Source organism: Anser cygnoides, chromosome 1, assembly GCF_040182565.1.
Source record: "Anser cygnoides isolate HZ-2024a breed goose chromosome 1, Taihu_goose_T2T_genome, whole genome shotgun sequence".
NCBI classification, from domain to species: Eukaryota; Metazoa; Chordata; class Aves; order Anseriformes; family Anatidae; genus Anser; species Anser cygnoides.
The window spans coordinates 206,267,948-206,340,036 of record NC_089873.1 but is presented as its reverse complement, the minus strand read 5'-3'; the positions used below and the strand labels follow the sequence as shown (position 1 = coordinate 206,340,036).

The following is a 72,089-nucleotide window of genomic DNA, read 5'->3' as shown; positions in this document are numbered from 1 at the left end:
TGTATGCGCTTCACTTGATATTTTTCTTCTCAGGGTCTCAACAACAGGAGCAATGTGGACCAGTTTCCTCCCCACCCCCAGCAACTGAACCATAAACTGGCAAGCTAGCCAAATGAGGGAACATAAGTGTAATTGCACTTAATTGACAGGGCATCACACCCTGCAAACTACAAGTTCAACAGCGGAAACATCAACGACAGCAGCGTGTATATATAGTGACAGTCATTTTTGATCAGGAATAGGATGTGGAGAGGTTTTAATTGCCATACTTAATGTTATACATGCCGTGCTACATTTAACCTATTTGAAAACTAGTGTGCAGGTTGCACAGCATTAGAACATTAATAACTTGCTGCTGCTGCATGTGGTTCCAATTGAAGAAAAAATATGACGCTCAGCTCAGGCTGCTCTTTACAAATACTTATTGTTTAGTTAGGCAGGGAAACAATGGTTCCCTTATTAACTTTTCTAACGCTTCAGCAAAGGTTATACTATGTTTTTTTTTCAAGGTGAGTCACCTCAAACGCCAGTAATGTTTTCACGTTTTCTGTTAATTGCAGAGAAACCAAAGTAAGTAGCAGTTTGCATAACCTTCAGGACACAGTAAGGTCTATCTGGACCATGCCTTCCTCACAGCTTAGAGATCACACGTCCTGTTGGCTCATCTCTAATGGACGGCTGTCACTGACTGCACCTTTAATGTTCCTATTCAATAGAAAGCAATTAGGAGCAATATTTTTAAGAGGATCAGCCAAAGTGCTGGATTATAACTTAAAAGAGGACTGATTTTCAGTCAGTGCTTGCCCAGTGTTTAAAATTGGCAGGAAAAATAAATTAAAAAACAGAAGAGTCCAATGTGATTTAAGAAATCCTGTCCGTGAAAAATAACTGCAGAATTCACTTGCATTTTCATGGGCTTTGGCATAGCAAAAATCTGTGTAACTGCTGTTCAGTATAGGTACATTTCAAACATACAGGTAAGCTTTACATTCACGTTCTGATCCTAAATCCCCTATTGCCGTGACAAAAAATGCTCAGTCTGTGCTTATAGGAGGACTCTGCCCAACATAAGACTACAACATTTTTAATATTCAGAGGCAGAAGAATGCAATAGGTGTTTATTCACTCTAACATTTTCCAAAGGGATAAAATCTTTAGTCCCACTCCTTATATAGCTCGTTCTGCTTCCATGCACACACCACCTAATCTGAGGACTCAGCTAGTACAGGAGTGTTCAAGTCACAGCTTCAAATTATACTCTCTTGCTTTTGTACTAGCTGTTATCAAACGTGCCTTTATACAAATTAACAGGGACCAATTAGCAGGGGCTCCAGATAAGCCTGTATAAGTTTGATTGCATAGCAAAGACATTAAATGACCGATGTTTTATCTTCAAGTTACAAAACCAAAATAGCTAACTAGTATAACGCAGGCACAGATCTATCCTCACAGGACTGACACATTCAGAATATGATTGTAATTAATGTTTTAAAGGCTGGAAGTTAAGGCAAAGAATGTACATAGCAGAGGGCTTGTACTGCAGCAACAGTCCTTTCAATACATCTGTCTGATAGATACATTATAAATACCAAACAGTAGGTGTATACAATTGAAGAAATAATACTATACAAACTGCCACAAGATATTCCCTTGTTTCTTTGTTTTTTTTTGTTGTTGTTTTTTTTTTTTGCTTTTTCGGTTTTTTGATTTTTGTTTTTGTTTTTTTTTTTGTTTTCCATGCACTAGCTTGGAAATGCTATATTATTTAAGACCTTAACTACTTCAGCAGTGGTGACTACAAGGAGACCCACTGAAGCAGACTAAAATCAGATGGCTGCACAGAAACATCTTCACCTTGTAGGAATTCACTGTTACAGTTATACTTGGAGCTTGTTTTCTTCTATGCTTGGCTGTGCTGATTTGTCTTGTTACTTTCTAGTCACAATTTGTAGACCAATACATGTAATGGAATATGCATTGTCTTGCCAGTGGCAACACTTGAGGCTGGTTTCAAGACTGGTGCAAGAGAACAATTCAAACCACTTGATGTTTTATCCACCCACTGTTACACATCCCCATGTTTTCAAAAGGACTTTGGCTGGTCCTCTTGAAACACACTAGTTTTGACATTAATTTCCTGATCAGTTATCCGGAAAGGGAAAAAATAACAGTGTTATAGAGACATCCATCTCCATAAGGCATCTTACGGAGACCTTTCTTTGGGAACAGTTTCATGAAGGTGGTTGACAATGGTTCAGCACATTTTTAAGCATATATGACACTACACTGGGCAACACAAAACAACAAAAGTCAGTCAATCAAAAGAAAAACAAACAAACAAAAAACAGTATATATATATCAAATTAATAAAGATCAAGAAAAGAAATGGGAACAACCAGAGGACTTGGAACAGCCTGTGAGGAAAGACAGTAATTATTAAGGCTGTGGTGAGAAACCAGTAAACAACAGCCCTAAACTACCAGAGAGATCCAGGCCATATCTGGGGGGAAAAAAAAAAAAAAAAAAAAAAGAAAAGAGAGAGAGAGAGAGAGAGACAGAGAGAGAGAGAGAGAGAGAGAACTGCATGAATTATGTCACTTGAACTACAAAAGGAAGGAAATAGGGTGTATGTGGTTTCTGATTGAATCTAAGGCTCCAAGTCTTAAGAATAAAAGAAATAGGAGAATAAAAACAGCACATAGACTCATGTCATCAATATTCCCAGGCTGTTCCCAGTGTTTCCTGCTGACTAGCTCTAGCTCATCAGAGAAGATTAGACTATGGAAGTTATTAAATATACGAACTTGATTGAACTTTAGTTTGCATGGATTTGGGTTAGTATGTTTTGGGTCTAGACTAGTACAATATGGCCAATATTACCAAGCACCAGCTAACTGTTTAGAAACCAGAAGCACTGTGCAGTCACTATTTCCACATCCTGGGGTTTGTCCTTCAAAGCAATAGCCTTTAATTTTACTGATATGTAAGTGAATGGGATTGAAACCTGAGGTTTTGGTTTCCTCTCCTGATAGACAGGCACCTGCAGCGCATAGCATCCATAATAAGAGTTACCTTTATTCAAAATCACAGTAGAGAAACCAGTGAACACAACGGCAAAGGAACAAACCCTCTTAGCCTCCTTAGTTCTGCCTTTCAGGATTGAAGGAAGCTCTTGGGCTTCCCTCTTCAGCAGCATTAGTTTCACTGCATTTCTGAAGCAGTGGAAAGTAGCCTGCTTGACATTCAAGCAGTCAGAAGTTCAAATCCTGCTAAAACTGTCACGAAGTTCATGAATATTTTCTTCCTATACCTTGCAGGAGCACTAAACTCAGAAGGAAAATTACAAGGGAAAAAAATCATAGTAAGTGAAAGCATGCTGCAATATCTAATGAGAACACAGCCTTTATTCTGATAAAAGTTCTTTGTGTTACTCTTTTATTAAGAGGGACCATGCCAATTTCTCTGTACACATGGCAGATCAGAAAGGGCTTTTATAATGCAAAGCCTTAGAGTATCTTCTGAATGTACCTGGCATGGCTCTGAATTTCCACTACCTACTGTTCCTCTTCATCTCAATCAAAGAGAATAGCTCTGAACAAAGATTAATGAAAATCATTATTAAGGTGATTATTCGCAGAGATTATTTTCACTGTTAGTGTCTGAGGCATTCATAATGCTGTGTTTATGGGTGAGTGCCATTTTCATTAAAGCTCCCAGATACACACCCTTTTTCTTTTTTAAGATTAGGAACCAGCCTTAAATTAAAGGGACAAATGCTGGCATCCTGGGTATAATTATTGTTCTATTCCTTCTGCTCAAAGGAAAAAGATAAAATCAGCTAAAATTATTTCTTAATTTCAGGCAGAAACGAGTCACAAGAACTCTCTATAGTTTTTATTTAATCATATTTATTGAAATCAGTAATGTTCAAAGACATTTGACTGAAATATTTACAAGGATCGATAGATATTACCTGTTTAAATCTCACTTTATGGTGAAGTGCCTGGGAGGTACTTAAACCAAATTTTCCTTCGGTCTCAATATTGAGAGTGTTACCAGAGATGCAGTATATTACACCCAGAGAAAACTTTGTCATTTATTGCCCATTTAATTGCATTCTTCCAAGCCATTTGGTTCCAAAAAGAATTGAAAGTCTTTTATTTCTGCTGTGAAAAATAATTTTCAATCCCAAATAACACAACAAGCACATTACGGCCACTCATCTCTAATTTAATGTCCTTAACTCTGTTGATGTAATTATGGATGAGACACATCTTGCTTGATTTTAGGTATTATCCTCTACCTCTGTGCTAGTCAACCTAGTTTCTATTTCACAGAGATCAAGGGAGCATGAATCATCTAATGAACTTCAGATATATATTTTAGGATGAATCATGAACAGAATTTCCTCCTGCATTTCTCCGAGCCACTGCAAACGTCAAAAATTTGGAAGGATGAATTGTGCCCTGTGTCTGCTAATCTTCCCAGTAAGACACATGGCCAGAGCCTTTTTGTCTCTCCAAATGACCACTACACCAGAGGTCTGGTGTGAGGCTGGAAGACTTTGGTGCAGAAGGTGCATGACAAAGCATCCCAAGACATAATATAGACAACTGAATTTAAATATTCTTGCTACTTCTTCTTAATCCCTCATTCCTTTCTCTGCTGGAATTTGGACAACTAAATTGTCCAAATATTTCTTTAAAAAAAAAAAAATGACCTCTAGCAAAAAAACACTTCAAGTACTGGAAAGTAGGTGACGTCTCCTAACAGGTATATTATTAACCTTTCATAAAACCCAACTAACCTCATTTGAATGTAGCCAGAAAATAAAGATGAAGATTCTAATAGCCTTCAGGATATCATAATAATAGAATGTGGCTGAAACAAAACTACAGTCCTAATCCTGTTCCAGGAGAAAATATGAGTGTAGTGCAAGAAAATGCTATAGACACGAGGCCACATCCTCAGATGTTACTACTACTGGTCTTCTAAGCATACATTGACATAGAGCCATTGCAAGGAATCTCAGCAGCTTATTTCCTCATCAAGAATGAGGGGTTTGTAGTCTCCTTTCAGGTATATATGTGGATGAGGTGCCCCGGAGTATTCTCTTCTGCTGGCAGAACAGTCCCAGCTCTCTCAGCCTCTCCTCATAGGAGAGGTGCTCCAGCCCCTTCACCATGTTGGTGACCTGCTGTTGGACTGTCTCCAGTATGCCCAAGTCTCTCTTGTACTGAGAGTCCAGAAGTGGACACAGCACTACAGATGCAGCATCACCAATGCTGAGCAGAGGGATCTAGTAGATCGTGTCCCTTGACCTGGTGGCAATACTTTGCCTCATGCAGCCAAGAAAAGACTGTTAACCTTCTGAACAACAAGGGCACGTTGCTGGTTCATGTTCACCTCAGTGTTCACCCAGACCCTCAGGTCCTTTTTCTGCAACATATAACAGTCTTTACATGTACTAGTCCCAGAGAGCATGCAGAGTATTGACCTCTGAGGTACTCATTACGTAAATGCTAATGGAAAGTCTGTTATGGGATGTAAATAGTGAAAGACCAAACAACAATGACTGGAAGGCAACTGATTTTTGCAACCATAATATACTTTGAATTTAACTGAAACAATGGTCTTCAATTTAGTTTGAGAGCAAAGTTTCCATGGAAAAGTTTCCATGTACAGGCTAGTATCAGTTCATGCAGCTAATCTAGATCATGCAGGCCCCTCTGCAGTGCCTGGGGTTGAGAATATGGCTCCATTATCTGCTTACTTCTTGTCCATCATGCTGTAATGGATCAATTGTAATAATTAATAGGAGCTTTTGGGGAATCACAAGAATTCAATGGAATCAACTGCAAATTAAATGTCATTGGTCATAGGTAGGGCACTGTAAGTGCTAACAAAATCTCTCCAGTTTTGATCTCTGAAATGTTAGTCTTACATAATTTTACAGAATTACCATAGATGTCTTAAAGACAGCTAGATGACTGATATATTGTAAATTGTAATACCTATAAAAGATTGGGCAACTGAACAAGATTTGGGTTTATCTCTCCAGTGGAGCCATGAATTATCTGAAGAAATATGACAAGTAATTCATCAAAATATAAATCACACAGTCAAACAAGAGTATATGTTCCATTAAAGCTTAAACCAAATCCCATCAGAATTCAACAGCAGGTCTTCTATTGACTTCAGGAAGCTCTGGATGCAGACCTAAAGGGAAATTCATGGCCAAATTGGAAGGCTGGGTATAAAGTGATATAAAGTTTTACATTGGAAAAATACACATCTTCATCCATTATCAATAAAGTACTTGCCTCTGTGTAACATATGTGTTACATATCTGTAACTTATGTTTTTTCAGATCAGTATCTTAATTTTTCTAGCTTGAACTGGAAAAGAACTTTCTTTTTTTTTTTTTTTTCTTTTAAAATAGTGAAATATTGGCCACTGTAAATACTGGCCACATAAATTTTGGAGTAGGAGATCCCTAGCTACTTATCACGGCAGCCTTGCCTCATCATCCATGGATTTCTTTGCGGCAGTACTGTGTCATTCTCATGGCATGTATCATTCTCTCTCCAAAGTGAACATACAAAGATTTATTGTGGAAGAAGGACCTAAGAATTCAAGAACCATGACTTTTCCCTCATAACATGAGCTAGCAATGTGTGCTTGCAGCCCAGAAAGCCAACCATGTTCTGGGATGTACCAAAAGCAGCGTGTCCAGCAGGGCGAGGGAGGCGATTGTTCCCCTCTGCTCTGCTCTTGTGAGGCCCCACCTTGAGCCCTGCATTCAGCTCTGGGGCCCCCAGCACAAAAAGGGCAAGAAAGTATTAGAGCAGATCCAGAGGAGGGCCATGAGGATGATGAGAGGGCTGGAGCACCTCTCCTGTGAAGACAGGCTGAGGGAGTTGGGGTTTTTCAGCCCAGAGAAGAGAAGGCTCCAGCCATACCTTATAGTGGCCTCCCAGTACCTAAAGGGGGCCTAGGGGAGAGCTGGAGAGGGACTCTTTGTCAGGGAGTGTAGTGATAGGACAAGGGGTAACGGTTTTAAACTAAAAGTGTGTAGATTTAAATTAGATATTAGGAGGAAATTCATTACTACAGAGGTGGTGAGGCACTGGCACAGGTTGCCCAGAGAAACTGTGGATGCCCCATCCCTGGAAGTGTTCACGGCCAGGGTGGATGGGGCTTTGAGCAACATGATGTAGTGAAAGGTGTCCCTGCCCATGGCAGGGGGTTTTGAACTAGATGATCTTTAAGCTCCCTCCCAACCCCAAAAAGTCATTCTATGATTCCCATCGGGAGAGGTTACAAAAAAAAAAAAAAAAAAAAAAAGCACTTATGTTTCTCTACGATCTCTGTCATCTGCACCATTCCTTGCATTCCTTTCATTTTCTTATACGTCACTCTAACATGCCTCCACACACATTTGAGAAAATTTTGACAACCTCCCTTGGTTCCTCAGCAAGGATTGATCATCTGGAGGTGCAGAAGTGGCCAAGAATTTTTTTCCTACATCAGTAGCCAAGGTGGGGAGGAGGGAAATCTCCCTCTTGTCCCAGAGAAGAAAAGCAGAAGTGCCATCTGGCTGCCAGCCATGTAAGTCAAGAAAACGACTGCTGCATTTTTTATTAGTAAAACCAGAGTCCTGCACTCCAGCACTTACACTTGACTTTAAATCCTGACTGATGTGTCGAGCTCTGCACTGCCTATTTATTTGGAACTTGCACAGTTTCCAATCACATCTGCTGGTAAAAACAAAGGATAATAATTCTTGCTGCAGTCTGCGGTGCAGAGCTTTGTGAAGTGCTTTTTACTGAAAGCCTGGGGAACTGAAATCCTTCTGTCATGCACAGAACAAACACAGCAGAGACAGCTGTAGTATCAGTTTGCCGGCCCTGCCTTAGCCCAAGAGATTGCAGTGCTGTTTGCTTGGTCACTCTTCCGTCCCTCTGCTGGTTCCACCTCCCACAATTAATGGCTGTCAGTAGTAGCATGTTCTCATATGGGGTCACTTGTCCAGCACAGACGATATCACTTGAATCATTTCATATGCCCCACTAAAAACGGTCCATAAGAGCAGAGAAGAAAAATAATGATGTTTTCAAATTAACATCCTCTAGGCCTTTTCCTAGGGTCCAGAGCCACCAGACTTCAAAGCTGTTCAGCATTTTTTATTCAAGTTCTGCTAGACTGCATAAACAAAGACAATCTCAGACAAAGAATAGCAAACATCAGAAGAGAATTGTTCTGAGATGCACCAGAAATCCAGCTGAAAGCACTGCAAATGTGTATGCACACATTTAAAGAAACTGTCTGAGGACTTGAAGGAAGAGTTTGCTGTACAAACATTTCTCTTGTTTTCAGTCTAAAGTAACGAGAAAACATATTCAGAAAGAGGCTTTGTCTAGTGAGAGTCACAAGGAGGATGACATATAATAAGACAACATGAATTTGCTCATCAAGATGAAAGTACCTAAGTGCAGAGCCCTGCAGAGGTAGCAACATGGAACACAAAGCCCCATATGCAGTACATTGACATGCTACTGTAGCCAAGTTTAGCTGACCCAAAAAATTAAACAAGCTAATTATATCATCACAGTTTTAGGGCAGATTCAATTCAGCACCAGCAGAACAACCTACAGTTCACTGTGGTCCTAAATACTCAGGCCATTAAATCTACTTTTTAAGTGATTCAGATTTAAGTGATACAAGTTCACAGAAACTATTTAAACTTCAGTACTAGAGATTTCCTTCACAGGGACATTTTCTTAAAGCATAAAATAAATACTGAAGTATTAAAAAAATAAATAAATAAATTCTAAATTCTTAATTTTTAAATAAATGTCACGTGTGGTGAAGGAGATGCAATCAACCCTATAGGGTTATACAGAGCATGTTTCATTGGCTTCTTCATGCACCCATGGGGACAAAATTCCCACCTTCTGAACGCTACTAAGATGTTAGCCTGGAAGGCCTGATGAGGGGTCTTTTCACATGGTTCTAGATGGCAAGAGGGTACTTCATTTTGGCTAACACATCTAGTGCACCTGAAGCCAACTCCTCCTAAATGCATCTCCCTGACTTCAAAGGAGAATCCAGGCTTGCCCTTGGCAGCAGCAGCAGTAAGACTTCCAGGTCAGAAAGCCAATGTGTTGCACTTGAGGCAGGCAAACAGCACTCTGCCTCTCCCACCCTCGATCCCTGCAAAGGCAGACTTGACAGATTTGACCTGCTGTTGGATTCTCTCCAATATGCCCAGGTCTCTCGTGTACTGGGGAGCCCAGAAAGGGACCCAGCTCTACAGATGAGACCTCACCAGTGCTGAGTGGAGGGAAAGTATCAGCTCCATTGACCTGCTGGCGATACTTTGCCTCATGCAGCCGAGAAAATACTGTTATTCTTTTCAGTTCTGCCCATGTTCTTCTCAAGCTCTGTCTGGGAGACTGTTGCAGCTCACATCAGAGCATAATTTATTTACCTATGACCCGGACAGGAGAGGTGAAATCTCAACCCATTTCTCATGCTGTCCCTTCAAAGATCCTTAAACGCTACAAAGACTGTTTGCAAATGCTGACTTGTCTCAGAGGTTTAAGAAATTATCCTTCCTTCTCTGCTGAATGTCAACAATAATCTGGTTAAGACTTGCCACCGGAAGACACTTTTCCTAAGTAGACAGCTACAACATCAATTGTCAGATGAACTTGTGCAGCTTACTGGAGGAGCATCCACAACTTGATGTGAAACCACTGACATTGAATTGGGACTGTAGGCACTGCAAGGATGGACCAGTCTGTTCCCTTTGATGTAAATCTATTCCCAGAAGAATGAGACACCTGCAATTTATTTCAGTTCTCAAAAAAGCTCTGAGAAGCATAGCACCCATTACAGGGAAAGCAATATTTATTTTATTAAGTTGAAAAAAACTGAAGAAATCAATAACTGTATTTGAAGACAGATACATAGATATAAGTGAAATCCTGATGTCTAGCCTCCTACTCCTTGCTACGCTCCATAGGGTTTTCATTCAGCTAGAAAACCCTCCAAGTATTTCACAGGTCTGCAAGCTAGGTTGTTATCTGTACTGAAGATGCTGACTGCTGCTTCCTCAAAATGTATTCATCTGGAAACTAGACTGCTGGAGATTCATTTGGAACTCATGCCTCAGCTCTTCAGTGTCTCCTGTAACACATAAATGTGGTACTTACCAGAGATACACATCTTTAACACTTCGCCCAGAAAACTGTTGACTTTTTTTTTTCTTAGCATGTGAAGGTGTTTAAGGACTGATGATGTCTCCTGGGGATCCTGATGCGCTTGAGCCAAAGGGCGTCCGTTGAAACTGGTAGGAGGTGATTTCAAAATACATAAAAGTTGATTCTTCTTTACATACTTCTGGAAGATGTTATTGCAGGAGGTGAGTGAGGCAAGTAGTATCAGCAAGTTTAAAAGGTTTTAGACAAATGTATGCTCAGCGAGTCCATAAACAGATATTTCAGAAAGTAGCAAGAGATTTACTTGGAGCCCTATGCAACAGTTATAGATGTTGAAGGGAACATGAGGGAAATGTTACAGAATGTGGCCAGGCTCACATACTCTCCGCTCAAAGGCATCTCCCATTTTGATTGCTGGATACAGACTACCAGACTAGAGAGACTGATTGGGCATTTCCCCATCATTATGAGCAGCTGGACATTTTCTGATGATGAAAGCAAGGTCTGTGGATATACTCGATGTTTAACCTGACTGTAAAGAGTTCATTCAGTCACTGATGAAGAAGTCATCCCTGCAAACCAGGAAGGATGGGTTTAAACTTTACTGTATAGTGTACATATTGGGGACCATATTTTATACAACCATAGGAAGAGCAATAACGAAAGCATCTCCTTACTACTGTTTAAAAGAGAATGCTCTGAGTTCTAGGTGAACTTACCAAGTAAGTGCAAAGACATTTTATTAATTCTTACTGGACTACTAGACTGAATAAAACAACACAAAGTTTAGCCTTCAGTCAGTCATTTTCAAGAAAGCAAGTAAATTCAGCTGAAAGAGGAGAACTTCAGATGGTAAACAGAAAGAAACTTTCATATAAAAAGAGAGAAACTTTCAGACAGCATGCTTCAGGAGAAATAGAAATTTAAACTCAATGCAAAACTCTGCTGCTGGAAGTTTCATTTTAATCATTCATTTTCTTGTTGTTTTTATTTGCACAGCAGTTCTGAACAAATTGAAAAGAGTTTTTTTCTCCTTTGGTGCAGGCTGGGTTCCTACCACTTCCATTGTAAAAGAGAATTCAATTTCGCGGTGATAAGTTCAAGAATACACAGATAAGGTACTTGTAGGAAGCAGGAGGGGGGAAAAAGACTACCAGGTATGAATGGAAAGTACTGAGAAAATACAGAAAAAGGAGCAATTATCAGTTGCATTTTATATACCACAACCAGACAGTCTCCTTCAATCTATAATATTCAGCAAGAGAGAAAGTAGTGAGCTTTGGTGATGCTAATTTCATCTCTTTATTGTTTTGGAAAGATGCATTTACATTTTATGTGTGGATAAGCAGGACTAGACAGCTTATGGAGAGAGATAACGTAAGCACTGAGCTCTTTTGAACCTTGGCAGCTTTCCATTTTTAATCTCAATTTATTGTCCAAACTCTATCTCTCTAATGGCTAGTCTAAATCCAGATTTAGATAAAAAAAAAATATATGGGCTCAGTTCAAACTCAATTTGGGGCCGGATGCTGTGTTCTGAGGTGGAAACAGCACCAGCCTTAGGAGGGAAATGGGGAAGTTTTAAGCTTTGCAGCCATCACTGTCACAGGCGTGCGATATGAGATAGCAGTAACTGAGTAGGGATGGCTTATGACACAGAATGAGCACAGACAAAAGGACAGCCATGCTAGGTCAGCTAGCTCAGTGTCCTGTCATCAGTGGTGGCCAGCAGAAGATGTCTGGGGATGAGGATATGGACACAGTAAGCATACAGCAATACTGTGCCAGATAATCCTCTGGTATTTAAAAAATTGCTGCTTATGGACACCTTGAACCAGACCCATTACCTGAGTTCACTAGTGCTCAATGTATTGTTACTCCAGGAATTCATCAGGTCACCTTCTCTACATACAGTTTCAACACCCCCAGCCTCTTTTGGCAAGGAATTTCAGCGTTCTAATTCTCTATTGTGTGATGAAATATTTGCTTTTTCATTTGTTTGTTTCCTGTGAACCTTCTACCAGCTACCGTGTCTTGAAGACCCTGGTTTCTATACAGGTAGAGAGAGTGGAAAAGAATTTTCTATGTGCATCCCACATAACTTTACAGGCTTTTGTTATATCCCTCTTTCAGTTGCCACTCATTTTGCCTGAAAAGCTGCACCCTATTTAGTCTTTCCTCACCTGAAATCTGTGTCCTACCATCGACTACCTTTGTTACTGTTCACTAGGCTTTTCTAGTATCATTATGCCTTAGAAACAGGGACTAGAACTGTAAACATAATTTAAGATGCAGACACACCAGACACACCATAATAATACAATGATACTTTCTATTTTATTCTGTTTTTTTTTCCTAAAAATTCTTAATATTCAGTTTGCATTTTCTATCTCAGCTGAGCACTGCGATCAATAAAACTATGCATTATAACCCCAAGATCTCATTTCTGAGTAATAACAGTTAGCTCAGAGTCCATCATTTTCTTTGTGAAGTTTGGATTGTTTTTCCCCCATGTAAGTCACTTTATATTTATCTGCCCTGAAATTTATCTGCCTCTTAATCATCCATTCTTTTAGTCTCTTACAGTCCTTCTGTAGCTCTCCACAGCTGCTTCTCACTTTTAACCCAGTAACTTAACTTAGACTTTCCACTCCCATGGCACTCCCATGCTTTTCCTTGCACCCTTGGAATAAAACTCCCACAAACTTTGATCAAGTTGAGATTAATAATGGAGCTTTTTGTTACATGCTTCCCTCTAGATTCTAAGTATTTGCATGCTTGCCCATACCTGCAATCCAGCCTTTGAACCACTGGAAAGTTACACATACAATTTTGCCACATGGAAAAGGAGAAAGAAAGAAGGAGTAAGGGAGACAGAGAATTTGAGTACTAGGAATATAAAGACTATTCTGTATAGAGCTGTAGACAATAACCTAGACAGTGGATTCCATAGTAGCCTCCCAGATTAACTAAATTCATGACATCAAACTTGATGTCATTGTGCAGGCTTTCCATATTAATTGCCCAAACTAATTCATTGTTACTGTTTCTGTTCTGGCAGAACTAAAGACTTGCTAAGACCCAAGCTCCATCCCAGAAGGATACAGCCCAACACGCTCATTTAAAAAAGCAGTTAAGGACATGTGTATTTCTAATCACCTGATTAACTTCTTTAAAAATGTCCATTTTCCAGAGTAATGGCTGAGGCTGGAGGGTCCAGACTGGGAACTAAATCACAGCCCTTGGTTAGTGTTCCTCAGCTATGTTCTCCCAGTTCGTAAAATTCTACCTAGAAGCAAAATAAATAAATATGACTGCTTTAAGGTGAGATCTTAAACCCATAAGTTGTTATTTAATCAGATGAGAGCAAGAAAATGTTATAATGACCCCTTGCCATTACAGTCTCCAGGACTGCCACACTTGCTGAGGACTTAATGACATTAGAGTAACTCCAAACTGTACCTTAAGATGCTTCTTAATTAAACCACATGAAAGCAAACAAACAAGCAAACAAAAAGAGGCTTGACAAAATGCCATTCATGGTTTGAGAAATACAGTCAAACTGTATGTAATGCTTTACCACTTTAAATGCACACATTTGGCTTCAAAAGTTGGAAATGTGTTATTCTGTAAATCTTATTAATTATATTTCTTTTTTATTTCAAAGCCCAGCCAGCATCAATTTATTTCACTCAACTGCATCAGCCCAGTAATGTTATTCTTCAGTTTTACTTTCAATCTGGCTCTGACTGATAACATTTTCTGATCGATGAAAAGGCAGAGGTTGTTACCAAAAGTAATGGTATGTTATAAAGCTGTTCTAGTCCAACAATTAAAGGCATTTTATTATGTAATAAAAACAGTGCTATTTTTTTCACTGCAGCCGCACAACATTAATTCAGACACTAATTTGCACATGATATATTATTGATGGGACAAAAATGCATTTGTTTCTAACAAGCTCAAAAATCATATAACTTTTAATATATTAATAACCAGAGTCCTCAGGAGGTCGTAACGTGGTATTTCTTAATTGAGACAAAATGTATGCATAGCTATTGATTAGGTCCAACTGTCAGAGTGGTCCTTCCTGAGCTGTGTAATATGAAAAGGCATTAGCTTGAACAGAAGGTAGAAACAACCTTTTGCTCTGTACATTTTTAGAATAGCTGAGTACGTACCAGCACTGCATTAAACAGCACGACTAGGAAGAGTTTATTCTCACTGCTACTATCTAGTCAGAGAAATGTATGCAGAGGAGAGGTTATCACTGGCAGGAGTTTGTTACTGTTTTCAGGTGTGCATTTCTCTTGGTTCACATTAAAGATTGATGAGTGAACAAATGCACCTGGCACTGGGAGCAGAAAAAAATCTTTGTGTCCTATAACAGCTCCCTGCACAGTTTTAGCCTTGCCCTAAGAAAAATGCTTCTTGCACAGGGGAGCTTTTTCTGGAAAATAAAATGTTGCACTGTGCCTGAGAAATTGAGCTTTTCCGGAACCTCCAGTGACATTTTAGTTAAACTGTAGACAGACCATAGCTGTGCAGATTTCCTTTGAATTTGATTCAACTTCCAATGGGAAGCCTGGAAGAGTACAGAGAATTTGAGTTAGTAGTATGTCCTCACCTGAGCCTTCTGAGAGGGAAAAGCTATAAATTAGTGGATCCTATGAAGAATTGTTTGTAAAACTTAGGAATTCCAATCCATTGTTAGATCTTTAAGACATCTGTTCACCTGTTCATAGTTCCCACTAATGGTAGTTGCAGGAATGTTTTGGTTCAATATGACCTGTTAGCAGGAAAAAACAGTTCTGTAGCACTGTCTTAAAAGCCAACAAGAATTCTGGAAACAAATGTTCATGCTTCAGATCTTTATTGATCACAAAACTTTAGAGAATTAAGGAGCTTTTTGGTTTGGTTTGGTTTGTTTTTTTTTTTTGTTTTGTTTGTTTGTTTGTTTGTTTTGGGAGGGGATAAGGAAAAGTCCTACTGCAGATTGTCTGCTTCTGAATTAGCTCTTCAAATACAATATTTTTTTAGAAACAGGCTGCTGAATGAGATGGAGGACTAGCCTGATTTGCCAGGACACTTTCTCTGTTTCAAAAGCTAGAATGATCCTCAGCTCGTTAGGGAGTTATTTGCATCTGTCAAAGATCCATCTATGCGGTAAAGATAAAGAACTTATAGCCTGTAAGACTTTTTTTTTTTATTATAAATTATTCTGTGGACCTCCACTGTGATATTTGTCAGGTCACAGATTAGGCCTCATTTTCTCATCCCTTTTCAAAGGGGGATAATAATACTTACCTACCTCACAGGACTGCATTAGGCCTTCATAACCCAGAATCTGCAAAGCACATTCATTCCATAAGTGAAAATCCCTAGAGAAATACAGACTGTCATTGAGCTCCACTGAAATTAAACCAGATGGGACAAGAGAAAAGACTAATGATCAAAACAGCATTGTATTGGCTCACAAGGATATGGTCAAAGTGATTAATAAGGAACATCTTTTCCATTTCCAGTAGATTGGACAAGGTGTGAGTGTATAGGAGAAGACACATTTATGAAATCACCCTAAAAGATGAGTCCCATCTAAATCTCAGGTTGAGAATGCAGGAAAATCTACACTGTCTATACAATTAACAAAGCATTCCAAAACATCTTTAAATTATTTTTTTAAAATCAGAACATACATATATATATATATTGTTTTTATCTCTGAAAACAATTAGCTCATGGTGGTATGCAATATATATATATATTGTTTTTATCACTGAAAACAATTAGCTCATGGTGGTATGCAATGACAATGGTTCTGAGTTTTGCATCATTTATGCCACCGGATGGCAAGCTATTTGTTAATAATTGCCTGCTGTTGTGGAATCCCCTGACAGAGGGACATATGTGCTGCAAAATCTCAGGCACTCTGGAGTGAATGATTGGAGATGCTGCTGTTCAAAATTCTTTATCAGTCATGCATTTGAGCATGGGTTGTTATTTTTCTTTTCTCTATTCCCCTGTTTCACCTAAGACTGCTTTGAAACCAGTTAAGTTCTTAAATTGTCCTGAGGTAATAAGGGAGAGATTATGCTATCATAAGCAAGGTACCGAGTTTGTCATCTCTGTTAAGTGGAAAACAGCAATAATAAAGTAATAATAAAGCAACCATCAAAAGTATTGGAAGGACAGGAGTAAAATCAGGTTGTTTGGAATTGGAAGTTAATCCAAGAATAGCTGAATGACTTCTCCAACGAGGGTTTGAAATTGTAGCCCTTAATCCTGCACAGAGGATGCATATAGTAAAAAGACAAAACTTGAAAAACTAGTGCAAAGAAGCCACCCACACAGACAGGGAGAACTGGGAGGTGCTGAATAAAGTTGCTTCTACAGCCCATGTTTGGAAAGGAGACCTACAGCACCAGCAGGAAGGAGGTGTGTGTGGTCACTTAGCTTCTGGGTGCACAGGGCACAGACAGAGATAAAAAAGGATCATATATTGAAGGATCATATATTGAAAACAAATTTCCATCTTGTATCTTAGAAGCACTGACTTTTCAAAGAGCCCCAGCTCTCGGCTATCTACAACTAAAAAGATGCATTGAGAGCAGCTGGTCCCTGTGCAACTATGACAACCGTGACACAGTATGGAGAAGGTTGTGCTGTAGTCTCTGTTGGCAAGACTGGTCTTCCTTCTTCCACAAATCAAGGTTAAATCCAGGTCTGGGCATCTCAAAGGTTCACAATCCCATGCAATGAGACATTTGCCTTGCAGAAGAGGAATGGCAGAGGACACTAATCAGGGAGGGGGAATAGCAGAGTACATCCAGAGCTGTACGTGAGTAATGGGGGAAATGCACAACGAGCAGGTAATGCACTCTGTTGATTTTATTTTTTTTTCCACATTCTGCTGTCACTATAGAGTTCCAGCATATCACGTTGCAGGCTACCCTTACAGCACTGTGGCAAACAGCATGTCCTGTCGGTCTCATGACTTATGGTTATTAGATGTGAAACTGTCACAGGGAGGGCCTGACTACTGCTGTGATTTTTTTGATTTTTTTTATTCATGGCTATGTTCTTCATGATCCCCAAGATTTTTTTTTTAACCTTTAATTCCTATCTTATCCTTATTCCTGTTTTCACATTAACATTACCATTTCTCCTAAAAATGACTTTTTTTTTTTCTTTACAAGCCTTATTTAGTATGTGATTACTTTTCTTTCCTAGTTTTAGATAAAGGGGAATATTAATTTATCCAGTTGAATATTAGGTAGCTCTAGTCCACACAGGCTCCACATTGACTCAACTGCCAGCAAACTAAAGGTTGGAACCCTCACCTGCATTAGGCACCACCCAGGAATGACTAATTCTACAGTGGGCCCCTTGCATATGGGGTTGAACAGCACCACCTCTTTTGAGGTAAGCTTGCTCTTGGATGATCATGGCTCCTTTGTTCACCTCTGTAATCATTCTCTGAACTTGTTCATGTGGATTGTATCACACCATAAGAAACACGGTGGCCCCAGCAATGAAAACGGCACAAACACATTCAAAATAAGTCACATTCAGGAGAAAGTATACTACTACTTCCTACTTCCCCTGCCATAGTTGGCAGCTGGTAGAAAGCTGATTTTCAAAATAATTATTACTTCACTCATGCAGGGCTTTTTAGACAACATCTGAAATTCAGTACTATGGCTAATAAGGAGCTAAAGGGGATCTATAGTACTCTGATGCCTTATCTGAGGAAATATAGAAAGGATTTTAGACAATAAATCCATCTGAGAGTTCACAGTCATTTGGAGACCTTTTATAAATAGCAAAATTTGATAAATGATTCCATTACCTGCTTAACTGAAGCACTTATGGTGAAAATACGGTTTGACATGGTGTCCTACTTGACTACAATGTGAGAATAGAACTTGATAAAACAGGAGAAGAAAATTAAAAAAATATATGTCGAGGAAATGGAGGGGAACTTTTTCTGATTATAAGGCTTTAACCTCTAAATTTCTCACTGACTCTTTGTCAATAACTCTACTTTTCAAAATGCCAGTGTTCAGCTATTGCTTGATGCCAACAACCTAATAGGACACATCAACGAGAATTATATTACACAAAATATAGCAAAGAACAGCAATTTCAGATAGAGACATAATGTTTTCCTGCCCTAGTCACACATTTTCTTATTATACCAGCACATAATACAGGGCAATTTTGATTTTAGTAGCAAACTTTTACAGCTATATGCTCATTTGGGGTAAATTTGAGTAGCATTCATGGAAGCATACAAATGACATAAATTTGTGCAGATCACAATGAGGTTGTCATATTTATGCTTTATTCATAGATATTGAAAATTGCTGCTTGAAGATTAATTCAATGATACAAACAGATCACTCAGGGTAGCTTAATGGTTGCAGGAGCAATAGATCTCATATGCCAAGTGCAATGTCATTAACAGATAATCTTAAATTTGAATGCAGATCATATTAACCAACTATTAACAGTTTCACTTAGGACTACTATGTCTTTAAAATGCAACAAAGGCTCATGCTAAATATTTAACATAGCTGTAATAAAGACAACATCATAATTGTGAATCATGGTGATCCAGAAATTAGAAAATAATATGCTATGTTATAAAATAAGAAATCTTATAGAAATCTTATATTCCTTCTACAAACACTTTGAAATCTGGAAGAAACTATGTTTTCCTCCCTCTTTTTCATTTGCGATATGCTTATGAACACTTTTTTTTTTTTTTTTTTACTACTTGTCTGTTTGAAAGCAGGATGACCCACAGCAAATACTTTTTGCCAAAACCCATGAAGTTATTCATTGACTAGGTGCCTAGTAGCATGGTAAAGACAAAAGTTAAAACCGATGCTGAATAAGGGTATTTAAAGCTCTGTTCCACACAGTCCATCTTGAAAATTCACTGCTGAAGAATCCCAGAGTGCTAGTATCCAATCTATATTGCAGAATTAGTCAGCAATTCAGAAGAATTCATTCTGCATTTGATTCAATCAGAAATGCTACCAGGGAATAAGAAAGCTGAAGGAAATTGCATCTACCTTCACTAAGTAATTGACTGAACAACAAACATTTCTGCATAATCCACTTAAATCACAATTAAATTTCCCAGACTCCCACCCTTCTATTTTCTGTGCTGTTTTTTTATGGGCAACAAAATGATTCACTCTTCTTTAATAAACCGCCTACTTAAAAATGTGTTCGTTTGTAACATACCCAGGAGCAGCATCAACTTATTATGTGCATCTTCTTGAACTGAGGGGTATCCTTGAACGCCTTCATCACCTCTGTTTTGATCTGTAAATGTGCATTAAAATCTTGCCTTCACGGGCATATTAGCTCCTTTTAGCTGAGGGTTTGCAGATACTAGGAAATTCAGTTGTACATTAAGAGACAAGCATTAGCTCTGTGTAGGTATCTACCAGTAATCTGAGTTTCTCATCTCTTCTTACATTCTAGTTTATCCTTTAGTCAAAGTAATGAGTAATATCTCAAAAGAAATTTAGCTCACTACAGTATACATGGATTGGCTGGTCAGTTGAATTACTTTCCAGACTTCACTGACAGCAATGCCAGCTTTGTCACCTAAGACACATGAAGATACCCAGAGGTAAATGCAAATGTAGATGTTTTTATCTAGAGTTGAATCTTTCCTTGCAATTTAATGTGAATTCAAGTAGATTATGAATTAAAAATGGAATGATACTTCCTGATTAACTCGTTGTTAGAATACTCTCATTTTGTAACTAGAGTTTTAGTTTAGAATTAGTTTTATTCCTGTACAAAGGGGCAAACCCTTCACAAAGTTCATCAGCTGTTCTAGACCTCTAGAACAGCTGATGTTCTAGAGCTGTCTAGCCAGTCATGAACATTTATCCTAGTTCTTTTATCTGGATGTTGGAGACAAAAGAGAAAGAATAAAGTGTTACAAAGAGAATGGAGAGTGTAGATAGCTTCAAATTTTTTTTAGAGTGGGATTTAGCCACTGAGGACTCCATAGTACACTGACACACAGCTTGGATCTAACTTCACCTAATTCCAAACAGTGTAAATATTCACACCAGTGGTACTCATGCCAGGTTGCTTTTATTACAACCGGAAGAGACAGAGATATTTTTGGGTTGCAATTCAACTGAACCATATTAGGTTATTAGGTATCTGTGTTAGGAAAAACATAATTGCTGCTTAAAATAGTTTATTTCTCTCCACTGAATACAGTGGAGATTTGGTCCAGGTGACTAGTTCATATGCAGATAATCACCTGTGGTCAGAGGTTTCCCTGCCTCAGTACTAATGGCCAAAGAAACATGGTGAGTCTCTGCTAAAGCAAGGAAAAGACCTACAAGAATGCCTGATTCATTTACTTTCAGTTGAATTAATAACCAGGAACACACATTTCAGCCTTTAAAAATAAATAAAAAATAATAATAAAAAATCTCTTCCAGGATGTTTTCCATATAAGCACAACCTGAATCAGATTTTATCCTATTAAAGACAAGGTACTAAACTCCTGATCCTGGACAGGTGCTCCTCACAGATTTTCAAAAGCAGAGAAGCTTCACACTGATCCTATTACAGGATAAATTCTAGTACTGCTACTACAAGTATTTTTCTTCCAATTCTTCTTAGCCTTTTATCTAGCCTAGTACATGTATAGTAACAGGGTCCCTACAATCAATGAATACCACACTCACAAATCAATGCATTCACAATAAGTAACAAATGATACAGCACCTATAAACCATTAAGAATCCGTTTGAAGATGAAAATATGACAGACATGACACTATCTTAGAAGGACTATCACAGGAGACACTAAGTTGAGCTATGAAGGCTGATGGCATCCCATATACTGTTTATAACCAGGGTATTCAAAGGATGCAGTTCATAACTCTCTTAAGACTGAAAGTACATGTTCTGTTTGCTAACATCTGATGGAAGTACTCACACATGAACACATGTACCAGGATGGTTCTGTGGGACTCTCAGGCATCAGGGTGAAGAGTTTGATGCTACACCAATTCCTATGGCTTATGGTCAGCAAGGGTTGTAGGAAACAAGTTCGTTTGCAGGTTGGACTAATCAGCTGGGTGTCTGTGTTCAAGCCCAGCTCCAGAAGCTGCATGATTTCACAGAGTATGTTCATATCTGTATTTAGAGAGAAGTGGAGTGATTTACAGAAATGCATAAACAAGCTTGGTCAACAGAAACAAGATAATCACATCAGTAATGTGCTCTGCGAGTGCTAATCTGTTTTCCTTCTCCTACCAGGGTAGTCATAGCAGGATGCATGTTACTTACATCCTCTCAGTCTTTGGGTTGCTTGATCTAAGGCATTATCCAGCACATTGTTGATCCTTTAGATAGCTTTTCAACCAATTAAAAGTAAGGGAGTCTAATACACTCAGCAAATCCTCCCAAACCACTTTGTACATTGAAAATCACAAGGATAACAAGACCTTCAACTTTGTTTTGCTTGTTCTGTTTCCTACTTTTAGATTCCCTTGGGGTTTCCTCTGCTTTCTTTCTATTATGCTTGTTTTGCCATAAACCAAGTACTGTACTCAAATGTTAGAAGAGGCTATTTAATGACCTATTGAGAATGAAATGAATAATTTAAGATTTACAATAGCTTTAAATTGGTTTTGCTTGTCATAGGGTGTAAACTACATGACAGAGGAGGGATTTGTTCTCTTTCTGTTTGCTTGCAATGAAATGATACAAAATCCTGTCTCATATTTTCTTTGTGTTAATTGGGGATTTAACTGTTGCTTCCTTCGCTTACAGTGATGTACATCAAAGCCCTTAAAATCCATTTTAATTGTTCAGAGTGGATTTGGTCAATTATACTAGCACTCTTTCTATTAATAAACATGTGAAAGGAAGAGTATTCTGTATGTAAATTAATAGAGCTAATCAGTTGCCCTCCCATTGTAATACATATGATACAATTTGGCAGTACTTCAATAGGAAGTAAAAGTTTCATGGCTTATGTCCAGGATCACATTTTTGCAGCCTACGCACAGAGGAAATTGAGGTTATCTCCACATCCTGCTAAAATGTCCAGAATGTATCTGGTCACCTGAATACCAGCTCATTAGGGCTTTTGTTTGGAAAAAAATCTCAAAGTGGGGATTATAACGACTATACAGTTCTGAAATTGATCGAGAAAGAGACTTTTTCTAATTTCTGGAGACTAGCACTAAACTGCACAACCTAGACAATAAAAAGTAGGAGCACTTTAGTATTCCTGAGGATAGGATTTATACGAAGGAGTCACTGGCAGAGGGAAAGAGGAAAACCAATAAAAATTGTTAACTGTAGGCAAGAAAATAAGTCTAGCTAATTTCAGTGGACTAGCTTGTAGTAGACCTGCAAAAAGGTTGAGCTTTGTTTAGGTCACAGTGACTGTTGGGACCTAGGAATCTAATGAGAAAGCTAGAGGAAAAGGGAAGAAAATGTATATCAGAGGAAGACAGAAATCGAGGACTTAAGGCTCCCATATTTCTTTTAAGCATTTCCTAGACAGACCTATGGAATAGTGCCTGTGCTGTAAATATGACACTCTTTTGAACAACTAATTTTTACTGTTAATGTGCCAGATGAGCACAGTAGGCCTGAAACTTCTGGAAAGACTCAATTTGTCACAAATGATGAAACTTCTCTTCTGCTCATAAGCATCAATTCCATCATATATCAAACATGAGATACTGGTTGACTTCCATAGCTCACAGTTCTCAGAAATGTTAAACTTCTAAAATTCTAAACTGCGTAGAAACACAAGAAATTGCTGAAGGTAGACAACTACATTTAACTAGTCATTTACGTCTAAGAAACATCTTTATTCTTCTGCCTACACAGTGACACCTAATGCCTTTTGAAATGACCTGTGATATCCAAGATGACTCCATAGGGCTAGCAGATAATTCTTCCTTACTCTTCTCTTGGATGAAATTAGATGATCATTAAGGTCCCTTCCAACCCAAACCATTCCATGGTTCTATGGATAGAAAAGTAGAACATAGCTGTGAAAAGTTGGTTGTGTGACAACTTAGGGCTTGATATTTGTGGTTTGCAGTATTATGACCTGAACAGGTGTTTAAGTCTAAATTTCTGACACAGTGAAAGATCAGGACTCACATGACTTTGAGAACTAAAATGAGGGAGATCAGGTACAGGAGCAACGTTATAGTTCAATTTATGAGTTAAATGCCAGGTTGAATTTTCAGTCATCCCCAAGTACTGACCCTGCTTCCTTCTAAGGTTAATCATTTCTGGAAGAAAGAAAAGGAGCATATTGTAAAAGCTGTGTCTGGCAGTTTCAGGGTAACTCAGAGCTTTAGCATACTGTAGAGAATCTGTACCTTATCTCCCATTGACATGCAAGTAACGTGAAGGATTGTTATTTGCATTCAGGCAGCAAACACTAAGCAAACAGTGAATTGGGGACGATAGGTTGTGCTCTTTTTATAAGCTCACAGAGTGCCTTCTCCTATACAAATACACACAGAAGATCTTCAGTGACTCATAATTCCTCCATTTCAATTCTAAGCAGAGCTGATTGTAGTCAGATTCACTGAGGGGCTGAGCATGCACAACTTATGTCAGAGTCCACTGAGACACGTGTGGTCAACCAGTCTAACACAGCTGTTGGTTTTGTTGGCTTAATGAAATATTTTTTTATTTTGTAACTTCTGTTTCAGAGGCAGCTAAACTTCAATGAAGTTAACCAAATTAGCAATTTTCACAAAGATATGCAAAACCTATTAGGTACGGTTAATTGTTTTCTTACCCAATAAAAATTGCTTCCCACCCTGTTCTTCATTTTCTTTAGTTTCAAAATAGTTTTTTTAAAAGATTTTATGCTCATGACCAGTGCTTGATAGACAGCTCTCTACTTTTCTTTCATGTCTCCAGAAATGCATAACAACATTACACAGAAACTTATGCTACGATACTGAAAGAAATTCCTCTGTGCAGTTGAAAGTACTGGAATAGGTTTTCTGTAGAAAGCCTAATTCTAAATAGAATTTTATCATAAGATAAAGCTTAAATAATAATAATAATAACATTACTCTTGAAAAAGAAGTAGATTCCTGAAGCAGAGAAAAAAAATATATATATATATATAAATATATATATATATATATTTGCAGAGCACAACACCCCAGCACCTTAATTTATTTGTTGATATCTGGGAGAAGCAACAGACCCCAGGAAAAAGAAAAAAAAAATAAACAGTCAGTAATGTGTACAGAGATTCTGATCACTGACAGCAGCAACTGAGTTAACACATAATTACAAAGATAATATTATTGAACCCAGTCAAGCCTGATAAGCAGTTGGGATTCCATTCAGGTCATCAAGATAGATTTTAGGATCCTCTTCACTCAATTTCCCTTTCCTGTTACTGTGGTTGATTTTATTGAAGTTAAACTACTGTAAAACTAGGCTCATGCAGAGCAACTCAGGCCTCAGTATCACTGTTCCTCCCTGTGATAATTGTTTCCATAATTGTTCTTGTCATTGTAGTAGATGATCTGCAAAGAAGGGAAGAAAAGAAAAAAAAAAAAAAAAGGTTGTGTCCTTTCCTGCTACTTTATAAGGCATGATGATAGCTTCATAAAATTTTATTGTATTACTATACCAAGACTATACAACCATCTCTATATTTTATTACCACAGCAAGAGCTGGAAGTTGAACTCTGACAAATTCAACATTGAAATAAGATGCAATTTGCTACCACTGATGGCAGGGAAACATAGGAATGATTTGTTGGAAGGGCTAAAGAAATAGAAGGGAAATGATCCTGATCCTACGTACTTCAGAATCTCTTAGCTCCTGTCCCCTCAGATCTCAGAGAGGAAATTATTTCTAAAAAGTTGACCCATAATTTGGGAGACAGTATTTGGCCTGAGCCTGTCATTGTTCTGGCCCAGTGCCTATAGCTCACAGCCCCCAAGTTTGCTATCTGCACTGCCTGGGCTATCTTCTCAAAGCTTGTGAGACTAGACTAAGACAGGAGTTACAAAATGACCTCAGTGCTAGGCACTTTCTGCAGGTGTAACAGGGATATTTCCCTCAGTGCATAATTTCATTCCTGGAGGAGTCAGGGGGGCTATGTTCATTGTTACCATTTTTCACTTAGATCTCAAAACCATACCACATCATACCACATCAATGGAGAGTCCATCTTGCCCAATTATGTTGTTAGTCCTTCCCAAAATTACCTATATAGGTATGAATGCAAGAACAAGGCAAAGAAATAGTGCTCTTCAAGTGTTATGCTCTCCTGCAATTAGCAACTCCTTACTCTGGGACTTCTGAAGTATCAGCTTCATCATAACTCAAAGTATTTGCCATTGGGTCTACATAGTGCAAATGTTGATAGAGACGTTTACTTTCATCTGCTTCGAGGGATATGGTTTGTCTAAAGAAAATGGATATTTTTAACTTAACTGAGTTTGTAAAAAGTAAAACTTTTTAACTTGTAAACTTGTAAAACTGAGTTTGTAAAAGACCTTAACAGGTCTTTTTGGCATTACCATCAGTTGGTGCCTCGTGTTCTGTACATGTGATTTATATTTGACCAAACTGAAGTTTGGTTTAACTGTAGCTTTGAGCTAGGGAAGCTGGATGAAAAAAAATGGTTTTTGACAAATGGAGGTCTCTTCTAGACTTGAATTTTGTTTGACTTGAATTGACAGTGTTCTAATGTTGTTCTGTCTTTTTTTGTTCTGTTTTTTTTTTTTAAAAAAAAAAAAAAGCTATCCAATAATGCTAAAAATCTGGACTGCTGCTCTTCCATTCTACAACACCTGATGGAAAGATAGTACAGCCTTCCCAGCTGTAGTTCCTGTTCCAACTTCTTCTTCAGACTCTTTCTTCCCAAGAGCTCCATGCAGCTAGGATGATTAAAAGAAGATCGTTTTGAAAACAAGCTATCACTGGAAAATAACCCCCTAAATAAACCGTTAGAGTCACCTTCACGTACCTAAAGGGAGCAGCAGAGGGCCCAACAAAAGCATGGCAGATGCTTCTTTTGCAGTTCCCCAACAGAGCCAGTTGTCAGTTTCAAAAGAAGAAAACAAATCTGAAAGCTTATGAGAATGATGTATCCCTGTGCAAACCATTCTGTCCTGTGTGGGAGCCACATTGCTGGTTCACCTCTTATAAGGATACAGGTCCCTGATGTTCTCTGAATCTGCTTGTCCCTATTCCACCTGCCAATATTATTCTGAAAGCTGAGAAAATGTAAAAGCAATCAGTTCTTAAAGTCTGTATCGTCCCTTCTTTTGCACAATAAACAGCATTTTTGATGTAGGCAAAAAGAGAGAGAACAAAACAAACCTTTCATCTTCTTCCATAAAAGCCACATTATAACTTCTTTTTCATGTCCTTTTTCTTTTTTCCCCTCTGCAGTCCCTGGAGAATCAGCACACTGTTTTCTTCATAAACCAATCTCAACACAGACTTGAAAATGTCACTGTTAAACAATGAACTAGCCCAGATGTACAGAGAATACTGTGGTCATCAATAGTTCTCTCTGTAAGCCCTCAAGGCTCTGAACCAGAGATAAAAAGGAAAGCAAGGGGAGAAAAGGATTATACAGTAAATAAATTTGACTAGTATTAAGAATTTAACATGCTGGCTGGCACAATCAAATGACTAAAGCAATGCATCAAACGTGGAATGGTCTGCTCTACAGTTCACTTACACTCTACTGTATTCCTCTGTCAGTAGCTAACATTTGCAAAAAGACTAAATTATAGGTGACAGTAACAGGTTTGTTAGGCTGAACAGCTTTGCTTTCAAGCAAAAGGTAGAAAATTGAGTTCATTTTAGAATGACAGACACCTCACAGTTTTGAAGTTTCTAGAATTTCCAGTTAATTATTAACAAGTATTGTTACCAGCTTAAGGAACCAGATATTTGAGAAAATATTGCTAATATAGATGCTTTAGCTATATTATTGCAAGCTTCAGAAGAAACTGCTAAAGAACTCGAAGAACATTTTTAAAAGCAAGACTGCACAGCTCTCTTTTCCCCTAAACAAATCACTTTCTTAAACACAGACCATCAAAACACTTGAAATAGGCAAAGTGGCATCTTTGCAATTCAAAACTAACACAAACCAAATGATTCTTTGCTTTCGATAGTATTTTATTTTCCAAAACACATTAGGAAATGTCAGTAATTCTGCTAATTAATAATGTTCACAGTGTGGTATCAGTGGATATGAAACAGCTCTGTAAATGAGCAAATATTATAATTCCCTTTTTGTAGATGGGAAAACTGAGGCAAGTGACTCGCTGGGGTGAGTGTCTTGGTCAATAAGCAGATCCAGGAAAAAGGAAACAAATCCACAAACTGTAATCCAGGAAATGACTGTAAATATCACAAAGAAAGAGAAGTGGTTGAGGCTTTGTAATACTGGCAGCTCTTTGTAGAGAAAACATTAAACCCAGACATGAAAATGATTGCATCGCAGAGGAAGTGCAATGAGACATCCATTTAGTTGCATCGGGGACTCTTTCACCACAGCAAATGGGAAGTGAAAACAAAGTTGGACTTAATGAATAAATAGAAATGGAATGGCAGCAGAATTTTAGCAATGATATCAGAAAGAACAAATGATCAAAATATACACAGAATCTTGGCAAGTACATTTTCAGTAAGAGGATAAACCAAGAAACAGCTATTCAATGTCTACTGTACAATGAATTTATCACCACAAGGGAGAAATATCTGATACCTTTCTTGCATCAGTCTTCTATTAAAAGGTTAAATGTGGTCAGACATTTAACACAAGCAGGGACAAAGGGATAAGAACTCAGACGTCAATGAAGAAAATAAATTTAATGTTTCTTGAAAATTAGCTGCTTTCAAGGGTGCTGGACCCAGTGATCTCCTCCCTTCAGTACGTGCAAAACTATCTGCTGTCTTCAGAGAGCCACTCTGAGATCTCAAAGAAAATGAGCAAAATTCTCTAAGACTGAAAAAAAGAAAAATGTAGTGACCATCTTTAAAGGAGAAAAGGATTATTAGGGGAACTTTAAGTCACAGGAAAGTACCATCATAAATAAAACTGTTTGTAAATACTTAGACGAGAGCAGGAAGAAAAATTGCAGCCAACATGACTTTCTCAAGAATTAATCATGTCAAATAAATTGAATTTCCTTCCCTGGCAGGGTAACAGGCTTTACAGAGAGGCAGAAAGCAACAGATAACCTATATCTTGATTCTAGTGATTCTAGCCCAGCTTTCATGCTGTTTGATATAGTGTTCTCAGAAGGAAGCTTAGGAAAGGCCTGCAGCTTGGGTATAAAGGTATCTGGAAAGTTGTGTTCAGAGAGTAGCTATTAATGGTTTGACTTTAAAGTGGAATGATGCAGCAGGTAATGTTCTCAAGGAGTTTGTATTTAGCCTAATACTCTTACTTATCTGCTTGAAGGAACACAGACTGTGTTTATCAAACACACATGACGTTAAGCTGCAAACACAATGGATGGCAGGATTAAAATTCCAAAGGGAGAAAGAAAAAAAAAGTCCTGATGCAATTTAAAATAAAAACAATTAAAGGACTTCATTATAACCTACCAAATAAAAACAAATTGCAAGAAGATGGCCTAGGTAACTGAGGAAAAGTTTTGGAGTGATCACCACCAGTTGTATACATGTGAATAGGGTAGTGAAATTCCTACATTCTCTTGTGTAGTATATAACATACATGAGTTAAGCCTTCCACTGCATCGCTGCTGTTAAAGGTTTATAATGAATTGTTGGGTTCAGTTCTGAATACTGACCATCAGGAGAAGTACAGGTGAATTATAAACTGCCAAGAGGAACACATGGAGTTATTAGTGGCCTGGAAATCATGACCTGTAAGGAAATATTGAAGGAATAGGGATTTTTATTCTAGAACAGAGAAGGCTGACAGGTAACATCATAACTGTGCGCAAAGCTTCGAAGTCCTACATAAGTACAGGGAATCACCTGTCCATGATGGATAGGACATAAATTAAGGGCTTAAACTGCAACCAGAAATAAAATTAAATTAAAATAAAATAAAATAAATAATAAACATAAAATAAACATATAAAATAAAAATATATAAAGAAGCAGCTTTCAAATGCATCTAGCTTTCATAGGAACTTTTGATAATCTGGTTCAGGATCTACAAAATCTGATTCCAAGTTTCTCTTGTTCATCTGGTAAGGCGAATATTTTCTTATGAATATCACCACCAAAAATGACAAAGGAAAAGCTTTGGAGTATCTGAGTATCTGGTTGTTTATTTTGCTTCCCAAAGAGTGTATGTGTGCCCTTGAAACTGCATCCTTTTTGAGTCTAGAAATGTTGTACTTGTATTTGCATCATTGCAAAGTCCTTCAGAATTGCCTGGCTGCATTTCACTAAGATGATTCTGCTTCTGATAACAAAAGACATTTTGGCTCCTGAAGTAGGATTTTTATGTGAAGTCTCCCCCAGCTATCAGCCCTCTTGAATTTTGCCTCCACTAGCAGGAGGCTAGCGGCTCCTGAGACCTTTGGAATTTGAATCCACTGGAAAATTTAAAGTCTGGAAGTCTGGGCCTGGTGTTCCATATTTCTCCCATTATTTGCTCCCACTTGAGACTGCATCTCAAACAACTATCTTACTGTTCTGCTATCACTTTGCCTTGATTTAGTCTGGCACAGTAATATCCTTTCTTTTTATGCCTATTTTCAGTTCCCTACATCATTTCTGAGCTTATTTGCAATAGCAGAAGACTGTAAATTTAAAAACTCTGCATTCCTGGGGTGTCTTGGACTGCTCTGACTGCACAAAGAAGCTGAGTGCCCTCAGCTCCCAGGGAGAGCCAACAGCAATCAACCACGCAGAGATATTTTTATTATTATTCTCTTCAAATGTCAGTGTAGGAGTGTCATACAGCACAGATGTGGGTCTAAAAATAAATATCCCTGGCTGCAAACCTCTCCCATTGATAACTGTGCATGGTTTGTGTTTGGGGATTTTTTTCCTCTTCTTTCTCCCTGGAAGTAGAACTGAAGTGTGAGGTTCAGTGCCAGGAACAGAGATCGTGCCAAATAATTTCCCATGCTAGAGCATATGCTTAAACTGCAAAGAAATACCACAGAGAGCTGTACTCTTTCAGTTTGACTTGTCAGTATTCCTTTGCTGCACCTATAAGAACTATACAACCAAGGCTAGGTGAAGATCTGATTGATTTAGCATGGCTGGCTTTACAAGCACAACCTTGTCAGTCCATGGATTCCTACACACTTTGAAACATCAACCTAGGTGTCAAAGCCTGGGCATTATGTTTACCTTTGGTGGTTTCACACTAATGGGCGGCTAAACACCACAATGCCACTTTCTCACTACTCCTCCTCAACAGAATATCAGGAGAGAATAGCATGAAAAGAAAGCGCACAGGTAAGCTGTGAGATAAGGACAGGCAGATCACTCACCAGTTACTGTCACAGGCAAAACAGACTCAGCATAAGGGAGAATAATGCAATTTATTGCCTATCACTAGAGCAGTGAGAACTAAATGCAAACTAAAACCACCTTCCCGAACTGATCCTCCGGGGTTGCCCACAGGCAGCAGCTCTTCAAGAACTGCTCCCACACGGCTCCGTACCACAGGGTCCATCAATCCCCCAGGAGCAAAGTGCTCCAGCACGGGTCCCCCACGGGCGGCAGCTCCCCCCAGACCCCCTGCTCCTGCGTGGGCTCCTCTCCACGGGCTGCAGCTCCGGCCCGGGGCCTGCTCCTGCGGGGGCTCTCCATGGGCCGCAGCCTCCTCCAGGCCACATCCACCTGCTCCACCGGGGGCTCCTCCACGGGCTGCAGCGTGGAGATCTGCTCCGTGTGGGACCCGTGGGCTGCAGCGGGACAGCCTGCTCCACCAGGGGCCTCTCCACGGGCGCAGGGGAACTTGTGCTGCGTGCCTGGAGCACCTCCTGCCCTCCTGCTGCACTTATAAGGCAGGATGAACGAACGAATGAATATATGGATGAGCAAATGAACGAACAAACTAAGATGAGGTACAGTAAAAGACTTCTTTGTCCTGTCTTTTATAGTTTCTTCGTGCTATCTGTCTGACACTGGAGCCTCTTCTGTCAAATGTAGAGATGTAATTTCTTTTATAATGTCATATGGAGTTGCAGTGATATTAGCAACCTGAAAGTGAAGACTTAAGTGCCCAGCCATGCCTGAAAGACTAACTGGGGGATGCTGGAGCCAATGGCTCCCAACAGAAGACGGAAAGTCATCAGGTGTCTGTGAAGGTAGGTCAGTAAAAGACTTGTGTGTGGTTCATCCTACCATTATAGATAGATAAAATTGATTAGATGATTTGGTCTCAGAAAATGCCTTTTTTTCTTTGTTGACTGTAAGGCAGATAGAGGCCATAAGGTGCATAGAAGTACCATGCAGCCCTCTTAGTTTGTTTATTGGGGGATTGTTGAGGGTGGAGGACTATAAACTGGTTTAAGTTATGCAGGAGAAAATTAGAGTATGATTTCTTGGTACATTCAAAATTCTATTATGGGAAAAAGGAAACACATCAATATGTAAAGGCAAGAATTTGTTGTTAGTGTAATTGAAATTTTAACAGGCTAATCCAAGAGTTATTTTTAGCCCAAATCCAATTATTACGGGGAAAAAAAAAATAAAAAATAAATAAATAAACAATAAACTAAAGAATACTACCGTACAGAAAAGGCAGTCAATAAAAATAAAATGGTTCAGATTGTTACACAAACAATCCCTGTCTTCTAGCCTTTTTTTCTGGTATTATTCACCATTCCAATGACATCCAGGCCCTTGAGTTCATGGCTCCCATCTGGTTGGGGCTGGGGAGCAGGTAAGTGGGCTTCTACAAGTTGACAGCTTCACATGTCCTTCATCGGAAGAAGTATAAAGTTGATGGTGATGGCTTCTTTTTCCTGCTTCGAGAGTTTTATGTTTGCTAACTCACTTTTACACCTTGCCCTTTCTTCATTGGTTTACATGTTCACATCACATGTGAATTTCATACATATAAGCTGTTTTATGAACGTTACCTTTGCTATCCTTAAATCCAGTTTGGTCCCACTCCTGATCAAAATTTCTTTAACTGATCATAGTTGAGCTGTTTATAACCTTGGGGCTTCCAGCTGTATTCCTCTACACCACATCCTATGTCTCCATCTTCTCAAGGACTCAGCTGTCATAGCAAGTTCAGATTTATCATCTGTTACAGTCAGAATTATTTAATTTCACACAAAATAACTACTATTGTAGTTATTGTATTATATTGTATTGTTACTACTCTTTATTTAAAATGTGTTTACCGTGTAAAGATAGGCAGAAGTAAAACAAAATAGCAGTAGACACCTGGTTAGAAGAAAAATTGCTGTTACAGCTAAACCCCATTAATACAAAGCTGCAGGCAGGTCAAGTTAAGTTCAGACAGATCAAGCCTGACAAACCACAGTGCTGCAGCCTTGCAAGCTCAGTGCAAACCCTGCAACCTGTTATTAGCAATGGCAACACCACAGTACTTGGCTGCACAGCTACATTCTCTAAACACGTTGCTCTTGAAAAAAAGTCCTACATACTCATTGAGCTAACTTGATGACAAGCTATATGATTTCTATTAACTATATTCACATTAAAAGGGTCCCCCTTTTCATGTTGTACGTGATACATAAATATATCATGTTCTAAATGCACCATTTGCTGTCACAGTTAAGCAATGCATGTTCCTTCCAAATGAGTTATACTATAATTCTCCCACTACTGAGAATATACGGGGAAAGACCTGGCTTTCCAACTTCATCAGTTCTAGAAGGAGCTGACAGTAATGCCCTTGGAATTCTCTGCACAACCTACAGATTCAGTCTTAGCATGCAAATAAATATTGTAAATTAACAAGGTCAACTTCTTTTCTGGCAAGGCAGAAGAAGGTGTGGGAGGAATCTTAGAAAACCAGTGTCCTCATTAACACACTGACATACAAACCAACAAAGGCTATCTGTGTGGTAGTTATTTGTGGATACTGTCCCTCATTGCAAGAACAGTTGTGTTTAAAATAATAGAAACGTATTCAAGGAAGGCTGAGAAAACCTCGAGATTATTTCCCATTTGTGCCAACATCATATCCCTAGGGAACGTAAAACTACCTCCAAAACAAGAATCTTATGGGCCAACTGGTTATCTACTTGGCCTATAGGACTCCGACATTTGGCCTGACACATTTCCCTAGAGATACGTAGTTGAGCACTCAAGAGCTCCCATCAGTATCTACTGTCATCCTGACCAGTGTGATGAACTAAGAAGACCCCAGAAGACAACAAACTTTTGCACTTCTTATTGTATTGAGGTTGCAGTTTGTTTTAAAATGTGCATATGAAAAAATCATTGTTTCCAACTTTGTCTTACTCCCCTTTACATCACTATTTAAATTGCAGTATCCATTTTGGATTAGACACTGCCAGGTAACTAACGGAGTGCCAGTGAGTGCAACCTAACAGTCTGCATACTTATCAGGTACTATGTCTTCCTCATAGTTTTCTTCATAATTACAGAACAACAGACTCCTAAAAGCTATACGGGAAGAATAATTAGATTATCTAAAGTCTCCCTCGTATTGGTGGGATTGTTCACTGGCATATGTTTTCTGTTCCTTTTTTTGGCCGAAGGACTGAAGCATTCATTTTATCTATTACTCGTCCTGAGAGATGTCTACTCTAAAAGATAAATTACCTGTCTTCTATTACTTTTTGCCTACATGTTTTTTTCAGGTTTCTTGCTATGCACCTCACTCTCCCATGCCCCATTATTAAACCACTAAATGATAAATTATTATTAATGCTAATATTTAGAAATGAAAGGCCTATCTTCTACTATTCAGTGCTCACAGCAGAATGACTTTTTTGGTTAATATTGTAATCCATACAAGTTCACCAATCAATTAATTGGTTCAGAAACTACTCATGTTTTGGTAATGTCAACTTTTTTGTTCATAGTTACAGCAAAGGATTTAATAATGAGCTTTAACATTCCCTTCAAAGTCATGCCTTCCAGATGCTTCATCATTGCTACTGTTCTTTGGGTACCTTCTAAATCCTCCGTATCTTTTTAGTGATGCAATGCTTAGAACTGATTGTAGCTGTGTAGCTATAACCTAAACCAATTCAACAGAAAGACTCTCCCTGAGTTCTGAAAATACTGAATTAGCTCATCCACCTAACTGTATTACATTCCTGCATTACATTAAGTGTTAGGAAATCCATATTTATATTGTTCACTCTAGCTGCCTAACTTTGGGGCTGTGCCTGGAATGATGTCTGCTGTCAAGGGAGGTGACCCTCTGCGGTCCAGTGCCACTAAATTATGGGGCTCTGCACAAAGTATATAGAGAAATTTTCATGAATCGGAGCAAAATGCTAGTACTGGCTGCCCTTAATATAGAAGCACAGAATAGTTGTTATTATCTAGTTCACCCTTCCTACTCAAGTAGGGTCATCTAGAGCTGGTTTCTCAGGGCTGTGTCCCATCAGGTTTTGTCTGTCTCCAAGGACAGGGAAGCTACAACTTCTCTGGGCAGGCTGTTTCATTATTCAGCCACCTCATAGTAATTTCTTTTTTCTTATGTTTAAATATGTCTGACTGAACTTTTCTAAATCTATTTCAAACAGCAAACTCATGTATAATGTGCCGCACTGTATCACCTTTTCAGCATTTAGCACTGCTGCCTTCTGATATTCTGTCCTGAAAAAACAACTGCTTTAACTCATGCAAGAGAATGTCTTCTTAGACATTCATGTTCTCATTTCAAAGCCTTCCTAATGTGTCTTCTGATTAAACTGTCAGCTAGCTGGAATTTGTTTCTTGGTTTAGCATACAAGCTTTAGAGAAATATGGCTGTGGCTGTTCAGTGAGACGTTTTGGTATGGACTATCGAACATTACTTGTAACAAAACAAAACAAACAAACAAAAAAGTTACTGAGTCAAAGTACTCAAAGGAAAAAGCAAGCTATATAGGACTGCCATAATGCTGGGGATTTATCAAATTTGAGTCCAGCTGCTGGACTTGGGATTTTTTGCAAGAGTAACTGCAGCTGTCACTGAGTTTTTCAGGAAGCATCCTGTGAGAACAATTGCTACGGCAGTGTTTTGGGATCAGATGAGGAATGCTTAATGTATTCATCTTTTTCAGGGAACATCATAGAATTGTAGGTTGCTGTGCCTGAGACTGGGAACTACTGTCTGCTATATGTATGTAGAATACATGCAAACTGAAACATACAGAAAAGGAAAGGAGGAAAAGAAAGAATTGGAGCTGAAACACATGAGAAGAAGCCAACTACCTGGCTAAAAAATAAGATGAGTCAAAGCCATGAGGTAGTCGAACTATTGGTTAGCCCCCCCCCCCCAAAAAAAAAAAAAAAAAAAAAAAAAAGAGGAGTTTGGTATGTTTTAAAGGCTTAGAGGTTTATACAACTTCTTGTCATTTTTGGCTGTCCCACTGTTTTTGCTTTTTGGTAATGTTTTTTTTTTGTACCAAATAAGGCAACAAATACATGTTGCCATAATTCTTTAAGTCAACAAAGCACCAGAACTCACAAAGGTTAATGCAATTGCTATTTGTCCTGGTTTAGGCTGGGACAGTTAATTTTTGTCCTAGCACCTGGCATGGTGCTGTGTTTTGGGTTTAGGATGAGAATAATGCTGATAGCACACCGATGTTTAGCTGTCGCAGAGCAGGGCTCACACAGAGCCAAGGACTTCCAGCTTCTGGTGCTGCCCCAACAGCGAGGTCCCTGGGGGTGCACAAGGATCTAGGAGGGGACACAGCCAGGAGCTGACCCAGACTGGACAAAGGGATGTCATGTACCTTGTGGTGTCATACTGAACAATAAGAATGAGGAAGTTGGTGCTGGTTGGGGTCCATCTAGGCATCAGTCAGTGAGTAGTGAGCAATTGCATTGTGCATCACTTGCTTTGTACATTCTATTATCATCATCATTATTTCCCTTCTTTTTCTGTCCATTTAAACTGTCTTTACCTCAACCCATGGATTTTATCTTTTTTTCCAGTTCTCTCCCCCATTCCACTGTGGGGCGGGATGGGGAGTGAGCAAACAGCTGCGTGGTGTTGAGATGCCTGCTGGGTTAAATCACAACACTAATCCTGAGCAATATTTATTTTTATAATGCAGTACCATGGAGTTAGGCTGACAAAGGAACTAGTTGTGATTTTGACGTGACTAACAAGGTGAACTATTAAATAATTTTGCAATTTGATATATTAAATATATATTAAATATTAAATTTGATATATTTATGCTAGCTTCAGGCTATAACTGGAATATCTGAATGAGCACCTCCTTTGTATCATTTTAAACCTGTAAACTCAAAATTTGATTTACCCGATTAGGAACTATTTTACCTGTAGTTTGATCAGGAATGTATTAATGTAGCAGATCAAAGACAAACATTCTCCAGATCATGGGCTTAATCTGAGAGAGACTGAGAGACAGAGAGAGAAAGAAGATTCAGCAGAAATCAGCAGAATGGGTCACAAGCCACATAAATTGTTCCAGCAGCCCACTTCTTGATTTTCCCTTTCCCAAACCCTGCCTTTTTCCCCAACTTCCACCTCGTTCTGCAGTTTATCATACTTCCTTCAGCACACAATCAGAAAAGCATCTGTCTCATCACCAATATGCAGGCAGCCTTTAATAAGTATGTCTTTCCTCATACAAAGGAAAAATGTGCAAAAAGGAGTCAGATCATGGAGAATCATAACAGAATCTGTAATAAGACCATCATGTAGAGGGTGATGTATTTCTTGTGGCACAGGATTGATAGCAGCTCCCGCAGCACGACCAAATTGTTCTCCTCACATAACTGAAGGTAAGCCCACCACACAATAGGTTGTTGCTATGAAACATATAACAAAAGTATGTCAGGCTGTTACATGCTACAGAGACAATGTTTATATATATTCTTTACGTCTCCGCTAGAATTGCAGGCATTTAAAGGGTCATTCCATATGGCTTTGGATTGCTGACTTTACATCTGTTTATTAGCATAACGATATTTTTCCTTAAAAAGCCACTAGCTCTGCTAAAGTGGCACCTTTCATAATTATTGAAATAATCAGTGGCAGTAACACTTGAGGAAAATAGGAATTTGTATGTCTTTTTATAGCAGCACTCTACATGTTCCTGTTTAACCTCATTTTGCAGTATTTCCATGCAAAGGGCTCTGTTTTGAAGGGCTTTTGTTTCTCCCAGCTTTCAGATTGCCAGACTACACTGAGAACTTTTTCTTTGTACTTGTCTGAACTGTCTCACCTTCAGCTGATACAAACACCACCTTTTTCTTCATCTCTGGACTGTTTTTTGTTTCTTTGTTTGTTTTGTCCTGATTTTTTTTCTCTTCTCTGGCTTTTATTATTACTCACATATCTTGGCAACATCCCTAAAAGCCAAAAGCCCGTTTTTTTTTAGGAACTTTAGAAATCACACAGGGAGGTGGTGCTTTCCATAGTTAACAAACACTTCAGATGGCTATAACAAAAAGCTGTCATTCCCCTGTTTTATACATAGGTAACTGGGACAAAGAGACAGTAAAACCTGTGTAAAATCTTAAAAGGCACTTAGACATCTTTATACCATTTAAATTAAGCTTTGTGCCTAAGGAAGTGAGCACAAACTCCTCGCTCAAGTAACATAAAAAGGCTAATATTATAACAGATTTTATTAATCATTCCAAAATCTAATCACAACCCTGTGTTCAACAGTGCAAACCAAACAAAATTAGCACTAGTCATTTTCTTTTATAATAAAAATTAAAATTTTCAAGAGTGACATAGTTTTGAGAGAAGCCATGAGAACTCTCATGGATAATTCTTTTGCACTGTCTGGTACTTATCTTGCAGTATTTAGAAATATCTAGACAGTTAAAATCTCCCAGCCATGTGTGAAATACTTTGCTTTGTATTTTTGGACAGATTGTAGTCAATGTGTTTCAGAAGGGTCTCTTACATTTTTATTGGACAAAAATCCAGGCAGACATGCTTCTGAAATGATTTTGACCCAAAAGAAGGTAATGTTGAGGAGTCATAGGACTGATGTGGAAACACAGAATGAATGTTACAGATGTGCAACTTTCTGGAAATAGAGATGTCCAAATTGAGTAATGATATTATTGTTCTGCAATTAAAGCAAAACAACAACAAAAGAAAGTCAAATACACCAGGGATTTAGAAGATCAAGAGAATCTGAAATTCTCTGAGCAATGGCAAATACTCAAGTTTACTGATGGCTCAGTGCATAAGCAGTACATTGATTGCCTGGATGGGTGCAAATACTTTATCACTCCTTTGTAATAGATCCTGCTCAATAGAGCTGATAAAATCAGTCAATTACTCTGATTAATTAGCCTTTCTTTTTTTGTTGGCTAACTATCCATGAACATATTTTTATTTCTTATTTCATTAGCTTAAGTTGTTGTTCACAAATAGTTTCCTGGCTCTAAACTTCATTTACCGTTGGCAAAATTGACAGTTCTCCAGCACAACATCCTATCACCAGTCTAATTCCAGGAAAGCCAGGAGTCTTGTGGTGCACAGTTGGTCATTCCACTACCACAGGGTTTTTTTGTTTGCTTGTTGTTTTCTGGCCTTTTTTTTTCTGCTCCACCTCATTTGGTTATAATTTCCAGTGAAGGATAACAAGTGTAAAATGTGTTGAATATTCCATTTTGTCAATGCCCGAATTCATATACAAGCATGGGTATACACAGCAATGGCAGCTATTCCCCAAACAGACAAATAAGAACACATTTACAATCATTTTTGTGAGCAGTGGGAGGAAAAGCCGCCAGTAAACATAGCCAAAACCAGAATACATTCAGAATTAATATTAATGATAAATATCACTACGAAGTATTCATATGTCTTTGATTAACATTATCTGGAAGAATATTAATAATGGCTTATTTGAGAGCAGAAATATGCACCCTGTAAATTCCCCAATAAAAAATTACCATTCTATTTTGCCCACAAATAATAGGCATTCCCTTTTTAATATATCTCATAATTTTGAAAGTCTGGAATTGTATTATTAATAATATTATTAATAAAATATCTTGACTATTTTAATATTATTAATAAAACATATGAAGAATTTATTAATAAGATTTTTGAGAGTCCACACACATCCATTAAGAGTCACCAAAGAAAACGCAAGATTCTATTACATTCTGCTTGGATCTAATAGATACTCTCTTTTCCAACTAACTTGTAATTCAGAAATTTCAATTGAAATTTCAATAGGATTAATTATTTACATGATATTTGAAATTGCATGGCAGTTAGCAATATATTAGCAGTTCCTGGGTCAGTGAAATATCATGGCAGATTCTTAATGGTAACCAAGTGCTTCTAATTTTCCTTACGTTATTTCCTTCTATTATTTTCTAATAAAGCTAACCTGCTACCACATCTGTAATAGTTTTAGGCCCATTTCTATTGTCTGGATGGAGCTAAGAGGACCTCAAGACTTCATCCTCCATTCCACATTAAATTAAACCACTCTTCCAGAGCAGTCAGAACTAGTTCAGTCATGAGGCATTATGCCACAGATAGCTATTAAAAAAAAAAAAAAAGACAAATAGTCAGTAAATGCATATTCTTCCCAGGACTGAAAAGGTTCATAAGCTAAGATTTAGGCACAATCCTTTTCTAACATCATTAGAGAGAAGCATTTTGCAGCACTTTATATCAAGTAGAGGAGAACATATAAAACAAAAAAGTCTCTCCTGAATAATACTGATAAATATGGGATCCATTCTGGCATGTGCATTTTAAAGATATTAAGGCATTTCAAAAGCCTTGTTAACAAAGGCCTTTATATTCACACTGGTGACAGAAAAATCCCTGTAAAGATTTCCTTCAGCTCAGAGCTTGCCTGCCACAGAGGTCCTAAAGCTGTTATTTCTTTCCAGAAAGAGATCTTAAATTAAAGCCAGTTCACAGGTAGGTTGTCCCTCACAAAAACTTCTATGGCTGCATTATTAACCTAATATCCTGTGTTACAATCCATTCTCCTCTACCATCCCTACTGTAAAACCTGATTCCTTGCTTGGAGTCATAAATTTGATCAAGTCATCCAGCCCAGACCTAAACTCTGCTGTAATCTCAGGTTGTACACTGCCTGCTTTGTAATAAGGAGATAAGCAAAAATCACTGAATACTGATAGATCTCCTATTCTTTCTCACATTTCCTTCTTAAATGTGAGAAATATTGAGAAGTCTGAGGAAGAAAGGATCCTGACATCTCTCATTGCAACAAACCACTGGACATGCATCTATGTTCACACGCACAGATACGTATAAATATCCTGGAGAAGGCAGATACAATGCAGGTATTGTAAAGCAGACAGCAGCTTTCCTGTGGAAACGTTTGCCCAAAGGCGAACCTAAATGTTAAGACCCTACAAAAGATGCCAGTGTTAATTACGCATTATAGACGTGACCTTGGCAAAGTATGGTTTAATGACCTCTATTATCCCTGACTGCAATCAACATTTTTCTCTGGGGATATTATTTCAGGTTTACTTTGCTTTTTTCCCATGCACTCTTTATTGAGATTGAAAGCATTTAGCTAATCCATTGTTCCAACAATTATTGATGCTTCCCTCCTCCCACATACTTCTCAAAATTAAAAACTCATCATAGAGGTCCCCCAAAACCAACACTTAATTAAAAGAGGTAATCAATTCAATACAGCTATTCTTACTGCTTAACACATCCTAACACATGTAATGGAGAAATTAAAGTACAAATAAACAATTATCCACCACAAACAAGTAAGGAGAAATGGTACATACACTCATTTTATTTCCTGTAGCAGGATGACTGAACTGCTACGTTATGGGAGATTTGTTTTATTTTCTAGTGATTATAGGATGTGTCACTGTAATACAGATGACACACTTAGCTAGCTAGCCTTACAAATGTGGATAATCGAGTGAGTTGGTTAAACAGGCCTGAAGTATACAAATAGATGCCAATATTTTATCTGGTTGGATTTCTGTCAGCTAAGGAATTGACCTGAATGTAGATAAAATCTAAAACCAGAGAAGTTTTGAAATTCCAAATTCTTCACTATGAAGATAAGGAGTTATTTTTGAAACACTGATGAATCCAACTCTAGGGAGTTTAATTGCAACATTAAATTCAATATGTTAACAGAAAAAAAATGTTCGACAACTCATACAGGACAAAAAGTGATCAATCCCTTATTCTGACAATTCACACATAGTGTTATTGACTTCTGCCAAAAATCATTCTCCTGTAATGAGAAAAAATGTGCAAAATAAATGTTTACAGAGGCAGAATTTAGATAGAGCAAATGAATACGTATGAATGAACAACTGTAAACAAAGCAGGTTGGAATATATTTGACTGAAGTAACCTGAGGCACCTCTTGAAGGAGGTGACTGAAGTTCTCTGGTTCTGCCTCATTTCACACTTTGGCCTTGAACACCAAGTCAAAGCTCACAGAAAGTCGGGCTATTTCCTTTCAGTGAATTCAGGCAGCTCTCATTGGCAGCAATTTGAGCACCCCTTTCGTTCCCAGATTGCCTGCACACCTGCTATCCCAACAGGAATTAAAACCACAACTTCATCTACTACCTCTGGAAATTATGTTTCACAGGGCCTATGCTGGGCCTGGGCCTGGCAATAAACAACACAATAGGACCGTCTTCTCCAGTGAGCAATTTGTTCCCTCTTATCTTGCCATCTGGCATATCCATAGGGGTTGCCTCTGCTATAAGGTTACCATAACCTCTGCCAATGACAGATTAGGGAGCTTAGTGTATGAGCTCCTTTCTTTCTTCGACAGCTGCTTAGAGGGCACATAAGCCTCCTTTGCAGGTTGAACTGAGTTGAAGTTAATCACCTTATAAGCAAACTGAAGATCCTACAGTCCTTGCCTCCAGAACGTTTGAGGTGAAGAACTGGATTCATTTTACATAATGTTCCTGCCAACCAGGTGAAGATAACGCTAACAAAAAACATCAGCATAGCACAACACATGCAGGAGCTTCCAGACATGCCATGCCTCAGAACCACAGGGATCAGCTAGAAAATAAAACGAGTATAAGCTATAGACATAGGAAAGGGGTCTCTGATTTTCTCCTCTTCTAAAGACACTGCAATTCTAACCTTTGGTTTCCATGCTCTTCTTGCTTGATGTGCAAGAAGGACTTCGCCCAAAGCCTATAAAAGCCAAGATAATTTTTTTCTGTTGCTGTCAATAGACTTTGGAAAAAAAAAAACTAAGCAAAATACACATCCAAGATCAAACCTCTCTGTGCACTACAAAGAGCTATTAGAATGCAGATAACACATTACTATTTCTAATTGTTCATTATCATAGCATTATAGATATTACTGGTGTTTTTTGTTTTTTTTTTCTCTGCTGATGTTGCCACATCACTCAAATGTCCCTATAGCTAATTATGCAGACATATTTCAATCTGATTAAAACTCAAATCAATGTAATTAAAAAACATCAGTGGCAATGTTCTAGAGGGAGACAACATTTCATGTTTTTTTAATAGCTGAATGTGGGCCTTTCTTTTACTGCAGTTACCTCATATTTCCCATAATAAGGTCGTGCTCCCAGGTGATTCCAACCTTGCTGAATTTTATCTCCTGGGTCTGAGTTGGTATATGTCAGGTGACTACTCACATTTCATTTTTCTGGAAATGATGCAAGGGTCCGGGTAAGAAATTATATATGATTCTGTGATGCAAAAATTAGTATTAAAGCATATGCATGCAGCACTGAATTGAGGTTGTACTTGCAAACTTAATTCTGACTTTGAAGCGAGTGGCTTTGAGCTCTTCTAATGTAGTGCAAGTATGTAATGTCCCACATAGTTACCAGCCTCTCATACCTTCATTTTCTTGCCCTTTAGATGTGGTCATGGAGAGCCCTTGCCACCCACAGTTCTCTTATCCTGCTCTGCAGAAGCAAAGACTCAAAGGCACACAGTCCTCTGCTTGAACACTGCCCTTTGTAGCTGTTTCTGGCAGAAGGATCTCCAGGCTTCTCTGGTCTCTGCTGTAGGAGCAGCATGGCTCACCTCTGCCTCTTGAGCCAGTGGGTTGTGAATTAAAGTAAGGATTTGATATCTGGTAAGAGAAAGGCCAATCATCCCTGCTTTACAAAGCTGCCTATGACAGAAATCCTTTTGAAGATTCCTTTTACAGAGCTACTTCCTAAAGCTTTAAATGTTCAACCGAGTGTTGATAGTCTTATCTCCCATAGTTAATATAAATGACTGTCCCTTTTAATCAGCCGCACATTTATCACTGAAGATGTCTCAAATTAAGGAGAAACGGTTGATAAATGACTCTGCCTGTCTTTGTCTCTTTTAGTATCATTAAAATAGGAAGGGGGGTTATTGTCTGTATTTTAAAATGAATTGACACTTTTGATCCTATTAATTTAGTTAGTCATGATGTCACAAAGGCATTTGTCAATAACGTTGTCAGTGGAGGTTGATGGAATACCATTAAAACATGACTATGAAAACACGGCCCTCAGACACTTACACGGTCTTTGGGGGATGTCAGAGGGGACAAGCAAGAAAGTCCTCGTTCCTGATGGTAATGTATGACTGGCTTATGAAAACAAAAAAGCAGAGCTTATGACAGTGCTTAATGAGTCTGGAAGGTATCTCACTTCTTTACTAAAAGTCTGCTCAAAAGCTTCAGGCTGCCCCTGCCGAGTCTGAGTTTTCATTCCCATTTGTAGGAAGACAGTGCTTCCTGCTGCCTGCCCTGCTCTTTAGCCAGTCCTGACCTTTCTTTGGGTAGCCCTCAGAAAGTATCCCAATCACCTGTAATTAACATAGTGATTCATTTAATAGTCATAAACCAATTTCCTTTTAAAGAGGCCCCCAGAATGGGAAGTAAGAGGTATAAGGATGCCAAGAAGAAGAAAAAAATCATCAATATCTCTGAGGCTCTGTCTGTAATACCCACATTCACTTCCCGTCTCATGTGTCACTTACTTTTGATCTAATCTGTATAATCATTCCCTTTATCCCCCTCTTCTCTGTCACAGTGCTGTTTTGTCACTCACCAGAAGTGGCTCCATTACAGTGGCAATTACTGTCCAGTGTGGTTACCAGCTGTCTGTCTTCTATCTGAACGAGCTGGATAAACGTTGTCATTTTTAGTTCTTTTGATGATAGTCATTTTCCTTGCATGAGTTAAATTGCTACAGAAATATGCCCGCTTTCTGGGACTTGTAGGCCTCACCTTTCTTTTCCAATTCCCGGCTGTTTCCTCCAGCAACACTGCCTGTGGTGTATCTGTGTCTCAGAAGAAACAATATGAAATCGAACATTATTTTTTTTGCCTCTTGCTGATATGGCAAGTCCTTCGAGGAATGAATAATGAGTCATAGCTGATGCCAGCCATTCATGACCATTGCCAGAAATGTAATGCAAATGTAACTGCAAAGCAGTGATATGCATACTCTTGGATGCAAAAGTATTTGGGTTTGTCACTTCTTAAATATGGTTGGGGAAAAAAAAAAAAAAATCTAATCCTCCCACCGGAGAAGAAGGAAACCCTTGAGAAGTGGGAAAAACTCTGGAGAATTTTATATTCAAAGCACAGTTTCTATTTCTGTATCCCATCTGTGGAGCTGGGTCAAAGAGAGGCAAAGAAGATAAATCTTGTTCTGAGAACCTGTAAGCAAATGTCAGAGATCCCCAAAGCTGCTGAGCTTGAGTGTAAGACCTACCTCCATGGTGATTGTCTCTCTTCTCAGTGTGCCGATTACAGTGATATTCAGTATTTTATTTTAAACACCAGTTTAAGGATTAAGATGAAAAACTTTTAAGGAATGAAAGACAACATTCTACATAGTGTAACAAAAAAGTCTGAAAATGTGAATCACCTGCAAACTGTAAGTTCAAAGCCATAGGATAAATTGAATCTACCCATCAAAACTGTTTTTTGTTGTTTTTTTTTAATTATTATATAACAGTTAAGCCAAAGTATTAAGCCAGTAGTCATAGATTTGTAGTGCTTCTTGTCTTTGTCCTTTCACAGTAACACCCTGATGTCCTCCAGTAATCTCAGTAACCCACTGATCCACTCTTTTCATCATCTTCTCCTCATGCTCCACCATTTCTCAAACATTCAAATCTAATTCAGTTTTCAACCTTATCTATTCCTGGCATACCTTACCCTCCCAACTTCATTAATCCAAGCCTGTGTTAGCACAAATGCAGCACAGAATTTTTCTTGACCCAGAAACTTCCTTGCTTAAAGCAAGTTTTACCAAGCCAAAGCTGCACATTGCACTAAATGCAGTGAGGAGACTTAAGTCTCTGATAAACATGCTACACAAACCCGCATCTCTGTGGCTTATGAGAGAAAGGAAGAGTCTGTGCCATCAGCCTGAGTTGTAAATCTTTCAGCTTAGCCTATTTTTAAGACTGATCCTCTCACCAGCATATGTATGTATATGCCCTATCAAAGCTATAAACAACTCCTATAAGATTGTTTACATACCAAGAAGCTCACTAGCTAAATAAAGAGCTCATATAAAGTGAAGGACAAGTAGTTCATAGGAGAAATGCATTCAAATTCTGCATTGTTCCAACCCACCCTCGCTCTGAAATTCACAGTTAACTCACATGGAAAATGGTGAAAAGACTTTCCAGGGTTTTCTGAGTGAAAAGTCAAATGAACCTTTGCTCCTCTGGCTAAAATGGACATTGATGTGAAATCTCAACATTTTCTAAATGGCTCGGTTTGCCCGTGGGGCTGCTTGAACCTTCTCCACAGAGCAGCACGATAACGCACAGATAGCAGCACCTCGTGCACCTTTCAGTTGGCCCAGCTTAGACAGCAGGTTCACCATTGTTCATCAGCAATCCCCCACAGTAAATTCTTTTTAAGACTTTTCCCACTCAGTGACCTACATTTGGTTTCCCGTTATTGTTCCAGAATCATCACTCCAAAAGAAAACTCATTCCAAAATTACATCCTTTACCGTAAAACAGAAAAACAGTAAGTAAACCAGGGGCATGTTTGAGCTTTTATTCTTGCTGATTCTGAATATGGCGTCCTAACCTAATGTTAATCTCATGTCCTGGTCCAGTATCTCTCCTTTCTCCTTGCCACAGATGCATTCATCTTGCAGACCTTCACTCTGAGAGATATTTTTCCCTAAACCGATTTGATGTTCTCTATCACCAAGGTCAGTGTTATATCTCTTACTGTACTTTTCTCCTTATTAGAAATCCGGCTGCTGGCTGTGCAAAGCTTTATGCATTTATATGCAGATGACAATTCTATTTTCACTGAATGATGAGGTGTCCTCTCTTCCTAATACTCTTCCTTCTGAAATGGCAAATGCGATCATCTGACTTAATGAGCACCTTTTTCTTTGCAAGGCTTGATAAGAAAACGTGGCATGGTCTGTGTTCCTTTCTCTATTCAAAATCTCTCTCTTGCACAATACAAGCCAGAGAATTTTCAGGGCTAAAAGGTGTGTAGCTCTTAGATCTAACAGTTAACATTTGTTATCAGAATTCACAGGATCATTTAGGTGTTGTGTCCAGCTTGGGGGTTCATTGGTGTTATTTGAGAGACTTGGCTCTAGCTGACCAAGTTACAGACTAAATTGCAAGCAACCTGAACTCTCCAAGGAGTAGGGCTTGAAGCACCAATCACTAGACGTTATCTACAGTATTTGGATTACTGAGCATAACAATCCTTCTAACATTTTACGTTTCTAATTCAATTGTATAATTTCCTCTGTTGTCACTCAGCAGCAGCAACCTCTCTGAATGTGAACAAGGCTATTAAAAATGTTTTCGCTCTTCCAATTTTTTTACTGTCTACAATTGACTCATTTTAAGCCTTTCAATTTTCTTACCATATTAAATTAAATCATTTTTTTTTAAATGTGAATTTCTGCATTTGATATTACTGTAAAACCAGGATAAAAACTAAATCTTCAGTTTTACCTGTGGAGATCTCTAAAATACAGTCATCAGGAACAAAAGAATATTTGATTATTGAAATTCACCTATGGAATTTTGTGATTTAAAAACATATGATGGAATTAGACGCCCACAGAAAGTACTGAAAGTGCACTGAAAGCACACTAGTGTTCATGAAGTGTACAGACAGGTAGTATTGCTATTGTTTGGAGAAAAGGCCTTTATTTGTTATACCAACAACTATAATTTGTTCAGGTTGGCCTGGAAGAACAAAGTGAAGGAGTTCAATGTCTTGATGAGAGTGAAAGTTTGTCAAATTCTGCATCTGATAGAATCCTTATCAGGCTCCCATCTCTCTGAAGTTTCTTTGCTCTATAGCCAACTTAATGGAGTCTGCTTTCCAGTAGTACAGAATATCCTAACTGGCGTATGACCTGCTGAAAAATAGATGAAGTGGGAAGGCAATCTCATCAGGTTGTTTGACTTAATGAGTACAATTTTTACATTTCATGTTAACTCTGACCATATGTTCTCTACTCCTGCTCAGCAATTCACTGGAGTCTCCTTAAAACCTGTAAAGTACATCTGTGATACTCACTGGAATAAGGTGCGCTGTTAATATACACTTTTTTCTGCAGGAGGGAGTCTTTAGATATGTGTATCTTCATCATTTTCTTTCTGCCAAGATTATGTTTTGAGTAACCTGCTTCCATTTGTTTATTTTACTCCTTGTTGTTACAAGGCTTTGGCTAACAATGAAGTGATCCAGATGGACTCCCTGGAATGTATCTTTCTAATCACAACTCAGTAAGTAAATGAGCTGGTTTAAGGCTATCCAAATTATTTCCTGGGAATGTAGTGCTCGTTGTCTACATATTGATTTCTTTTTTTTGGGACGAAGATGAGAGAAAAAAAAAGTGAGAGAGAAAAAAAAAAAAAGTGTCCCTCCTGTAAATTATTTTACCTCTTTTAATCTGAATATGAACACACCAGATCATACAGATCACCATCTACTATGAATCAGCTTCAGTACCTCTGTGGCACTAATTTCTTTTGCAGATTCTCACCTGAGAATCTGGACACTAATTTATAAACTTGCCCCACTCTCCAGATATTGGTGCAGCACCAGCCTACATTAAAAGAGGATTTGCTTCCAAAAAAAAAAAAAAAAGGCTTCTGTTTTTTTGAGCTTAGTTTCCAATTAAAATAAGCTTATATAAGCATGCTGGCTGTATGTAAGTTCCCATTAGCTTATTTTAGTTCACTTTGAGGGAGATATCAATGCCATTAAGAATAGAATTCATCTTCTCATCTGTACCAGTCATCTACATGGTCTTATAGTCAACAAAGAAAATATATGTTTCCTCTCAGCTTAAGAGAAGTGTACAGAATTACCAAGATGACATCTATTAATTATCTGTTCTGGTTGCCCTATCAACATATACCACTGGTCAGATATTCAGCACTTTCTAGCACATACACAGGTGAAATCTCTGCTGCTCCTTATCCACAGAATCAGGAAATGGTTAAGCTTGGAAGAGACCTCTGGAAGTCATCTGGTCCGGTGCCCGTGCTCAAGCAGGGACACCCAGAGCAGGCTGCCCAGGACCATGTCCAGGTGGCTTTTAAAGATCTCTGAGGAGATTCCATAACCTCTCTGGGCAATCTGTGCCAGCACTTTACCCACACAGTAAAGTGCTTCCTGATGTTCATATGAAACTTTCTGTGTTTCACTTTGTGCCTATTGACTCTTCTCCTGGCACTGGGTCCAGCTGAACATCAGAGAACATAGAAGGAAAAAAACAGTATCTGGGGAGGCTTACACCATACATGGCATATTGGGGAAAAAAAAGTCATGAGAGCACAGAAAGAAATAAATTACTGTAAAAGAAAGATAGATACGGTTGCAAAACATAAATCTATAGGAATTGGTCATGGAATTGGACACAGACTTTTCTAACAGAAGAAAAAAGATCATTTAAATTCATAGATATTCCCTTTCTGCTGAAAAGCAATGAAAATCAAAGCAATCAGTTGAAGGTATAGGGACTAAAGCTGAAGCTGCTGCTGTGGCTAAAAAAAAAAAAAAAAATCCATTTACAAGTGACTAGACTCAAGGCCTGTGCTGAAATTTTAAAAATGAAAGGCAAATTTTGAGAATAACTTTTGAAATAGGAGATGTATCTTAAGGCCCATTACATTTAACAGACAGTGAATTTTGTCAAGATACTGATACCAAGCATCTTCAATACTTCTGCTGTGGCTGAATCATCTCCAAATGACTCCTTCCTTCTCAACATCTCATTATTCTTTGGACAGTAGTCCAAAGCTGGTCATTATTCCAAAGTTTAATTAGTTTTATATTGTTCAGATTGACTTAATTCATCAACATATGGTTTTGAGGTGGGGGCAGGTATGTTGCAAAGCTCTACTCTTCTGATACAAAGCCTTTTCACGTTTGGTTTAGCCCCAGAGATTACCAATCGTAATGATAGTAATAAACAAGAGATTCTCACACTCCAACCTGTTATAGAGAAAAGAGCAGTACAAGAAATATTTAGAAAATAACAGGCCTGATTTAGGCCTAAAACTGTCTGCATTGTAAATTTACATTTAGGTAGGACAAAACATTACAGACCAAATTTAATAGGTGATTTCAAGAAAAAACTTGGAACTGAAGTTAAAAAAACTAATTCCGTGCTTCTGATGGGTTTATTCTTTTTTCTGTATTTGCGGTGGTTTTACCCAGCTGGGCAGCTGAGCTCCACCACAACTGCTCTCTCACTCCCCCTCCTCAAAGGAAGAGGGGGAGAAAACACGGTGGAACAGGGCTCAAGTTTTGAGATGAGGGCAGGGAGATCACTCGCCAATTATCATCCCAGGCAAAACAGACTCAGCATAAGGGAGATTAATTTATTGCCTATCACTAGCACACTAGAGCAGTGAGAAACTAAGAGCAACCTAAAAACATTTTCCTCCATCCACCCTCTTCCACCTCCTCCCCCCAGGGGCACAGGGGAATGGGGGCTGCGGTCAGTCCCTGACGCTTCGTCTCCGCTGCTCCTTCACGGTCCCTCTCTGCCCCTGCTCCCCGTGGGGTCCCTCCCACGGGATGCCGTCCTTCCCGAACTGAGCCTGGGGGGCTGCCCACAGGCTGCAGCTCTTCAGGAACTGCCCCAACATGGGTCCATACCACAGTGCCCATCCTTCAGGAGCAAACTGCTCCAGCACGGGTCCCCCACGGGCGGCAGCTCCCCCCAGACCCCCTGCTCCTGCGTGGGCTCCTCTCCACGGGCTGCAGCTCCGGCCCGGGGCCTGCTCCTGCGGGGGCTCTCCATGGGCCGCAGCCTCCTCCAGGCCACATCCACCTGCTCCACCGGGGGCTCCTCCACGGGCTGCAGCGTGGAGATCTGCTCCGTGTGGGACCCGTGGGCTGCAGGGGGACAGCCTGCTCCACCAGGGGCCTCTCCACGGGCCGCAGGGGAACTTGTGCTGCGTGCCTGGAGCACCTCCTGCCCTCCTGCTGCACTCACCTTGGGGGCTGCAGGGCTGCTTCTCTCTCCTTTCTCCCAGCTGCTGTTGAGCAGCAGGTTTTTTTTTCCTTATCTTAACTCTGCTCTCACAGAGGCGCCAACAACTTCATTTATTGGCTCAGCTCTGAGCGGTGGGTCCCTTTGGAGCTGGCTGAAAGTGGCCCTTACCTAACATGGGGCAGCTGCTGGGCTCTGCTCACAGAGGCCACCCTTGCAGCCCCCTGCTACCAAAACCTTGCCACATAAACCCAATACAGTGTAAAACAGTATACTTATTAAACAGTCCTTCATTCTAAATGATATCCCTATAATACAGTAGGAGTCCCTGCTATGTCTGTTACAATCTGGGATAATTTAGGCTCCTGTCACATTCCTGTTAAGACCTAAGAAAAAATAATCTCCTTGAATTTCAAATCATTTCAGATCATGTTCAGGTTTAGTGTTACAGTAATGGTACTAGTGGTTTACCAAAGACTACAATTGCTCCCATTTAAAAAGCATTACTACTAGTTTCAGATAACTACATGGAAAATGTCTTTGGTTTCTTCCTCTGTACCAGATTAACTTTTGAGTGATGATTTTTATATATAAAAAAAAAAAAAAAACCTTTTACAGCTGTTGTTTCAAAATTCTTGGTTAGTATTATAGATTTTGAAGTGCAATTCTGTGAATTTACACTTTGCTGTAAAACAGCATCATAGTGTGCATTTTCTACTCCCTCTTACATCATTGAAAACAAAGGTTAAATGAACTTGAAAGATGCATTCAGTCCTTGTGGGACTTGCAGTTTCTATTGCACTGCAAGAGGTTTGTGGTAACCATGACCTCATTAGGGTGTTCTGTTGCATTCCTTTTTTTTCCATAAACACAAATAAATCTTTTTTCATTAGGGTTGCTTTTACCCATACATCAAGATCTTCAAAAGCAACATGGTTGTTTTTTTTCCAATAAGAGAAACTTTGGCATTCTTCCTATTGCTCCTAGAAATTGTTTAACAATAGCCAAAAAACATCGTGCAATGTAACACATTTAGGAGGAGGAGAATGACGAGTAAATCATAATAGTGTAAGAAATTCTGATTATGACTATCTCCATCATCCATTTTCCCACCAAATTCAATCAGTAATACTGGGCAATTAAGCAAAGCCACTAATTTTCTATAATATAAAGGATGTTTAATTACATTATAATGATTATGTACTCCAGAAGAAAAGAATCCTTGCTTTCCTCTATTCTTTAACCCCACAGAAGAACATGTCTTGTCAATGAAAGAAGCATAATTGGCTCATTTCCTATGATGCCTTAAGAGGCCAAAACAGCAACTAGTCACATGTTCTACAGTCTGTTCAAAAGCATGCATAAGCAGACTCATTCCCTCAAGAGCACAGTGTTTGGAGTTTGGAAGGGGGAGGGAAATCAGGGTTGTGATACTGATCAATATCAGAGTAATCAAAATTCTTCGTGATTAAAATTCCTCTGACCTTGCAAGTTGTGGTTTTTTTTGTTTTGTTTTGTTTTTTAAACAACATTTCTTGATCTATTTTCTCTCACTGCTACATAATCTATGTGGCTCTGTTGAAGAATAATCCGACTTTACTTATCACCTTGAGTTTTTTGTTCATATCATTTGTGCTGCATCAGCCCTAAATACCAATATAATTTCTTGGCTCACAGACATATTATAATTCTCAGCTCACAGTCATCCTCTTCTTGCTGCATTCTTTTGTCCACTGCTTTGTCAAACTCTGTGTTAGTGAATTTAAAATTCCATTATTTTTTAGTTCTTCCATGTGCTTATTGTTCTCATAATGTTATGCATATCAGTATCTGAGCTGAATAACTAATTAGAACTGATACAAAGTCCCGTTCAAAAGACTTGTTTTTTTTCCTCTCCACAAAGGAAGAAACATCTGCATTATGGTTAAAGAAGTGCAGTAAGATTAACCAAGTAAGATTTATTCAGCCCATCTTCCTAGAGCAGGTGCTTAGTATAAGGTAGTCATTTAGATTCTCCCAAGAAACAAGTGAAGAAGGCACATCGAAAGAATGAAATGCATCACGTGCTTTGGGTATAAATTCCATTTCCATGAGCAGGGAGTTGAACATATACATATATTATGAAGCATACCCTAGACCAAAGAACTTCCAGTATGAATTTAAACTAAAAAGTATAATTGTCCCTATAGGAAATGTTATTGTCCCTAAAGGGGCAGTACTGTTTAAAACAGACAAGGCAGTTAAAGTGGCTTATGCTGGCTAACTTAGAAATATTTTTTTGTGGTTTCTGTGTTAATTTGGCTCTTAGCACAAGACAATCCTTTGCAACATTGTCACAAATCATAGAATCATAGAATGGCTTTGGTAGGAAGGGACCTTAAAGACCATCCAGTTCCAACACCCCTGTCATGGGTAGGGATGCCACCCCCTAGATCAGGTTGCCCAGGGCCTCATCCAGCCTGGTCTTGGGCACTTCCAGGGATGGGGCATCCCAGCTTCTCTGGGCAACCTGTGCCAGTGCCTCACTACCCTCTGAGTGAAGAATTTCCTCTTAACTTCTAATATAAATCTCCACTCTTTTAGTTTAATACCACCACCACCCCTTGTCCTGTCATTGTCTGCCCAAGCAAAAAGTTGCTCTCCATTTTTTTTATAAGCCCACTTTAAGTAGTTCTCTTCTCCAACATCACCCTACCACCACTATCACCCACTAAACCATGTCCCTAAGCACCACATCCAACCTTTTCTTAAAACCCCCAGGGATGGTGATGCCAACACCACCCTGGGCAACCCGTTCCAATGCCTGACTACTCTTTCTGAGAAGAAATGTCTCCTAATTTCCAACCTAAGCCTCCCCTGGAGCAACTTGAGGCCACTCCCTCCAGTCCTATCACTGGTTACCTGCAAGAAGAAGCCAATCCCCAGCTCCCCACAATTTCATCTTCGTGGCCCTCCTCTGGACCCACTCTAACAGATCCACATCTTTCTTGTGCTGGGGGTTCCAAGCACAAATATGATAGTTTTATACCAGGTCCAGCCTCTTTAGAGCAGAGAATGTGCTGGCATTCAAGTGACAAATGTGTTAGAACATCATAAAGTCATAAGAGATAGGACTACAGGAAAAGAAAAGATACTGTCATCAGGAGTACAGTTAAAACTGTCCATTCCATCTTTGCTTCTGCCAGATAATTCTTAGGTTATACCATGAAAGCCTTAAACATAAAACTTTTTTTATATATCCAACATGAGCTTCAGAATTTTCCCTGTGGCAGCTGTAGCCAGTTGAAACCTCACCTTGAATAAAAACCTGCTCCACAGTACTCACAGTCTGAGCAGTCAAGTACTAAATATTTCATAGAATTGTAGAATAGAAACATAGAATCATCTAGGTAGGAAAAGGCCTTCAAGATCACCAAGTTCAACCATCAACCTGACCTACCTAGTCCCATCACTAAACCATGTTCATTAGTGCCACAGCTACATGTCCTCAGGGATGGGGACTCCACCACTTCCCCGGGCAGCCTGTTCCAATCCTTAACTGCCCTCTCCATGAAGAAATTCTTCCTAACGTCCAATCCAAACCTACTCTGGTGCAACTTGAGAACATTTCCTTGTGTCCTATCACCTGAGAAAAGAGACCAACATCCTCGTCACTGCAGCCTCCTTTCAGGTGGTTGTAGAGAGCAATAAGGTCTCCCCTCAGCCTCCTCTTCTCCAGACTAAACAACCTTAGTTCCCTCAGTTGCTCCTCATAGCTCTTGTTTTGTAGTCCTTTCACCAGCTTCATTGCTCTTCTCTGCTTGAACAACTCAACATCCTTCTCATAGCGAGGGAGCAAAATTTAATGAAATATTCAGGATGCGGTCCCACCAGTGCTGCATATTACCTATTGTTCATACATAGATTTTATACACTTTACCATAACCCTGTCTGTAAAGCAGCCCTATATCTATAAAAACTGTAGTACCACTACTCAACAGGTCACACAGTTTACAGTCCCAGTGATCAACAGAATAATTAGTCCAACCTCTTATATGTTATAGATTTAACACTCTTTGGAGTACAACAGTTTGTGTCCAATATATCAAATTTCAGCAACATATCTAAGTCAAATCCAAATATATCAGGAGATCACTATATCTGTGAAAAAGCCACTAGGCCATTGCTCCTCCCTGCTAGTTTGTTCAAACCTTATTTGCTTCTAGTTTCTCATTTCAGTTTTCCTGGCTTCAATTTCCAGTCCAGGTTATGATTAAGCCATCTTTGCTAGAATTAAATATCCATTGCTATCCAGTATTTTATCCCTAAATACCATAATCATACCCCTTTGTTATTTGACATGTAATACAGATAGATCTCTCACACTATATTTTTTTCCAGCCCTTGGATAATTTTTGTGGTTCTTCTCCATCCCCTCCAATTTTTCACATATTTACAGCTGTGGACATCTGCGTTTCACATGGCATAAAGCCATCTAGGAGTTCGTGCTCAGTTGCTTGTCCACTATAGCCCTTTGAAAGTACCTTATTTTTGTCTTTAATTCATTGACATGAAGAAGTCAGCTGTCACAACAATGAGCACGTCAGAATAATCTATGAAGAAATGAGGGTTTTGGTCAACAGCATGTTCAATAGGAGTCAGCAGTGTGCTCTGGCAGCCAAAAGGGACAACTATACCCTGGGGTGCATCAAGCATGGCATTGCTAGCTGGTCGCGGAAAGGGATTGTCCCGCTCTGCGCTGGTGCGACCTCACCTCGAGCACTGTGTGCAGCTTGGGGCACCACAGTATAAAAAGGGCATAAAACTATTAGAGAGTGTCCAAATGAGGGATATAAAGATGGTGAAGGGTCTAAAGGGGAAGATGCATGAGTGGCAGCTGAAGTCCCTTGGTCTGTTCAGCCCAGAGCAGAGCAGGCCGAGGGGAGGCCTCATGGCGGCCTGCAGCTCCCTCACGAGGGGAGCGGAGGGGCAGGCGCTGAGCTCTGCTCTCTGGGGACAGCGACAGGACCCGAGGGAACGGCATGGAGCTGGGACAGGGGAGGGTCAGGCTGGGTGTTAGGAAAAGGTTCTTCATCAAGATGGTGGTCAGGCACTGAGACAGGCTCACCAGGGCAGTGGTCACGGCACTGAGCCTGCTGGAGTTCAAGAAGCGTTTGGACAACGCTCTCAGACAAAGGGTCTGATTTTTGGGTGGTCCTTTGTAGAGCCAGGAATTGGACTCAGTGATCCTTGTGGGTCCCTTCCAACTCAGAATATTGTATGATTCTATGAAACAGACATATCAATAGCAATACATTTTATTTTTTTGTTTATTTGTTTGTTAGAAGATTATCTGAATTGTATTTTAGAAGCATGCATAGACCATGACGGAGTCATAGTTAGCTCCCATAGGCACTTCCAAACTTGTAGAGATTATTCCAACTCACTGAGGGGCTTTTTAAAATTAAGTACTGACACCAGTCTGTACAAGAATAGTGTGTGACCAGGCTGTAGTTGTTTCAGTTGTGGTGGAAAATGCTTTGAAAATGGAACTGGTTTATTTGTGCTGGTTGAATCTGGACTGAAAGGCCAAAGAGAATGAAATGGAAAATTCTAAGCTAGGCCATGTTGACTCACATTTGCTGTGGGCCAGATGCATTAAGAGGACTATTACAACATCTGATAACCAGTGGGTTATCAGAAGTACCCTAAAATGACAGCAGGTACAAACATTCCAGATCATAGCTCAGTCTGGTATTGATGAAAACTGCACCTCAAATGACTGAAGGTCTTAATAGAATTTTGAACTAAGTAAAGTCTAATGATTATTTTACAAAAAAAAAAAAAATAGTGAAGGTTTGGTCTCTAATAAAACCTTGAGAAACAATACATTAATGTAATGTCTAATGGATAGTGGCATTGACAGTTCAGGTTTAGATTCACCACTCCTAGTAGCTTTACAGGGTTAAAAAGTAGATGTTCAATAAATTCTCTCATATTTTTGCTCTCTCGCACCTCTCACTGGAGGCTCTCCATGCTATCTAAAAATGCTCATTCTTTGACAAGCACCCTTACAGATTCCTTTTATAAAGAAAAGGGGCTGTCACTGTCAGCACTTCAGAAAATCTTTGTAAGGGCCAAAGTATTGAAGTACAGGGACTGATAAAAAAAAAAAAAAAAAAAAAAAAAAAAACTCTTTAAAGCTCAGTTGGAGCAACCTGGAAATTAATGAACATGTGTACAGTATTTGGATTAACGAACATGCGTACAGTGTTTGGCTACATGGCAAAGACTGTTGTAATAATTAAAGGAATCAAATGTTCAGCCTCAGTCACAGGGTGATTTGTATTTCTCTAAATTAAAACAATAAAAGGAAGAAGCAAATGTGTTTGTACATTTGTGTGTATGTGCAAGTGTGCTTAGGACAGCTATGGCACATGAGATCAACATCTCCCAAGTACTTAATAATTTTAATTAAGAAACGTGTTATTCTATCAGATAAACAGTGCAATTTAAACATTTACAGATGGGATCAATAAATTGGGCTGCTTTTATTAAAGTGCCTAAATAAGGAATTTACATATTGGCAGTTGAATCATACAAAGACAAATTCGATGATTCAAGGACTGAAGGCATATCAGCCTTGACTGATTCTCTTTAAAATCTGTACATCACTAGCACAGGCTCCACATGAGAATGACTGAGACCTCAATAGTGTTGTATGTACCTGGAGATAAAATCCATCTACGTCTAGAATGTTTCATGGTGTTTGTGCTGCAACAGAGCACTGAGACTGAACAGTAAATCTCCATTAAGTTGAGATTCATCTCACCTAACTTTAAGGCATCTGATGTTAGATTAGTTGGATTAGTTGTCTGACATTGAGATGCCTAAGGTTAGGTGAAGTTAATTCCATGATGCAAAATGCCTGCAGCTTAGTTCTGGGTACAAGAGTAAAGAGATATTAGATTTCTATTTCTGCTCTTATGGTTATGAGTGGGAAATGAGCCTTTCCCTTGTTTTTAAGCTAGCATCAAGGTTTCAGTTTCTTCCAGTACACGCAATATGGGGATATTCTGTAAAATAGGCATCAGTAAGATAGGAATTTTGGCAGTGGACCTCTCTGATGGTGTCTCAAACTCAAGAAAAGAGCATAGCAATTCATTTTCCTCTTCTCACAATAAGCCATGTCATGCAGAGCACTGCTTACATGCTGTAAAGACTGAGCAACTTCTAATTAGCAACACCACCATCAGTGGGACATTTTCTGAATTACCTGCCTGGAAACTAATGGGAAAAAAATTTACAAGTCAGAGGCAGAAAAATAGAGTTCATAACCAGGCCTTGACACAAAGAAACAAGAGAGCATTATGGAAGTCAGGCTCCGAGCATACAGGGAGAGTGAAGATATTAGAAAACTTAGCTGCCCCAAGGCCAAGCAGGGAGAATGATGTTTATCCTACTAACGACATGGCATCAAGATACTAGGACTGCACTGAAACTCTGTTTCACCCAGGCTAATTAGTCCTGCTGAGAAATTCCATCCTAGCAGCATAAATGTCTCCAGTTCTTAAGCCAGCTTGCTCAGAGTCTCTAGTGCAGACATACCTCCCCATCCTCAGAGAAGCAGGCATGTTAATTCTTCTACCTCAAGGAGAAGGTTTATATTTTGGGGCTTACAGCAAAGCATAAGATTAGACAAGAGTAAGTGTGCACTCTGTTTTGCAATTCCGTTTTCTCAAATGTGTTGTTTAACTGCTGAATAAAATACTTCACTTTAAGTAGCCGCTTGGTCAGATGCCTTCGGTGGAGGTGAGTCATTATAGCACACACAAATACAGTGAGATCTGCAGTTTGGCAATCCAAACCCACTGCGATTTATTCCCTCCAGCACAAGAGGTCTCATTATCTTTGTACGTAATACAGTGAGACATCATTACAGATCTCTGTGACAAAAGTACTTACATTCATAGACAGCCAAGTTGAACTGAAAAAAAAAAAAAGTGAAGAAAAAAGTTACCTGATCAAATGAACAAAATCATATACAAATAATCCTCTCCACTTTTACATGCAGAAAACAAAACAGGCTCCATTTCTTTTCTTCCTCTGTCAACAACACAAGGGTTAGATTACATCCCCCCTTCAAACACAGACTCGGATTGTTGCACACTCCATTGTATTTCCAGTGCCTTGGCAGTGGTCTTTGGCTGTGCCTGTGAAGCTAAATTCCCAGACTGCCCACACTATCAACCCCTCCGATTGTCCTCTGAAGAATACTGAAAACACCTGATGAAAAACACCAACTGCAAAACTGCAGGAGTACTTAGCCCTTGCTCCAACGTCTCCCTGTGTGCTTTCCTATGATTCATAGCCTGAGGTTTCCTACATCTGGCAACAGCACTATATCCCAAAACCACACTTTGATGCCATGCCCAGTATGCATGACCCCCAACTGATAATTATTTTCTAAAAGTCCACAGTCTAGTCCTTCTACTTATAATATGGTGCCACTATAACTACTCTCTTGTAGTCTGTCATCTAGGGGGCAACATGTAGCTTCAGTCCTTTCCCCATTCACAGAATGTAAAGGAAGACGGATCTTCAAAACCACATGCACCCGTCACTTCAATCCATAAATGACATAGCATAGACGTTAACGTAGTTCTTAGTGAGATGTGCAGCTATTGGAGCACACAGAAAATTACACTTATCTATCATGTGTGCTATACTCTTCTCAGGGAAACCCAGAATAGAAGCATGGATTAGTTGGTAAACCTCACAAAGCTGGGAGCACCATTTTTCTCTGTGCTATGGCAGCACTGACCAAGACTTTTTGAACAGTCTTCACACAAGCATGGAGGAAATGCTGAATATCTTGACTGATGCCTATGCTAAGCATGGTGAACCAATATATCAAATCTATGTGCCACATATCTATAGGATCTTTGCTAGAGATGACTTTCAGTGTTGATGATCACCAAATTCCTGACTAGACTGCAGATTAAAAAAAAAAAAAAAAGACATCAACACCTAGCACAAAGCTATGCAGGTTGACCTCTATTATCTGGAAAAATGTTTCATATGTGATCACATCATTCCTGAAAAACAATGTGATGTCCCAGTGGATGATCTGATGAACACTCAGACACTCAGACATACAAACACTAAAGCAGAGACTGTACAGTAAAAAAAAAAAAAAAAAAAAAAGAAAAAAGACAACACGTGAAAATTTAAAGACAATCTTTGTTCATAGGATAGCTTTTGGCAAAGGCCAACTAGCATTGTCCAGGACATTTCCCTGGCACTGGTGATAGCATAAACCATAGATGGTTCTTATCCTATAGACAGGTTGCATTCAGTCTTCTGTTTTGAAGGCTGGGAGAATTTATTCATGTAGACGTTGATCATTCTATTCCAGTTGGTCTCACAGATAGACAGGGGTCTCATGCACATTTAATTTAATAGAACAGACATACCCAAAGCACCAAAGCTTGATGAGGGTATTCTTCAGCAGTCCAGCCATGTTTTTGTTATGCTGGAGTGCAGCAGAGAAATGATGGGCACTGTCAAGATTCACAAGCATCTGCCTGGAGACAGCTAGAAATTGAATGAGAATATATAACATTTTTGTGCCCCGTTTTCTCAATGGAAAATATGGACAATATGGACAATAATACTCATTTCCTTTTTAAAATGCTGACTTATGAGACTGAAAGGATAGAATGAGCTCAGAAAATTACAATATACACGTTGAATGTATGATTTATTCATCAGTATTACCCAGCTAGCATTATTGGCACTAATGCTACTAGGAAAAATAAAAAAAAAAAGTAAAAAAAAATAAGTGCCTGAATAGACAGGGCAGGAACTGAACCACTTAGAAATTAAAAATACATTCACAGAAAGCCCTAACAGAAGACAATTATGTCCCAGACAACTTAGCCATTTATTCGAGCAAATCAAAAATAGCCCACAAGTCAAGTAACAATTGAATTAAGATACCAATCACTGTATCTATTAAGTTTTTTAAAATTACATGACAAAGTTTAAAAGAACATTCCAGTATAATGTGAAACATTATTCTTATTGCTACATCTAATTACAAAGAGGTGTAAATCACTCGGTATAGCCTTTTAAAAAAAAACTACTTCAAATACATAATATTAAAAATTGAGAGGAGGTATGCAGCTCCCATATGAATGGGTTATATATCTGGCAGTTTTTAGAGACACTGTGAAAGAAGTTCCACTGAAAATCTTCATCACTCCTTTTCTCAGCAGAGCCAGGATTGGGCCCATGTGTTGAAGGAGGCATAATGTGGGAGGTATGGCCCCAGACTGGGCTGAAATGGGGTCCTTGACCATGGGTAGGGTGCCCAAGAGAAGTGGGCAGGGACAGTAAGAGCTGGTAGCAGCCTCAGGGCCCTGATAGTTTTTACCTCATCAAAGCATTTAAGCTCATGTTTTAATTTTTAGGCCCAGGTAAGCAGTTAAGAATGTGACTAATTTTACCTTAAAAGGAGTTCATCTCAATACAAATTTTTCACGGCAGTTTAAGTGCTCCTCTTGAATATAGGCCACGTTTACTTGTACTAAAGTGATAACTAGTCATGTATTTAAAGAACTAGAGTGGATCAAGATGGGATAAAAGAACTTTATTCATGACATGATATTCTGTCCAACAGTGTACTACAATTGAATAGTAATGATATCATTAATTTTTAGGACTTCAGCATTTTTGTAAATTAATTTGGCCTCTCTATCTTGGGAGCCAAAGGGCAGAGAGAGAGTCCTTAAATACTGATGATTTTTTTTAATGGATGATGAGAGCCTTCACTGGCGGAAAAACACTTAGCTGGTTTATACTGTATTCCAGACATCCCCATGTCACTTTCACTTCTGAAGTCTGATGCTGTTCTGAAATAGGATGCGACATTAAAATCTGAGATGAAGTTCAGTGTCTTCTATTTCCTTCAGCCTGAATAAATTACCAGGCTAATAACATTACTTTTTTAGACTTCCATTAAAGACCAGTGTCAATCCCAAAGCTGGGGTTTCTTAGTTTTTTTTTTCTTTTTTTTTTTTTTTTTTGACTAATTTCAGTCCACACTGAAAATCTGCATGTAATTGGGTCCTTCTTAACCTGCAGGAAAGTGCCCATTCACCCTTCAGCTAGCAAATACTTGGTGCTGTTACTGTTATTATCATATTGCTTGAGCAATTTTGTGAGATATTTAGGTGTAAATGCAGGATCAAGAAAGCAAATCTGGTGTGTAATTTCAAGGATAGCATCAATATATTCTCTAGTTCCAGCTTTTATAGATTAGGGTATTTGCCAGGTGAAAGCTAATGGCTTAATACATTTGTACCAGATTGGTGGGCTATAGGAAATCCCAGACTTGTTGATTTGCACACATGTGGGTCATTGCTATATCTCACATACTACTGCATGCAATACCTTGCATGTGCAAGGTGCTATTCGTATTTTACAATGTACACATGATCTAAGCCCACTGTGTGTCAAGTCTAGTGCTCAGGTACCCCCCCATATAGACAGAATTATAGAATCATTTGGGTTGGAAGTGACCTTAAAGATCATATAGTTCCACCCCCTCTGCCATTGGCAGGGACACCTCCCACCACACCAGGTTGCTCAAAGCCCCATCCAGCCTGGCCTTGAACAACTTCAGGGATGGGGCATCCACAGCTTCTCCGGGCAGCCTGTTCCACTGCCCCACCACCCTCTGAGTGAAGAATTTTTTCCTTATATCTAATCTAAACCCACCCTCTTGCAGTTTAAAGCTATTATTCCTTGTCCTATCTTACACTCCTGGAGAAAGAGTCTCTCCCCAGCTTTCCCCCCCCTAGGCCCCCTTTAGGTACTGGAAGGCCACTATAAGGGATGCCTGGAGCCTTCTCTTCTCTGCGCTGAACAACCCCAACTCCCTCAGCCTGTCTTCCTAGAAGGGATGCTCCAGCCCTCTGATCATCTTTGTGACCCTCCTCTGGACTCGCTCTAATACTTCAGTGTCCTTCTTGTGCTTGGGGCCAGGAGCTGAATGCAGGGCTCCAGGTGGGGTCTCTCAAGAGCAGAGCAGAAGAGGACAATCCCCTCCCTCACGCTGCTGGCCATGCTGCTTTTGATGCAGCCCAGGATATGGTTGGCTTTCTGGGCTGCAAGCGTACATTGTCATCTCATGTCGAGCTTCTCATCCAACAACACCCCCAGGTCCTTCTCCTCAGGGCTGCTCTCAATCCATTCTCTGCCCAGCCTGAATTTGGGCTTGGGATTGCCCTGGCCCAGATGCAGGACCTTGCATTTGGCCTTGTTGAACCTCATGAGGTTCGCACAGGCCCACCTCTCAGGCCTGTCCAGGTCCCTCTGGATGGTATCCCTTCCCCGGTGTTGACTGCATCACACAACTTGGTGTCATCAGCAAACTTGCTGAGGGTGCACTCAATCTCACTGTCCATGTCACTGACAAAGATGTTAAACAGTGTCAGTCCCAATACTGACCCCTGAGAAACACCACTCGTTACTGATCTCCACCTGGACAGTGAGCCATTGACTGCAACCCTTTGAGTGTGACCATCCATCCAATCCCTTCCCCACTGGGTGGTCCGTCCATCAAATCCATGAGTCCTCATGTTCAGTAGGGTGGTTTGTGTTATCAGCTCAGTTCCCTGTCTACTGTCAATTCTCCTGTTGAGGAACTGGTTCTATGTTATGCACATATGAGAGACTGCGGATGGTGAGCTGGGGAAGAAGAGCATCCTGAAAACAAATTTAGAGACAAGGATATCATGGAGGACAGCATCAAATGTTTTGCAGAAGTCTAGGTAGATGATGTCAGTTGCTCGTCCCCTATCCACCAATGTTTTAACCCCATCGTAGAAGGCCACCAGAAAATGATGTACAGTATACATTATGTTCAGAGAATAGAAAACTGTCTATCTGTGTCAGTTTTTTTTTTTGCATTCTTCTACCTAGCTAGATGGATAAATGTTAACCCTGTGTCATTGTAACAATGTCTCATAAGTAAGTGATTTGACATCATGGCTTTCAGTACCAAAAGCCTAGTTCTTTACCCTGTAAGTTAATGGAAGTTCTCCATTAGCTAGCAGCAATCCCAAGCCACGAGTGAACAAAATGTTACAGAGCTATTCCCTGACACTGAAGTGAAATGGCACAAAACAGTTTTTGTCCATGCTTTTGAACTCTTTCAGCCTCCAGTGCAGGATGCCCATATCCAAACTGTCTGTTGGGAATCATCTTTGAAAGCTCCCCAATTTGGCTTGAAAGACATTTGACAGAATACTAGATGCCTCTTGCCAAAACCATACCAGGGACAATTCTCACAATACTACAGTAGGGATGACTGAGTTCCAGCACACATGAGCAGACCCTGGCATTATTTAATTTACTAGCATGGATTTTGCTGTAGCCTATTATCATGAGAGCAGAGCAGTTAAAAATGGGAACCAAAACTGCCTATTGTATGCAAGTTGCATATTTTTACAGGACCACAAATTTAAAATATGCTTTTATCTACTTATGTAGCATATCGAGCAGAAAGCCAAGAAATCTTATGAATTTACCTCAGTTTACCTCAGTAGAGAATCTGATCCAGGCCCAGTTACTCAAAGGTCCTTTTTCATTCATTTATAAATTGTTTAACTAAATAAAGAGGAGTCCTCTCCTTTTCACCAACTGAAAAAAGAGAGGACTGCAGACTGACCCCAACAGAATATGGGGTCTGTTTTCATAACTGTTTCATCATTTCTCAAGGTAACTGCAAATTACAGAATCAAAGAATGATTGAGGTTGGAAGGGACCTCTGAGTCCATTTGGTCCCATCCCTGCTCAAGCAGGGACACCCACAGCAGGCTGCCCAAGACAACATCCAGGCAGCTTTCAAAGATCTCCAAAGAGGAGACTCCACAACTTCTCTGGGCAGCCTGTGCTAGGGTTCCATCACCTGCACAGACCCAAAAGTGCTTCCTGATGCTCAGACAGAACCTCCTGTATTCCAGTTTGTGCACATTGCCTCTTGTCCTGGCACTGGGCACCACTGCAAATAGCCTGGTTCCGTCCTCATTGCATCCTCCCTAAGGGAGAATTCCCCTTTCAAGAGAATTCAGTGCTAGTAAATATTCCTGGAGTGCTGGATAAAAAAAAAAAAAAATCCAGACTGAAGAAATATGGAGTAAATATCACTGTGGAAGTAGTACGTGTAACCTGACAGGGCCTCCTTGAGTCAAAAGGCAGAAATGAGAACTCTAAGATGAGAAAAAAAAAGTTCTTCCCATTTTTCTCCATAGTTTGTAACAGAAACCTTGAGTGACTGCCTTAAATAGAGATACCTATTTTATCAGAGTAATCCCTTCTGTCTTTTCTCTTTTCTTTCCCTCTTCTCCCCTCTTTCTAATGTCTGTCTCCATCCATTCCCAAGGAACTGATACCCAAATGCTGCTGAAGATCAATCACATTTCATGTAAGTCAAGACTGGGCTAGAAAAGGCAGGTCTAGGCATTTCATTCTTACCTCTTACACCTTAGAGTGAAAAAAAAAAAAAAAGAAAAAAAAAAAGGAATATGAAGGTCAGACTTGGCTCTCTTGCTGCTACCTCTCCTCAGCAAGCTCTGTACTTCCAGCACAATCGAGTGACAACCTTACCCTCCTTAGACAAAAAGAGAAAAGTGTCTTTGGAAAGACAACAAATAATCCAAAACATACATCCACTAAAGCAAGTGAAAACATTACCCAATTCAAGAAAATAGTAATATTAATTAAAAAAAAAATGTGAAAACTTTGGGTACTAAGGAGTGGAATCCACATGTACCTCTGAAGTTCATCATCTCCAGTTTCCCAAAACTGTTGTGACCTAACTGAGACACAGTGCTGGACAACCTGCTCCAGCTGACCCTGTGGTAGCATTGGATTGCAAGAAATCCCTTCCAGCACAAGCGAGTTTATGATTCTGTGACTCATATTGGTGAGGTCTTGTTAATGAGGGCTAAATATGAATGCTCAATTTTGTATGGTTATATATAGATATATGTATATCCAGTAAAGTTTAGCTGTAAGAGAACCAACCAATTCTACCTTGAGAGCTGACTATTCCACTGTATAGTGCTATGGCAGGAGGAAGAAGGATGGAAAGGAAGAGCAGGTGTTAATGAGGTTTTCTCTAAATAAATCTGTAAAGACTGTGTTACATGGCACACAGTTGTTAGGCCCATTAACTCTGTTAATGTACAGAGTTGCCATACTCGCTGTACTCTGATTAGCAATAATAGAAAAGGAAGATAAAAAGTGATGTACCTGATCTTAAAGAGGAAATATGAGTTGCTGCGTCCTTTTCCATAAGAGCCTCCACCCCAGTAACACTTCTGCTCTTCAGCTGGAGTGTATTAGTACTACTCATCTCCATTCGGGCGGACACAGAAAGCACACTTTGTGTTGTGTTGCTTGGAGAAAGAATTGTTCCTTGCATGGGGTCATGAGGTGGAGAATGAGTCCTTATGTTCAGTAGGGTGACCTGTGGTATCCACTCAGTTCTCTGTCTGCTACTGCCACGTTGAGGAGCTGGTCCTATGTTCTCATGCACGTATGAGAGATAGATGGGGAAAAAAAAGAAAAGAGAGCATCCTGAAAACTTTCTGGTCTAAAACACCACCAAATCGGGAAACACCAGGAATCTGGTCCTTCCTTTTATAAACATCAACAAAGACAGGATTTCCAGAGAGGCAATTTAGCAGTGGGATTAATACCACATATGACAGATGCACAGAGCCCTCGGTAAAGGAAATGGATAAAAATAATTGCAGAATGTTGCAGAGTGGTGTTTCTTAGCTGCTGAAAAAAAAATCTATTAATTGAAATAGCCTGACAGAACCATGAAAGCTTAAGAATTTTACATATCTGATGTCTGTAAGGGCCAATTTGGAACTATAGCATAAAAAGGTTGAAAGGAAAATGTGAAATACTATTATTCCTGTTATCTTTTTTAAGACAGTATTTTATTCACATATCCAAACTGTTTCAATGTACTATGAAGTTTAACCATCCCTATTCTTTTTTGAATGCTAAATTAATTGGTACTGAGAACCCTTGACCTATTTTTTCTGTTATTTTTTTCTTTTTTCTTAATCTGAGTTGTGTCATTCTAGACAACCACCTAATAAGAATCTGAAACAGCAGGTACGGTATTTTACCAGATGCTTATCTCCTCTCTACCTATGTTATTTTTTAAAAAAATCTTTAGTGAAAATGGAATTCGATTACAAAAAGAATCAATCTGTAACTTAGTAAAAAGTACCTCCTTCATAATTTATATAGCCCTGCTGCTTCACCCTAGTTAATGTTCATCTGTAACTTATTCTTCCATCAGCTTTGCCCTTCTAAATGAGTGAAAAATGACAGGAAACCTTTGTAAAGAAGTTTGCCATTACAGAATTATAGAAGAAACTGGATCGACTCATTTAAAGTCCCTAGTAATAGTCTCATAGGTCTTAAGAAAATATTGTCATTCAATTTAAATAGGGTTTCATTTGATCCAGGTGCAGCTGGATATCAGAATGGTAATGTAAATACAACAATCTATTGTCAAGAGTGTAGGCATTTTAATTTCATTGCAAATGATATAAACCTGGATTTTCTGTTTAACTGACAGGATAATCAGCATGCTACTGTGGTAAGCAATCATTAATGTGATGAAATATGGAAATGCTACCCATGCATAGAGAGAGGATGGAAGTGTAATCCTGGGGTGAAAGACTGGATTTGTGATCTGGGCTTGATTCCTGCCTCTGCTGCAAGCAGAAGTCTATGTCTAAAGAAAGAAAATAGAGATACTTCCTTTCTCTCACCTTAATGCCTATTGAAAAACCTAACCACAAGGAACACCTCTCATCTTTTGTGCATACATAATCTAGGCTATGAAGCCTTGCTTGTAGTGCAAATTCATGAATATAAGCATGTACTACTCATATAGGGATAAAAGCAGTGTATAAATTGAGAGCAGGTGGATTACCAGGTGTATGTCTACCTTCTGCACTTGAAACACTGGAACAGCCAAAATCAAAATTCTTAGGAATGCAGAAGTATGTTGGGAGAAATTTTATAACATTTCCTACCTCACCAGGGGGAATGACAGAAAGAGTTTAGTTCAGTACACTTATTAACCTTGCAAGTTCACATTTTACTGCAATAGCTGTTTTCGTCACAGAGAAACTGATGTATATGTACAGCTGAATGAAGTGTTTAAAATCAATCAGTGGAGGCTAAGAATGATTTTTGCATTCTGAACCACATGCATCAATTCATAGATATTATTTTTGAAAAATCTATGTATATTCATTTGTATTAATTACTGCTTTTCAGAGATCAGCTCGAAGTGTACCCATTATAAGGAAAGTTTTCCAATGTTCCTGTTTTGCACATGAGAAAATAATTTGGCTGGGAAAGTAATTTATTTGAATCTTCGAAGTTTAATTTATGGCATACACAAGAGGTTTTTCCAAAGTAACATTATCCCAACCCTGAATTTTAATAAGATGGAGCACAGTGCTGACTTTTATTTTTGATTGTAGTTCAGATAATTAAGATTACTTTAACATTTTAGACAAAACACTGATAAGACCAGCAATATATATGGAAATGGGATTTGAGTTTTTGCTGAATTTATTTCTTCTAGGTAACAGCAAAGCTCAAGTTCTCAAAGCTCACTTGCTTCATATCACGGAACACATTAAAATTATGTTTCCATTTCACTTTTTCATAAATGGATTAACCTTATTTAATTTCAGCAGTTTGCAGATGGCCTTGGAGGGCTGCTCTTGCCCCCCAAATTGCATGTAGCAGAAAGGCTGTCCTATAACAAATCTGCACTGCGTGGGGAAGTACAGGAAGAATTAATGCTATCTGAAGGATATGGTTCAGTGTTTAGGTACTAACATGAGAAAATGGGGTTTCTGGGTTCTTTTCCCTATTTCAGCTCATACTTTCTGTGTAAATGTGGGTACATTTAAGCCCAGGTTTAAGCTCTGTTTTTTGCAGGTTGTGTCCTAGTGCATTGCAAAGGGGAAGAAACTTGGATGGCAAAGTCCCCCTGTCCAAGTCCTTCTTGTGTTGACTCTTTGTAAGGATGTGATCCACAGAGCTCACAGCCTAGTGTCCTGGATATCCATGTTGGCGGATAGGGTGGTTTCTTTAGGGTACCTTGGGAAGAAAATCTGGATGCTCTTATGGATGCACAAGAACAAGAGATGCAAGCTGGTCTGCTATTATGGAGCTGAGACCCAGTCAGGCTCCAGATCTGGAGACACTGTGACATTGCGTTGGTCACTAAGGCTGGGACTATTAAAGACTGTCCAGGGCACAGTCTAGGCACTGAAACACAACCATCTGTATTACAAAACTGCTGAAACATTCCTGGAATGAGTTTGTCTCAGTCTAACTCAGTTTTCCAAACAGTTGCTGAGCACAGCCTGTCTGCTGAGACACTCGGGGAGGGAACCATTTCCAAGAGGCAGCTTGCATGAAGCCACAATTTTTCTGAGGCCAGGAGAGTTTATCTGCTCAGATCTTTCTGTGACTGCTGGCCTCTCTGACTACAAACATTTCCAAGCATGTTTCCACAAGGTTACATACCCACCCCTTCAGTAAAGAGAGCCAGGGAAGGAGATAGAGCATTGGACCCTGATTCACCACAAGGCTTAAATAATCATCTCACTCCGTGGCTGTTTCGGACCACTCTGACTAGTGCCCTCTAAGATGGATCTGTTCAGCAGATTTGATGTGAGCCCCTCTGTACTATTTGGGTTTGATCAATCACTGACCTCTTGTATTTAACAGCACTGGCGTTCCCCATGGAGGCCCTTCTAAGTCCAAGATGAATAGCACAAACAGTGACTTTCAAGGGCAATATGGTTTTTTCTGTGCCCAAGTTAAATGGATAAGGAGACTTAACCATGCGGTTACTCCACCTCGTGCACAGAAGTCTAAAAGAAAGATTCCCAAACATTCTTTGGCTTCCAACTTAACCCTTGAAGTGCCTAAAACATCCATATGTATCTCAGGTTTCCTTCTGAGCAATCTCTGAAAATGGTCACTCCTTAACTCTTCATGATGCTGAGCACATCGAAACCAAAATCTCAAACCAAAGCATTGTGCAAATAACTGATTAGGCCTTTCTCTGCACTATTAATCTGCAAAGACTGCTTTGCTATTCCTGCTCACTGACACCAAGTGCTGCACACACATGAGCAAAATATATATTTTTTTTTTTAATCTAGAGTCAGTCTGCAGTCACCTAGAATGAGTCAGGCCCAGGTCCAAGTAAATAATGTGCCTAAGGAAATTTGCAATTCAGTGTTCAGCTGCAGACTATGTGGGTGAAAGGTTTTCTCATTCTTTTCAGTGGAAATTTTCTGAAATACAAAGTACTTATTGAACTAAGAACCTCCACATCCTTGTATAGAAGCATTCACCTCGACACAGTATCTAACACACAGGTCCCAGTGCAGGCCAAATTCAAGTCTCCTCCTCTCAGCTGAGAAAGCTCAGGAGAGCCTTTGTTCAAGTATATGAATGTTGCTAGACTACTCTTCTGTTACATGCTTAGGTTTCATTTCTTAAGTGGTTTCTGTCCTCAAACATGCTAGAGAGACTGTAGATACTTAATCCAAGCACACTGGACAACTGCAGATACAGAGAGCATATTCTGTAACACCAAGGTCTCTTGGTGGATTTAACATTTAAACATTTAACGATTTAAATGTGATTTATTTTAGCTTTTTGTCATGCTGGATAGATCAGTCATGAGCCAAGCTGAAAATGTTATTCCCCCCCGCCCCCCTCAACCACCAGATATATCAAAACCTGCTTCCTAAATACTCCAGTGGATGTGCTGAGCCAAGTAACAGTTCACAAGCAGGAGAAAAGAAGCACAGATCATGCGACTCAGTTTATTTATACTTATTTGGTGCTATTTAAGTACCTCCTGCTTTACAATGTTGAAGCTGAGAACAGAACAGAGAGCATGTGGAAAACATTCCCCTTTTACTCCAGTATTGACATCACTTCACTGTTATTTGTAATGTAGCAAATACAGCAGAACTCCACAAGCTGATCATTAGCAGGATAAATTTGGCATAAAATTGGTACCCCAGAGGCCTCTTTGGCACATCACGGTGGCATTGCAATAAATGCAACTCAGAAATAAGCTACGTAGGTTGACTTTTACTTATAACCTCCAAGCACGTCCTCAGGAGCTGTGACCCCTTGTTTCCTTGGGCTCACCCTGCCAACTGCTGGCAGGGCTCACCCTGCCAACAACTACTATTGACTTTGTGTGCAGATAGACCAGCTCTTCAGTTTTCACTGTCATTTGATTCGTTTTAACAACTATTCACTGGGAACCCTTAAAATGATGCTGAGGAACTCAACATTTAATTTTTGCCATGTAAATTTGAACATTTTAGAAGGAAGAATTATGTTCAGATTTTCAAAAGTCACTTTTTCTACCTATTTTCCTTAAAAATCCAATTTGTTACCTGACTTCATTTTTAGTACACTAATGACTTTGACAATACCTTTCAACATTGCTTGGAGGATTTGGCTTTATTCAAAAGCAGATGTGTGTTTGCCTTAATGCTTTATATTTCTTTGGGGAGTTTTTAGCCAGAGCATAATTTCTGTTCTGTTTGAAATCACATTTGTTACGTTTTTTCTCAACTAAACCACAGCAGGGAGAAAACAAAGAAAAAAACAGAAAATATTAAGTATAAACAAGAGTACATGTGCACTAAAGCAGGTTTATAGGCTTCCTTTAAAGAGAGATTGCGGAAAGGAGAGACTTTTATTTGCATTCACCATCCCATTTGAGTTCCCCTACCCAGAACAAAATGTAGAAAAGAGATGTGTGTGTGAATTATTTGGGTAAAAAGCATTTTATTTAGAAATCACCGAAGGTTGCAACAGATTAATTCCACCTTCAAGCAGTGATTGCAACTATCAAGTTTTGATGGCTACAAGTTCATTCCTACCCATCCCACATGGGATTAGCAGTCCATGCTCTCCTTCCCAGGTCATGCTTCAGGTGAGGGACACAGACCTATGAGCATAACGTAGTTCCCATCATTCAAGGATTTTCTTTTTCTCTGAATCATTTTGTCACACACCACCTATTAACCTGGAGCACTGCGATGACATTAGCCTCATATCGTGCTGCTCAATCACTCTCCATGTCTGCAGCAGT

General features: G+C 39.2%; 1 long non-coding RNA gene across 1 annotated transcript; it reads right to left on the bottom strand.

Moving 5' to 3' along the window:
• Nucleotides 1–32,109: 32,109 nt before the first annotated feature.
• On the bottom strand, nt 32,110–45,059 carry LOC106039856 (uncharacterized). Its single transcript, XR_001209525.3, has 5 exons — nt 44,614–45,059; nt 44,435–44,507; nt 42,935–43,044; nt 36,712–37,205; nt 32,110–32,481 (listed from the first exon to the last, which is right to left on the bottom strand). It is a non-coding gene; the product is annotated as an uncharacterized lncRNA (long non-coding RNA).
• Between the last annotated feature and the right edge of the window lie 27,030 nt (nt 45,060–72,089).